Raw genomic sequence first — 72089 nt, forward strand, 5'->3', positions numbered from 1 at the left:
AATGAAATATATGATGATGTGAGTTCATTACTTTTCCATATCTTGAGAGGACTCCAGCCATCCACTTTTCTATAACAAAAAGGAGAAAAATAACTTCTTACTGTATTTGTTCTATACTACAGTGAAACAGCAGCCTATGTTCTGAACATAAATTGTATAGATAGTGTGGTTTGGATTAAAATGAGGTTTTAAAGATAACAAAAAATATGTCATTTCATGGGGACAAAAATATTGAACCAAATGGCATAGACAAAACCATTGAAACAACATGGCAACAAAGTCAAATGCACTTTACGATGAAAAGTAGAAACTTAATTTTCTCCTTCACTATGTCTGATATTAAGTAACAGTTGATACCACACGGTATTATTTCATGACTCATATAGAACATTCTAAATATCAAGGAGGGATGTATCTGATTTCAATAAAAATTTCAAAAGAAACAAGGTTTGGGTCCAGTGTAGATACTGCTCTGTACCTGGCAGTACAGTTTGCCCTACAGATGGAATTAAATGTTTGACCCTCTGAAATTCAAGGAAATTTATTTCAGTGCACTCTAAGAACTGTGGGAAGTAAGATAACTCTGTAGACAAACACATTGATTCATGGTTAAAGATACAGCAGTTTTAAAGAAATCAATTTTGATGAAGTTATATGTTATTTTCTGCAAGGGACACTTCTTTGATCTCAGGCTTAGGGGCAAGGCCTTTTTGTGTACTCTTGCTTAAACTCTGTCATCACCACACAGGGTTTATTCTTCTGCACTGCCTGGGGGGATGTGCTGTCCAAGCCTAGATGCTTCCTGGGGAAGAGCTGGCATACAGAAAGCAATGTTGTAGTGGTGCTGGCAATTAAGCATGAATAATGGCAAACCTTCTTCCTGTCCCTGCACTATTTATACACACAGAAATAGCCTCAGTGTCTTGCAGATGTTTATTAATGTCACTGGTGTCAGCATTATCCCTTATTTAAATATAACACACTCTTTCAAGACTTTTGTTTTGAAAGTTAAGGTGCATGGCAAATATGTTTGTTTTATATGAAATTAAAACCTCTTAGTTTATAGTCTATACCTCGAAGAAAATAGATTGCATAAAACTAAAATATGCACTTGGGAACAAAGACTCCTGTACTCTTGTGCTGCAGGCAGGTATTACCTATTTAGCAAGTCACTGAGCTGTTTATGCTCCATAAATCCCATCTACAAAAAAAGGCATATTAACTTATTTACTCTATTTATTTATTTACTCTATTAACTTATTTACTCTTATTTACTCATTAACTCGAGAAAAATACTAATAACCTACAGTAAAAAAACAAACAATGGGGGGTCGGAGGGGAAGAGGTTAAATAGTAGTGATATTTATGTTTATTTAAATATCAGTGAACTTTATCTTTGAAGAAATCACACATTTTGATTAAAAAAAGAAAAGATAAAGATATGTGTGGGTGAAGAGTCAAACTAGTCTATCAAAAAAAAGGAAGAGACTAGCTCTGTCCTGTAGATAACCTGACAGGACATAGATGATAATATTATTCCATCTAACTGAAAATCATAATTGCATTTTAAGATTAATGGGAAGTATTAATATTTAACAATACATAGTCCCATCTTATACTCACTAGAGATTAATGAGCATTCAAAGAATGAGCAAAATCTGCAATTAGAAATCATTTGTCCTTTGGAAGGTGTCATTAATCAACATCGGCTTTCAATAGTATATTTGATTTCTATTAAAAATTATTTCTTTTCTGTTCTTAGTAAGTATTCACAGGAAGATCCTTCAGCTCCAATTCATGTGCACACCCTGTGATCATATACCTGAACAGGGGTTTATTGACAAAATTCACATGAGCATGCTTAATAATGATAAGAAAACAGTGTATGCTTGGTGTCCTAGAATAAAGTGCAGCTGCCCAATACTTCTGTAGCCAACAGAGAATTCCTAGTTCATTAATCTGATATGCTAGTTTGTCTCATTTGATTCTTATAGGGAGCCTCGTTTGATCATGTTTCCAGATATGCCAGGTGCCTAAAGAGAGATTGAAGGTTTCTATATTAGGAAACACTGCAGCTACAAAAAATAAAAAGATGTTAATGTCACTAATGCTTTGCCACTCTTTTTGAAAGATATAAGTCTTAATAAGTAATATTAAAAGTGAGAAAAAATTCTGCCCCAGTCCTCAAGGAATGGAGTTGGAATTTTTATGTAGATTTTTCATCTTCATATGACTTATGAATTGATGGAAAATTATACATTGTCTCACTGCATTATCACAAAGCATATTTATAATGGTTTAGTTTGATTGACAAATTTGACATTTATTTTTCTGTTACTATGATTAAAAAAAACACAAAACCTAAACCAAAATCAAAATAAAGAGATAAACTATGTGAAACAAGATAAGTAGTGTAATTAGATGTACTGTTTAAGGAGATGGTACATTCACTGAAGCAATGAAATCATGTGCTTGAAGAGAATATAAATATTTTTCCCTTAACCTGCCATTTCTTTAGCTGTTATTAACATTCAAAAGGACTCAGCCAAAGAAGCACAGGAGCCATTTTGAGATCTTCAGTGTCATGGAGGAGTCATCACAGCTTTACACCTGTAGGGGATGCGAAAAGAAAATGTAAAAGTTATCTTGTCCCATGAGCATATACCTGAGTTGTCAGTGGATTCCTTCATATTGCATACCTTGGTCTTTGAATTCTGGTCAGAAGACTGAATAAAAGAAAATTGGTAGAAAAAAAATCACAGAATAATCACTACAATGTGGTAATTATTAATCAAGATACAGTAAAACTGTAGTGGAAGACTGCTTTATTGGTATGCAAGTAGTGCTCTGAGAAATTTGAAGATAATAGAACTATTACACATAATAATTAGTAGGGTTGTAAAGAGTAAGCCAATATGTACCAGCACAGGAAAAATATCCTTTTTTTTTTTCTTTAAGGAAGTAACTAAGTTTGTACTTATGAGTTTAAAACATCGCAAGTATATATTAATTCATTGACATTTCTCTGAGTTTGGCAATTGGTTTATAAGTTCCCCTGTGATTTATGATTTATCATTTATAGCATATCACTTTTAATATATTTTTCTAATTTAAGTTATATTTCTATACTGTGTGGTAATTAAAATAATTACTTTTATTAAATGATGTATTGGGTTGAAATGTCATTTTGCTTTATGAATTCGTATTGACTTGTTTGCTGTTTTTAAAATCCTTTTTCTTTGCAGCATTAGCATTCTGTGGTGCAGTTGCATTAAACTAACAGAGCTAGGCAGGCATTCAACCAAAAGACTTTGGTTATATGATGCGAAAAATTGTGAAATGTAACTGCTCAGTTCCAGCAGAATTTACAATGCAAATGATTAAGTTCGCATAACCTGTGATTCCCGTAAACCTCTTTGAATCCTGGAATACTCCACATGGAAAACAGAAAATAAGAAAGGGATAGACTCAAGTGGATTGCCTAAACTGAACTGTCATGGTCTAGGAATTCCAAGACATGAAAGACATGAACACATTGGAACAAATCCAGAGGAGGTCACAAGGATGATCAGAGGTCTGGAGCACCTCTCCTATGAAGGTAGACTGAGACAGTTGGGTCAGTCCAGCCAACACAGAAGAGAAGCCACTGAGGAGAACTTACAGACCTAAAGGGGGTCTAGAAGACAAAGCTAGAAAGGAACTTTTTCAAATGCATGTAATGGCAGAACAATGGGGAATATATAGCAAATTACAGATCCATCTACTTTCTATTGATCTTGCAAGACTAATCATCTCAGCTAGCATTTACACCTTTAAAAGTTATGGGAGATTGAGAGAAGATGCAGCCACAAAGAAAAGACAGCTCTGGAAAAGAATGCAAATTAAAAAAATGAACTGGTGTCCATAAGTATATATTGCACAGCTGTGCTCACCATGGCTCATTTTTTTCAGCAGAGAGCTTTTTCTAGTGTCAACTGACACTTTTTATGGCTTGTAACTTAAATTTCACTGCTGTGCTAATCAGATCTTGGTGTCATAAATACTTTGCAGAGTGTGACATATCTGATTTTGACAGAATAGGGTACTGTTCACCTTGACACTTCATCTGCCTCACATATATGTGTCCTGATACTGCCTTCAATTTAGCAAGGGAATCTGAAAATTACAAGGAAGTTGGAACAGATGAAACTAATGTGGTTATACAAAGGATATGAAAAATAGCTTTATATTTTAGGTAATATAGTATATTTTCAGAAATATTTAAAAATATCCTGTAACTAGCAATTATATTCTCTTCCGCAGTTCAACAGGCTACCTTAAGTTATTATTTCCATTGTTCAAATTAAATTTCTTGAAGAAGCATGTTGATTACTTTGTATCTACAATGCTATCCTTTTCTAATTATCTATTGAATAAACGGTAGTTGGTTGTGCTGCATTGCAGCATCAGTTCAGTGCATCAAAAATCTATGTGTAAGGGGAGACAAGCCTCCAAACTTTAGGACTTCTGCTAGCTTTTATCATGTCTAATTTGCTTCATAATTCATATTATTTCTGATTTCTTAGAAATTTTTAAAGAAGAATACTCAGACTACTTAAGTAATAGAAGTGTAGAACCATTCTTCTATATAAATTAGCTGCTGAAAAAGTTAAATTTTCTATCTTATTAATGCTGTCTAAATCCCAGTTTCCAAACATACCCTCCATCAGGACACTGGACATCTTCATTTTACCTCTATGTGCTGTTGTCAGTCCACATATTTCCTCCAATTAAAAACTGAAAAAACAGCATTTAAAAGCTTTTCTCTGGACAGGAGCATACTGAAAATATTGCTGTTACAGTAGGAAATAAATAAATAAATAAATAAATAAGTACATACATATTTTATCTCATTTGCATGGCAACAAAGTCTTCTACCTGGGAAAATATACAATCAGAGTGTAAAATATATTCAAACAATTAGGTTATTCAGGCAGAAAAGAAGATGTTCTGGAAATGTCTCTTGATTAAAAGAATTTATATTCACCTTCACTGTTTCCCTTCTGAAACATATTTAACTTCATTCTTCCTTCACATGTCAATTTGTCTACTCCAGCAGAAGGACAGTGGCATTCCTGTTCGGTAAAACCTCCAAAGTTAGAGGTTCTGAAGACTTGCTTCTATTTTTTTCCATTATTTCTTATGTAGTTCACTATGTATACAGGATGCAGGTTTTGGAATTTGCAGGAAGTTTGTATGGATTTGAAAGTATCCTCATACCAGAGCCACAAGAACATCCTCACACCCTTTTAAATCATCTTCAAACTAAGCAATTCTCACAATAACCTAACTCATAAATGACTTACAAGTGAGTTGAAGAAACATGGCAAATACAAGTAGTGTTAAACTGCAGAGAATTGTTTAGGGACAACACACCCTAATATTTTAAATTAAACACTTTTTTTAATTAGTGGACTACAGAACCAATGGTACTTTGGAGAAGGGTGTTTGGATTCAAGATGACGCTGGAAACTAAGAACATGGCTACATAGAAGGTGCTACTTTTAGACCAGAACACTTAAATACTTAAAGGCAGATAGGAGAATAGCTGACTAGTGACAGCTCTGATAGGAAGAGTCTGAGGATTGACCTGTGAGAACAATATTAACATATTTCAATTTTAAAAATCATTCATTTCAGAGGACCAAGCATTAGTAAAAATAAAAACTCAAGTAAAAAACATCCTAGTGTTCTGCTTATCAGAAGCATGTTCCTCCACATAAGAGTATTTAGGTAAGGACAGTGCAAAGGTCTGCCCGTTAGAAAGCCTGTAGAACAACACAAGACAAACAAACACAATATACATCATAAAATGCATAATGAATAAACAATAATTTCAAATTTCCATGGAATTAATTACATTTTATTTGTTATTTTAACTTCAACTGCTAAAAAATTATTTTTTTAGTCTGAGTTTTATTAATTCAGCAAAGCTATCTTTTTGAATGTCTTCCTACCTGTACTGAGCATTAAGGTGACCAAGAGAATCACAGTGGAAGGAAGCCTGGTCCATCTCCCCCTCCTTGTCGCTTCAGGCCTGTGAGTGATTAGAAGTTGGTCACTTCATTTGAGATAAATAGCTTTACCAAGAGAGAATATTATCCAGCCTTTATCTTTCCTCTTGGAGCTGTTCCACTTTGTAGTAATAAATTATTGACTCAGTTGGTGAGAAACAATGGCATTACAGCCATGGATGTTAGAGTGCACTGATGGGAAATGAAATTTTCATGTTCATGTCCTTGCTTCAGTGAATATTCAAAATTAATCAGAAAGAAAATTCAAAGACCAGTAATCCCCACTCAAATGACCTAATTAGAATAGTCTGTATGCATAAGAGACATCAAGCAGGTGCTCTCATCTGTTAGGTAACACCCAGTAAGTACATTATTGTCTAGTTAGGAGGCAGTAATTTCTGAAATAATTCAATTTTTTATATTGCAAGTGAATAGTCAACACATTTTATTACTGGACAAGGTAAAATAATGTCTTCTGTGTCCTTTCAGAGGGGAAGGCTACCTGGATCAAAAGCTGCTTAGTTCTATGCTTTGTCTTAAAAGGGGACTCTATTCTTTGTCCTTTTGGATTGCTTCCATAGCTTTTCATTCATTCTTCGGGTACCTGTTAATATGCATCTACCATCCCATGCAAATTTTTATAGGCATAGTCACTGAATTCATAAGTATTCCACTAAGTCCACAGGCCCTGTTGAGATGGATCCACAGCTCCCAAGGGTGCCAGCAGATGTTATTCTGAGGACACTCTTATTAATGTTTGATGGATTATGGTGACTGAGAAAAGTGCCCAAAGACTGTATGAAAACAAATGTCACCCATCTTCAAAAAAGGTGGGTGGACTAAGAACTAAGAGGACTCAGAATACTACAAGCCAGCCAGCCTTCCTCGTTTTTATCCCCTGGAAGTTTATGGAGCAGCTATTCCTGGAAAACATTGCCAGGAACATTAAGGAGGAGAAAATAATGTAGTCAGCATGGATTCACCAAGAGAAATTCATGCTTGACATTTTTTCAAACTCCCATGAGGAATCAACTTGCCTGGTAGATGAAGGGAATATTGTCTACCTGGGCTTCAGGGAGGGTTTTGACATTTATCTACATAGAAGCACACATACATACCTGATGGAATAGTGCAAAGAGGAGGGAACCAGTGTCTTTTCAATAATGCTCAGTGAAAAGACAAGAGGCAGTGGGCACACAATGAAATACAGGAGATTGCCTCTGAACATCAGGATGTGATTTTTGAATGTGAGGGTGACTGAACCATGGCACAGACTGCCCAGAAATGTTGCGGAGTGTGGATCTTTGAAGACATTAAAAGAATGCCCAGATATGATCCTGGGCAACAGGCTCAGGTATCCTGGTTTAAGCGGGCGAGTTGGACCTGATGAGCCCCACAGACCACTTCCACCCTCATTTATTCTGTGACAGTGAATTCTTTTAGAGGTGCATTTCAAGGACTGGCATTACAAATTTCTGTGCAGAGATAGATCCAAATGGACATGGGATTTAAGTTCCTTAAGTAGTGTTCAAGAAGAATGTAAAACTCTAGGATAATTCTCTCTTCCATAACTGAATCTCTTTCATGGGAAAATTCCTCAGGTATCTAAAGGTCTTCTAATACACATGCTTAGATTGACACTGGCTGAGCAAATTTCTCTCTATGTGTGTCTAAGACCAATTAGGATCTTCACAGAAAGTGCTGTCAACATAGATGTAGAAGATACATTGTTAAGAAGTGACAACTTGCATCATAATGGCAAATATTGGTCCACAAAATGTATTAATGTATGAGAATTATCTACTTGAGTTCAAAATAAAAATAAAGAATTGGTCTTTATTTAACACTTTCATTGCAATATTCAAAAGGGAAGAAAAAAATCCTAAGTCCTTAACTACTTAACTCTAACAAAGATTTAAAAAATTCCTTGTAAAATGTATCATAATTATCAGACTATGAAACAATTTTAGTTGGGGAAAAAGTTATAAAATTGTGTATGAAGTGGCAAAGAAGCCAAGAAAACAGGAAAGAAACAAAAACAGAGAAAAAGAATGAGCTTGAATTTGCAAGCTAGTTATATAAGCAGTCTCCTAAACCAAGGAAACACAAGTTGAATTTCATACATATTCATGCACTTTATCCAGCAACTGGTCAATGTAAAAGCCAAATCTTTTGTACAATTTCTCTCTGCAGCAAAATGTCTGACACCACCATCACACCTCTCCCAGATGTATTTAAAATAGAAATTATGATTTTATTGAAAATCAATTTGCATAAAATTTGCAAGGCATTTCAGGGATTCCCCACATTCTCATTTCTCCATATGGCTTGAAAGTATATTTGATAAAATATGCAACAAAGCATATGATTTATAAGGTAGAGTAAAATGTATGATTTGGGAATTGATGTCTTGTTTATACTAAACGTGGTGTCCACTCTCTGTGAAGTTTCTAAATAGAAATTATGGAGCTGACGCATGCATCTGCCACTACAAGGGTTTTCACACGACATTAATACTCCTCATGGAACTCCACCCCTCCTAAAACATTCAAACACATGTTTTCACTAACTGTCCATTTGATGTTGTGTTGATCCTATCCCAGATGCAAGAATGTGGGAGAGTTTAACGGATCTATTTGGAAATATGTCCTAAAATGTATTATTAGCACCATAAAATTATATAAATTATACAGAATAATATTAAAGAATTAATAATATTTCAACTAAAGTAAAAGAAAAATAAACTAAAGAATCTAAAATTCTAGACAATGTATTTATGGAAAAAACCCCAGTGATTTTGCAAATACATGCCCACATTTTGTTTTTTACTTTTATTTCATTGCAAAATGCAAATAAAATAAAAGTAATAAACTTGTTGCATTACAAATACATGCAACATTCCAGTAGAAAATAGGATACGCAGAAGTAATTAGTTGGAATATGTAGAACAAAGAATTACCCTTTAAATATTTACAGCATTATTTTTTATATTCCCTTTGAATGGTTTATTTCCTTAAATTAATTAAAGTTTTACAGGAGCTTTCAAAAAGATAGTTGCAATCTGAAATCTTAAACATCATATTTTCCATGTATTAGAATTGACTGCTTATAGTTTAAATTATTAAAACAACAAAGGAAATTATTAGAAGGTATGTTAAATAGAAGATGTTAATTTATAAATCATTGCTTCATACATATGTCACTTTTAAAACTAATCAGAGACAATACTGATAAAGGAAAATAAATGAGCAGGGTTTAAGAATTGTGCAAGATGTATTAGGAACAAAAAAATGGATCAGGCTTTAAATTTCCATCTTCCAAAGTCTAGGTCAATAACCATCACATACTGAAATTAGAAAAACAAAAATTGACATTCAAGTAAACATTCAGCTCAGAAGATTGACATTATGGTACATCTTTTATCAGTAAACAAAAGGAAGATGAGAATTCATATTGATGCAGAGCAATAAATGGAAGACAAAGAAGAAAATTTAAAGGGGTTAAAGAAAATTAAGTGTGGAAAGAGATATAAATTATTTCAAAGCTTCTGTTACTTTTCCTATAACTTTATCATATATTTCTTTAAAAAAAATCTACACACACACACACACACACACACACACACACACACACACATATATATATATATATATATATATATAATATATTTGTTTAAGTGTAGATCTTTCCTCAGTGTAAAATTTTGGACAGTAAACTGAAACTGGCATAATTATAACTCTAGAAAGATTTTTATTCATGCTCCATTCTTTACCTGAGATCAAATAGACAGTTTAATCATCCTGTCTGTGGAAGATAAAATATTTCAACATATTGTTGAGTCACACATCTAATAGACCCATCTATGTATTTGTTATTCCATTAACTAGATTAACAACATATGGTATGAACATACCTCATCAACCAGTTATATTGTTTTGCACATCTTATGCATAGCTGCTGATAAATGGGGCAATAACACATTAACAGTGCTGAAGCTCTATATAACATGCCTTGAATGTTTTTTTTATCATTAATATTTAATAAATTAATTAATGTGTTGAAGTAATAAACTTAAAGCTTACTTTTCGTTATAGCAGTGGAGCAATATATTTTGTTTACTAACAATAAAGTCACAAATAAATGCTTTTAGTTGGCAGCCTCAACGAAAACTATTTACACAATGCTTGCACAGCACTTTTAAGAAAAAGCATTAAGCATTCCACATTGAGTTGATAAAAACACCTTAATAGGGTAAAGATGGAGAAAACTTCTCCTTTATTCATAATTTTACAGTTTTTCCCTTCCTATCGTTATCCCACTAATTGATGAGGATTTTAACTTCATGGAATAAACTAGCACAAAATAATAGGGAAAAGAATTTGTCTAAAAAATTACCCTACTATCATTTTCTGTAGGAAAAAAAAAATCTCTGGCTATTAATGATTTAAAATAATTTATTTGTTTAAGTTTCTTAGCATTTATAGAAGTTCTGCAAGTGTTTGATACCCATGTAGTAGAATGTGAAAACTACTAAATTATTAATCCATACAAGAAAATTCTGAGTATTTAAGGAACATAAAAATGCCTGTATGGGAAGAGACCAAAGAATTATCTGGCACAAAATCCTGACAGTATTCAACAATGGATGTTTAGGAAAGAATATAACAAAAACAAATGAAGACACAGCAAATCTGATTGAGAAACTTACATTACATACAATTTTGTAGAGTATTAGTGAAAAAAATATCTATAGTCCTGATTTACAATTACTTACATATAGATAATAAGACAGTGACTTAAATTGCTGAGAGTGTCAAGTTTAATGAAGACTACAGAAATCACTCATCGGCCTCAGTGGGCATTTGCTTTCTCCAAACTTCCATCAATAGCAGAATGACCCTGCAGTGTAAAACTTAAAATAAGTATACACTTCTTCACAATCAACCTTGAAATGCCTCATGCTAATGGAACAGTGCTGTACAGTGGTGTGGGAAACACTACTCATGTAAGAAAGAAATGGAGGACCAAACAGAATCAGTTTAGATGCTGACTTTGTGTATCATCTGGCTACAGGTCTGAATATAAATCAATACAGATTCATTTCCATTGACATTATAAAGGCTACTAAATTTCTCTGAGGAGATGATAGCATATTATTTACTGACAGTGGAATAATATTAAAACAAAACAAAAGAAAACAAAAAAACAAATCAGTTCAGCTGTTTTGTCAGAAACTGTGAAAAGTGTCAGTGTTTAGGTCTTCCGCAGTAACTGTGTGATTGGACTAAATTGTGCCAGTGACACTTTTGAGATAAAGGCAAGTTACAGCTTCTGTCTGTAGGCACTGAATTTATTTGCAAATGTAAAAGTAACCACTTGGATTACTTGTTACATTCTAACTTCTGGCTTTGTACTTCAATTTAGACTATATGTTTGCCACGCCCTGCTTTACCTTTTCTGCAGTGGTTATTCAGTTCAGTTCAGTCTTTACAAGTTACTTGGGAAATGAACTAACATAGCATAAGGTGTATGAAGCATCAGTGAGCTTAAAATGTGAATACAGTGAGAACAAGTGCTTAGTAGCTGCTTGATGCTAGCAATATATTTTTAGCACTGATTTAAAATAATTATAAATACACAAACCAAAAAGCTTTGCAAATAAGACAGTGCAACAAATGGATGAAATTGTGCTTCAGGATAGATTCTGAATTCTTCCTGTTTAATAAAATAAACATCATTGGATAGCCAAATAATCCAAGACTGATCACCACAAGTTGAATGGAAAAAAAGTTCTTAGCTGAACTGCTGTTAAAAATCAATACTCTGATGGAAGAATGAACTTTCCAGAAGGACAATGACCAGAAAGTTTAAACTTTTCCTTAATGTCCTGAGTATAGCAGAAGGTGCCTTTGCCAAACCTTCTGTCATTTGTGAGAGGTATCCAATGAAAATATTTGTGATAACCAATGATAATAAATAAATATTTTTTTAAAACTGCTGAACAATATATATATATATATATGTGCACACATTTTACTTCAGGATATGAATGGTTTGACCAACAAAGGGACAAAGAGGTGCGCAGTTTTCTCTTGGAGAAATAGTAAAACTTGCAAACAGGGACACGAGTAGCAGATATAGCAGACAGAGAACATAAAAAATAAGATTGGCATAAGGGGCTGCAAATAAGCAGGATATCCTGATAAATGTGTGAGAAGGATGAAAGGAAAATGAAAGCCAAGACAATGAGCAGTAGGCACAGATAAGATTCCCCATCTTTTAAGAGGGACAAGCAGCATGAAAACATAGTCTTGAATGAGCAAACCCAGGTAAAAAGAATACTTCTGCTTCATTCTAATTTTCTTCCCAAGAGTGGTAACCTCAATCTTAGTAATTAAGAATAACCAAGGACCACAGGCCTCAGCGCTATTTATAAGGCATCAATTGTGTATACAGCTAATTTGGGATATAAGTTTCCAAAACTAACAGCTGTGTATACGAACTCCCTAGTAATAGCAGTAACTTTCAAACTGTGCGCCTAAAAAAAATCAGTCAAATATTTAAAAGAAGCCAAGTGAATCAGACAATTGTCACAGTGATTCCTAAATCTCAGAGACATAATATGTGTAGGTGTATAGAAATATTTACATGTGTGTGTGTGTTAGTCTATTTGTGTTCTCTATACATATACACATGTAAAGATATTCAGTTTGAGTAATACATATTTACTAACTCCATTCAGTTGTGATTTTCATGGACAAAGCAGATCAAACTAAGTTTTTGAATAGTTATAGTAGTTCTTTCACAATCGATGGAGCCTTTCCACTGACTTCCAATGAATCCCATGTCAGGATGCAGTCTCTGTGAGTTCAAACTATGATAGTAATTGCTGTTGAAAAAAAATAGCAAAGCATGTTGAAGTGTTTCGGTTTTAAAGCAAACTTTTTGATATTGATTCAGACTTTCAGATCTAGTAATGAACCACAGAAGGAAAACATTAGCAGATTTCTGGCCTGTTCCAAATGGTAACATCAGCTACGTCAAGATAGTACAGTCTGCTAATGGACATGAAGCAAGGTACATCACTTCAGCACCACTTCAAGTCCTAACTGTTACAACCAACCAATCAACCAAAACCCTACTTTGTACCGCATACATATATTAAAAAAGTAAGCACATATAAGGTCAAAACGTATGATGTTATAACAGAGATAAAATTAGTGGTATGGAGTTGCTATCTTAGTACCAACAGTAATATATTTTTCATATATAATAATGAATATTGCATCTGTATAATAGTGAAAGTAGGCATTACAAAATTGATTAATAAATTAGTGAAAGAAGTAATAGTGTTTGAAAATTTGAGATCTTTTATATGTGAAAAAAATGAAGGGGAAAAATGTTTAAAATACAAACTATGGCATGCCTTTTAACAGCAGTCATTAATTAATTAAGTAGTATTAATAACATAAATAATGACTGTCAGTATGGAAAACATGAAGCTACACAAATCAGCCACTGTGAAGGCTACTGCTCAAATATATTTTCCAAATCATTCCTCAAAGTAATTTATAAATTAAGAAAACTGGAGGATGACTGAAAAATGTTGATTTGGTAGTAAAGTTGGTGCTTCATCACTGGAAGAAAATTGTACAAATTTTTCACTGGTCTTGCATAAGCTTTAAACTTTGTGTTCATTTTTTTTAATATATCTTTACCAGTTTCCTATATACTGTGTGGACCTCCTCTCAAAAACTGTCTCTTCCTCCATGGCTTTTAATCTAGTCTGTGCTCCTTCTCTATGTCACTGAGCAAATTCAAAACTTTAGCAATCTATAGTACCTAAAAGCATAGCAAGCTATTTATAACTATAATTCAGTGTCTGACAGATTCCACATGAGACAGGGCTTGCTGCCTGCAGAATCTCTTTTCCATTTGACAGTGTACAAACTCACCAAATCCTTTGAAAAATAATAAAAAGGCATTTGGACATGTTAGATGTTTGAAAACTAGCTACTTTCCAAAAAGTTGATGAATTAAACATATTATCCTGGCTTACTATTCACTTATTTTCCCTTAAAGGATATCAGAGAAAATAATCTTTGTGCTATACTACAGATTTATTTGACAGGGGACTTTTTCACGACTATTTCATTGTGGAGGCTGTTAAACAGCAAATGAACATGAAGGCATGCTTCACTGAAATTTAAAATGAACTGTCACTATTAGTTGAAGGGAGATGGACAAGAACTGTTTATGAAGTAAAAGGGAGAAAAACCCCACAAACAACAATTATGGTGAAATTGGTTACCAAAAGCCACTGTTGTGGATATTAACACTAGAAATCTTTCTACTGTGTGGTTTGAAATTCATAGTGTTCTGAGTAAAATAGATAAAAATATAGAACCACAGAAAAGCTGAGATTAGAAGGGTCTCTTGAGACTGCCTAGTCCAAATGCCCTACTAAAATTGCACCAGCTAGAGCAGGTTGCCTATGACTGTATGCAGTAGGGTCTTGAATAACGCCACAGATAGAGACTGCAAAGACTTTCTGAGCAACCTGTTGGGCACTCTCAGAAACAAAATGTATATTTTCTTATGTTCAGATGGAATTTCTTATATTTCAGTTTCTGCCCATTGTTTCTTCTACATTTACTGAATACAATATGGAGGAATATGTCTCCATCTTCTTCATCAGTTTTAAGTACTAATAAATTTCCTTCTGTCTTCCTTCCCTTCTCCAGCCTGAGTAGTCTCAGCACCTTCAGCATCCCTTTGTACCAACAGATGCTTCAGCCCCTATTCAATTTTGTGGCCTTTCACTGGAATATTCATATCTCTGTTGTATTTGAGAGTTCAGAACTACGCCTGGCAGTCGAGATGTGCCTCCCCAGGAAAAGATCCCCTCCTGAACCTACTAGCAATAATATTGCCAAAGTAACCCAGTAGGCTGTTGACCTGCTTGGCCATAAGAGCACATTGCTGGACATAATTTATTATTTGTGGAAAGGGGTTGATTAAAACAAAGAGGAGGTAACTCATTTTGGAGTGACCACCTCTTAAAATTTGTCTTAAACCAAGCAACTAGGAAAAAAATGCCTATTGGAATACCTTTAGGACTTATATGCAACAGCGTGTTTCATCATAACCTAAAGTACAAGGTAGATGCTAATGCAACAGATGAAAATTTCCTCCTTTATGAAATGTAACTAATGTAACTAATTTAAATCTTATCTCAAAAGTAGTTCAAAATTCTGGTCAAATTTACCCTTTATTAGAGTGAGATTAGCAATTCAGAGTTTCTATTTGTGAATGTCAACAAAATATCAAAGTTTATGAGTTAATATTTGAAGGAAGAAATACGCTATATAATCATAAAATTATTTAAATTAACATATTAGTGTAGTGTTGAATAAAGACTAATACAATAAAGATATTTTAATAAAATTAACATATTAAACAGTGAAAGTGCAAAGGGCTTAGTTGAAAGTGATGAACAGTCGCAACACTTTCTGAAATCAGGAGAATTTTAAGTTACTTTATGCATTCCAATTCATGTCTCATTAATATTATTATAGGTTAGATACCTAGGAGAGGCATAACGGAATATCTACTTCCCAGTTTTCATTTTTATCCAAGAATTGTTTTCAGAGGAGTTAAAAGAGCTCTTATGGCAAAGCAGGTCGACACCTTGCTGGGTTACTTTGGCAATACTCTTGCTAGTAGGTCCTTCCAGGTGATTTTTCTAATTTCATTTTACTTTTTTGTCTCCCATTCCCAATCCCAAAGCTCTGTTCTCTACTCTTCTGTATCTCTGACAGATACTAGGTAGAATAGCAGAAGTCACAAGTATATATTTTTTCCCTTAAGTCCACAACTGTTACTTTAAATCACTGGTGCCCATGAAATACTTGCTATATATCAACAAAACTTATTTCTTTTTAAGATGTATGGATATGTCTTGCAACCAAAAAAACCTCACATAAATGCAAACCAAACAAACAAACCAAATTATGAAAGAAATACATATCAGCTCATTTCCACTTACAAAAGAGAATTGATAAAAACTGGAATGTGTCTGGAAAGTTATGAACCTGCTATAACATCTGCTATTTTAGTGGGAAAAATTCATTATTTAACAAATAAATAAATAAATAAATAAACAATATCCCTGCAAAAATATGTTACCTTTTTAAAAAAAGTTAATATTATGTTACTGGTCAATTAATAAATACAATAGAAAAATATTGCTCAGCTGTTCTTTATGAGGATCAGACTGGCAGACAAAATGTAGCAAGAATGTTTATAGGTTAAGATGCATATATAATTGTCAGACTATGATAGGAGTAAAAAGTTTAGAAGTTCACCCATTTCAAAGACTAATACATGAATGGTCTTCCAATGATCACACTGGAGTGTGGAGAAAAATATAAATCCTTAGCAGGGGCAACATATCTATACAGAGATCAACAAGTTAACTTGTGACTTAAAACATATACGTACATATCATATATTGGCATAAATAATTTATTTACTTTTGTTCTGGAATGTGGCAAAAGACAAAGTTCAGGTAAAAAAGTGTTTTGTAACAGTGTTCCTATGTGTGAAACAACTGCAGTAACATTTGGGAAAAACTTCAAATTAATGTCATTATTTCACAAAAAAAACCACAGAAACGTTGAAAAAAAGAATTCTGGAGATGATATTGGGTAAAGAGAGAAAGAAGAAATGAAAAGTCTAAACATTAAGAAAACATCATAGATATAGACATGGAAATTGCATAAATTAATCAGGAAGAAAGGCACAACAGAAGTAAACACCAGCAAAATTTCAAGAATGACAAGCAGAAGTTTTAAAATATGAATTAAAGTAATGGCAGAACCAAGACTCCATGCTTTACCTTTACTTTGCAAAAACTTAAATATCCCCTCAAAATGACAAGCAGACAAGCTTGACCTTCTGAAATCTTGCCCTTAAATGGTTTTGTTGAGTATTTAAAGGAAGATTTTAATGTGAAAGGAAAAAAAAAAAAAAAAAAAAAGCAGATATTCAATTCAATAAAGTGTTCTTTGCATCCAGTAACAGAGTGATAAAATGTAATTTTGAGGAGACTGCTAAACCACTACAGGCAGAAGAGTAACTTTGAAGTTGCTTTTGCAAGAGAAGATAGAAAAAATCCTTTGAGCAATTTAGGATGAACTGCTTGTGCCAAACCAGCAGCTGAGTTCTGTGGTGGTCTGTGTAATGCACTGCAAGTGTAAGAAAAAAAAAGCCAGATGTGACAACCATTATATTGTCTTTCTGAAATTCTTTCTAGCTTGTGTATGTGCTTCTTAACCTACTTTTAGTGTGGCATCCTACAGATCTATCCCTTTTTTTAACAGAGCATTCTACCTCGGGGTGTATTGATAAAGGGAGCTCATTTGACAGGAAACCTCTTATGCAAGATTCAAGGCAGGATTTACTTTGTTTTTTGCAGCCTCATGAAAAACTGACATCTATGGGACAGAACGACACATGGTCCCAGCTCCAAGGCTGTCATCACAGTCCATCTAATGCTGTAGAACACTTGAAGGTTTCACGAATTTGTTCTAAGGTTTAGAACTATTTTCTGACTGGAATATTAAGCTTTTCCAGAACATTATGTAATTTTGTTTATATGGTAATTGCAAGGTAAAATGGGTGTTACCTTAGGCATAAGGAGATGATATGCTAAACTAAATTTTCTGTAGATGCTCCTGGTGCAAAGATATCACATTTTCCTGTTACTAGCTTGTCATTACTGTGGATATTGTATTAAATTATATGAAATTGTGTTTTATAATTTTTTTTCAAAACAACAAGTTTTGTTAAAGCAATGTATAAGATTATTAAAATTATTAAAATTAACAGGGAAAAATAAAACCCTTTGTGAAAACTCATTTGGTTTCCAACAGAAAATCAAGAAGAATTAATCTGATGATAAAAGTAACATGTGAATTATCTCTTTATACGTGTCTCTTTCAATGCCAATAGAAAATTATTAAGCATTACTGATTTTATTCAAGAAACCTAATACAGCGATTGGAAGAATTCTTTTCTTCCTGTATACAGTGGTAAGGGGCAGCACTTTCAGCTTTCTTATGTTAACTAAAATATTTTCTGTTATATAGAGGATTTTGCTGCAAGCAGGTTCCATGTTACAGAGATTTCATGGTTTGTCAGACTAGGGGAACCACAGCACGAGCTGGTTCAGGAAGTTAAGTCCAGGGCCAGAAGTCTAAACAGGCAAAGGTGTGATAATCAAGTCATTCATGGTAAGGAGCCAAGAATCTAATTACACTGAAAAACAGTTCTAATGAAAATCCCAGTTTCACTTTCAAAACAGATATATGATATCTCTGGGGTTTTGAGACCCCCAAAACTCAAGATTTCCTTTTTTCTATTACCATCTCAGAAAAAGAAGACCGGTTACATTGGAGGTTTTAGAAACTCCCAAGTTATTTTTGTGCCAGCTAGAAAGCCTAGTCAGATGACTGAGAGTCCATGAAGTTTCAGAAGCCATGGTTTTCTAATATTTTGCAGTATCTGGAATTGTCCTGGTAGTCAAGAAACTACAGATATATATATATGTACGTAATATGTAAAAAAAAAAATATTTTTTATGATCCCCTTTTTTTTACTGTCCTGAGATCATCACCTGGAGTTGTGGATTTTTACCTGAACATTAGTAAAGCTCTTAACACCATTTCTCATGTCATGCTTCTGGAGAAACTGGCTACTGATAGCTTGGTCAGGTGTGCTCATTGCTGGGTAAAAAACTGGATGGATAGTTGGGCTGAGAGAGTGGTGGTGAATGGAGATACATCCAGCTGGTGGCTGGTCACAAGTGGTGTTCCTCAGGGCTCAGTACTGAGACCAGCTCTGTTTAATGACTTTATCAATGATATGGGTGAGGGAATAGAATGGACACTCAATCAGTTATTTCACATTTGATAAGAAGCTGGGCAAGAGTGTCAATCTACTTTGGGAAAGGAAGGCTCTAGAGAGGGATATGAACAGGCGGAACCCATAGGATTAGACCAGTTGTATAATTTAGTGTCAGGTCAATGATTGGAGTCAATCTTACAGGTGGTTTCCAGTGTAAATAATTCTATGATTCTGTGATTTGCTGTCCGTTGTTTACCTCATTCATCAAGCAGAGAGAGTCCCTAATTTGTCTAAGGATTGCTTAGTAACATTTAGATTAAAAATTATGTAGATTTTCACCATTTCAACACTAGCCTAAAAGAGTTATGTATACTAACAGCCCTAATTTCCAGAGATACTGCACAATGCCAGAATGACCTTAGGCATAACAAAGAAAACTTAGCGTAAAGGGCATAATTCTGAAAACATTGGAGTGATAGTCAGGTGTTGAAAGAAACATTCACAGCTACCACAGCAAGGCCAATGTGATGGCCTAATCAGAATGGTGTGGATGACATCACCATCTTTGAGAAGACAAAGAGAGTTTAGCATATATTTTCCAAAACACAGAATTTCCAAAGCTTTTTCAGGTTTTTGTTTGCACTGAAATGATATCTGAGCCTGTATTAGTGGACCCAAAGCAATCTGAATATGCATCCCCATTTTGTTCTGATTTTTGGCAAGAAAACCTTCAATCAATTTCTTTTGACCTGCCAAATCCAACTAACAAGATCAAGTTCAGGCATGAAAATTTCCCAAGAGTGAGGAACAGCCCCATAGCTGAAGGTGTGCTAGGTGCTAAGGACATATTTATTATTATTCCAGGAAATAACCAGAGAAACTTCCTGATGAAAGGCCAGAATCTGAGATTTTAGGAGAATTTCAATTTTGACATCTGTTTCCACAGATGCGGGTAAGCTGTGTCAAAGATTTTTTGCTGTCTTTGAAAATTGTTTTTGGCATAAAAGCAGAAGAAGATCCACTGCATCATTCTCAGCATCAGGTGTTTCTCTTAGTTTGCATTTCACAAGCAATGGTTTAATGCAGCAAATCAAACTAATGTATGTCCTTTGGGGAAAAAAATAAATTCATCTTTTATTGCTTTTTACAGTTAATTGAGCATGATCTGTTATACCAAAATATGATGAGAAATTTAGAGTGCCCTTGCACTGCAGCAGTAATTTGGTGGAATGGGAACTCATTTCATGTCCTTCCCTGTCAAGATATTTGTGCATCAGATCTGAAAACCTAAATAATGCATGACAGAAAAAAAAAAAAAAATCCAAAAGTTGTGGAGGAATAGAAGTCAGACCATCAGCAAAACTGTCAATGGACCTAACATAAGAAAGAGGCTCTACAGTACAAGGATGGTTAACTATAATTCTATGAGAAAAAGATTTTAATGAGATGGAATACGATCCTGCAAGAGGGAATTTCAAAGTAGATATTTTCAGGTCTAGTAGGCAGATTTTTACCTAAGCCTACACATTCTTTGATCCACATGCTAAGGCTACTTAGAGGACAGTTATAAACCCTTACGCAGATTCAGCTGACTTGCCAACAGCATAGAGATTTTGTGCATGTTCTTTGCATTCTACATCAGTAAAAATGGTGAGTGGCTTTTTTTAAGTTTTTACTTTCCCAATACCTCCTGAAAAAGTTAATTTATATTGCCTTTACCTTCAGGGAAAGAAGCATTGATAGGATATATAAAGACAAAAATATTTATTTTGCCTTATATCATGGTTCACCTCAAGGCTAGAAGAGCCAAGAGGGAACTAATAAAACAAGAATGTAAGGATGAAGTCAGAGGAAGAGATGATAGCTATTTATACTGCCTCTGACCTTTTAAATATGGTTTTAGAACCTGGCCCTAAATTTATCCCCTTAGAAATTATATGTGAAATTTATATGCAGACTTTTTGAACGTTGTACTTAGTCTACAATTAGTTTTGTCTCTAGTGACTTCAGCTATTTGTTAATTTTTGCAATCTCTTGTTGTGTGTATGTATCCATGTCTTGTTACTGGCTTAGTTTTTCCTTCCTCTTTTGAGTTTTTATATTTATTTACATATTTTTAAAATTCCTACTGTTCACAATAAAGAACTGGTTCCTGTTTGCAGTTTTCTGTCTTGTTAACCTGTTGGCTGTACTTGTTTACTGCCCATTTCTCATCATGAGCCTTGCACAAGGTTCTATTTAAGTGCTGCAAAACAAAATAATACACAGTTCAGAATAGATGCCTCATTAGCACAAACTAGCTAGGAGAGAAATACATGCAAGGTATTAGCACATCTGTTATGGTTCATGGTGCTTTGGTAATGTTTTTATTTGACCAGTTCCTATGTTTGAATATTTTTTTTGTTTCCTTGCTGCCTTGTTAAGGTGTGACTAACCAGGATAAATTAATGTTCTGCAGTGCTGACAATAGCCCACTGTTTTCCTTGTCTGCTTCCAGCTGCCTACCTGTCACAAAAACAGCTTCTCAGTACTTTACATCAGACTCTGTGAAACACAATGTGCAAAGGCACAGTATCACAAAATAAAAAATCCAGCTTTTTACAGAGGAACTTCTTACAAAACTACAGGTTCACTTGTCATTTAGAACACTGAATGTTAGGCCTTGATTTAATCTTCAGGGAATACTCCTTGCTTGACTTCCATTTAAATGAGAAAAGCTGACATCACTGTGGCCAATCCATTTATCAAAGACCTGGAAGAGAGGATCAGGTGCACTCTCTGTCAATTTGCAGATGACACAGAGTTTGGCATCAATGCTGATCTGCTGGAGGGTAGGAAGACACTACAGAGGGATCTAGACAGTCTGGATCAATTGGCTGAGGCCAATTACATGACATTCAATGAGGCAAATACTTTGTCCTGCAATTTGGTCACAACAACCCACTGCAGGACCTGGGGAAGAGTGGCTGGAAAGCTGCCCAGCACAAAAGGGCCTGAGGTGGCTGGCTGAGAGCTGCTGAACATGAGCCATCCTGACAGGTGCCCAGGTGGACAAGGGCAATGGAATCCTGGCCTGCATCAGCAATGGTGTGGCCAGGAGGACTTAGCAGAGCACATTTGAGGTGTTGATGCTGCAGTGTGTTCAGAGAAGGGTAACAAAGGTGATGAAGGGTGTGAAGCACAAGCCTTAAGAGCAACTGAGGGAGCTGGTGCTGTTCAGTTTGGAAAAAAAAAAAAAAAAAAAGGCTCAGGGGAGAAATAACCTCAAATTGTGCCAGGAGAGATTTAGATTGGATATCAGGGAAAATCATCTTCCAGCAAGAGTACACCTTCGCTGCTCCAGCACTTTCCCTTAGCTTTTGTGACCTGGGATTCCCAAAGACTGGTCTCACTAATAAAGACTGAGGGAAAGAAAGCATTTGGGACTTTCATCTTTTCCATGAAGAAGATATGCCTGTTAGGTATCCAGTCTTGCTATCAATGACAAAACATACAAATATATCAGAAGAAACAGATGCTGGGCCTAAAAGTATAGTATTTCTCATAGATTAGAAATTCACTGCCAGCAATGTGAAAAAACCCAAAATCCAAAACCTATATCCAGAGAATATCTGTCCATAAATTATATTAACCTATGGAAAAGGAGTGTTTGGGCTCAGAATATCCCTAACAGTGTCTCTTTTATTTGCTGAGACAAAGGATTAAAACACCCAGAGGGACTGAGCTAGGAGTAATATATATACATACTTTGAGTTACAGTTTTGACTGAGGCATTGAAAAAAATATTTCCTAGCATATTTGCAAAAATCTTCTTAATAAAAGCTGCAGATAATTCCAAGAGATCTGTGCTATTAGGAAACAAAGCACACTTTCACATGCTCTAAAATTCTCTGTAACATATATGATTCAATATTTGGGTGTTCCCCAGATAAATTAGACAGAGAAAAAATTCTCCTAGTGGAATTCACAGACCTAAGCTTTTTTTTCCCTGTCTATATTCCTATGAAATACTTACTTGTTTCAGCAGTGCTTTGAATTTATATTTTTGTGGTACTAATAGTGTAGAAATAAATAATTGTCATTAAATGTTTTGCAGAGTGCATGCATACAAAAACACACACACAAAAAACACATAATATTTTCCAGCTAAACTGGAAATGCTATTATTATCTGAATCTCTTAAAAATTGTCTTAGCTATCTTTCCCTCTGGATTTTATATTTTGGTGTCTTTATTTTGTAAGTTACACTGCTTCAAACAAACAGTGTAGGTTATACATGTGGATTTGACACACAGGATCTTGAAAATCTCTAAAATGGGGCTGACACCTGAGCTGATAATAAGAGTGGACGTGATGAACATAAGTGACAATGAAAAATACTTGTGTTGTAGGTTGGGTTGGTTCAGTTAGGGATTTTAATAAATGTTAGTTAGGTTGGTTCTCTGTACCCCTATTTTTCCCCCACAATTGTTTTGCTCCAAGTTGTCTACCATGGGAGCTGTTACATGTCAATCTTGTAGCCACTCCCTGATTCTTCTTGAAAGTTCTGCATCAATCGCTCCACCTTTGCAATACTATTCGTCCCAGAACTCTGTACCCACCTCTGTTATGTTCCCATAGGTTGTTATGTTCTATGTCACTCCCCTGTTCCCCTGTTGTCTGTCCCTATTGGGCGAGAGGGGTTTCCACCCCTATCCGCCCACGCCCTACTTAACCTGATGCCTCCTATTGTCCATTCGCCATTTTGCCCCGCGCCGTGCCAGGAGTGGTCACTCCAACCATCTCTGTGTCCACGCAGGAAATAAAACTTTCTCAGGCCCGCAAGTAAAGTGTGCCTCTCTCGTCCCTTTGCTTCCTCTCAGCATGAAGCTACCAAAGCTGCGTACCCATGCCAGAGCGCTCAGCACTAGCAGGGAGGCGAGTTCCATAACCCTAGAGTGCCCGCACACACGGCGGCTGCGGTCTCACAAAAGGCAGCGCTAGCCAGGCTTCCCAGCTGTCTGAGGTCATAGCAGACAAAAGCCGCATACTTGTACTGGATAATTTCAATAAGGACACAAGTAATAGAGATTCAGCTTCAAACAGAACACATGCAAGTTGACATGATTCTCCTCTGGCTCTGTCCTCATCATGAGTAAGGTATTAAGTTAACTAATCAGTTTATCTAAGAACTAGGGGGAAAAGAAGTCTTTTAGCAACCATTCCCAATTTTTTTTTTTTTTACTATGATTCATATGAGCACATTTTTAGATATATTGTAAACTGCTAGGGAAAAACCAACAAAAGCTCACATGCACTTTTAAAGTGCTGTGGAATGAATCAGAAATATTTAGCATTTAATCTGAAGGATAAAGGGTAAGATAATGGAAAGAATTATATGAAAACATAAATACCCTGGATATCTCATAGCAACATAAAGAAAAACAGCAGACACCTAATTGCCATCTTCACCAACATAGTTAAAAGAGGTCTGCTATAAAAACTACATGTAATCAATATGAATGCAGCTATAAACAGAACCACACATGGCACCCTGCAATTTAATTCTGTCCCTACTACTGCTGGGTTCCACTTTTATATTTATAGTATGCATAATGAATGACTACATTTTAGAGTTGGTCCAAAGGGGAAAAAAAAATCTCTTTCCTTTTTGACAAATTCAAAATTAACTACTTGTATTTCTTAAAGCAAGTTAAAATATGCAAATTGTGGCTGAGCTGAGGAAGAATTGAGTTTGGTTTGTGTAGCAAAGAAGCTATGTGAAGGAGAATATTTCATTATTTCATTAAATAAAGTAATATATATGTCTTATAATCAAAAAGTAAAATAAAGAAAATAATAAACAAAATTACACAAGCAGCAAATGCAAAATAATTAACAAATGAATATATATTTCTTCCAGATGTACAGGTCAATCACTTTTAGAATCTGCCTTCTGTCTTACTTTAACAATAACTTTAAAAGTATTTACTGTTTAGATATAAGATACATAATTTAATGATAATGATAATATGTGTTGAAAAATAATTTTCCAGATGTTTGTGATTTTGTTTAGCTTATGCAACTCAACCTTAATTAATTTTGTTTGAACAATTGAGTCCCGAAGCATCTATTGGGGATTGAGTCTTGAAGAATCTATTGGGGATTTGTTTTTTTGTCTTGCACCATGGTGATGGGTGAATTCATCCTCTGCATCCAGATTTCTGCTCTTCTTTAGTGAAGAAAAATCTAATAAATTAACAATTCTATGCAGTTTAATAAAAATTTCAAATACAAACCCAGTGACTCATTTTTAACTAATTATGTAAAATAAAATTTTAAAGAAAATAGAGATAGATAGTAATGTGAGTCTTATTAATAACTAAGTCAAAAGATTTCTCTATTTTTATAATAAAGGAGTAACGGTGGTGTAGCAGTGTTAAAAGGGAGTGCGACCAGCAGCTCGAAGGAAGTAAGCAGGTCTCTATTCTGCTCCTGTGGAAGTCTACCTTAACTGTTATATCCAGCCCATGAGTCCTCAGTGCAGGAAATGCCTCTTGAACCTCTTGGAGTGTATCTATAGGAGGACCACAACAATGATCAGAGGATTGGAACACCTGTCCTATGAGCAGAAGCTGAGATAGTTGGGGTTGTTCAGTCTGGAGAAGAGAAGGTTTCAGGGAGATCTCATTGCAGCCTTCCAGTATTTAAACAGTGCCTATAAGAAAGACAGAGACAGACTATTTTAGCAGCACCTGTAGTGATAGGCCAAGGGATAATGATTTTGAACTAAAAGAGAATAGATTCAGATTAGGTGTAAGGAAAGATTTTTTTTTTAATTAAAGAGGTAAAACACAGTTTTACCAGAGCAGTTTTCCCAGAAAGGTGGTAGATGCCCCATCCCTGGAAACATTCAGAGTGGACAGGGCTTTTGAGCAACCTGATCTAGTTGAAGATGTCCCTATTCATTGCAGGGGTGTAGAACTAGATAATTTTTAAAGGTCCCTTACAACCCAGACTAGTCACTGATTCTGTGATGCTATTGTTACTACTTACTGAAAATAATAGGTTTAGAATGGATGTGTTGCCTTTATTGAAATTGCCAAAATCTTTGCTAGCAGGAAAACCACGAAGAAGTGAACATTTTGTAAATATGCAAGAATCTTTTTCTGCATGTTTAAGATGGTGGAGTGCATGCCAAACTGAAAGAAGAGATTCTTTTGCTTTGCAGTCTGTGTCAATGATCAGACCCAAGGCCTTTGAATGTATGGAGTGTGCACAGAAGACCAAACCAACACCATACACACCAGATCTACCTCTATGTATTGTATTATTGTCTCTATATGGGCTGCAACTGAAAGCTGAGAGCTGTCCTTTCAAGAGTGTGAATGTGGCAGATATGCTTATGTCATTTTCTATCCATATAGAAACACATCACATAGAGACTGAACTGCCCATGTTCCCATGGATCCTGGGGTCACCTTGGAAAAGCATGTTTTTCTGTGCTGTTGAAAATTACTAAGTATTCTTCTGTTCAGATTCTATAGCATTCTTTTCCATGCCTTATCTGCTGCCCTGATATAGCTGCCATTATAACAGAGCTAGTACTTTGTATTCACAACATTATTATTCAATTGCGGCTTTGCGTTCTTCTCCCTGATCCAGGGCAGCTCGGGAGCCTGGCTAAAGGCGCTGCTTCTCGGCCGGACCGGGGTGCTGTGCGGCCCAGGCACTGTGGCATTCAGTGCACTGGCGTGGGGCTAGCCACGCTCTGTAACTGGCACTGGGATGAGGTAAAGAGGCGAAGGAGGCACACCCTGCCCTTGTGGTTGGCTGGAGAAGGTTTATTGTCATGTGGTGCTGCGATGGAAAGCAGTGACCGCTCCCTAGCGCCGCATGGACAGAATGGCGACAGGACCGAGGGCGCATGGGGTTTTATAGGGGGCAGGCAGACACTGGCAGAAGCCCTCCCACCCAATGGGGACAGGTAACATGGGGGGTGACGTGAACCATGGCAACCAATGGAAACGCGACAGGGGCGTGTACAGGGTTCCGGGACAAATGGGGACATGGGGATGGGGTAACTGACACAGAAGTTTCAGGAATGGACAGGGGGTGGTTACAAGACTGACGTGGGGAAGCTTCAATGGTGAATGACCTGGAGCGAACCATCACGGAGGGAATACGGGGATACACAGAACCGGCTGATTAACATTACAAAACCCCTAATCTGAACACAACCCAGGATGCAACATTCAATAACGTTTCTTTTTGGTTGAGAGATTGCCTGCTGTCCTTGTGTTTGACCTTTAAAGTGAAGTAATTCTACATAGCAGACCTTTATCTTATTTCAATATTTGTAAAACATCATCCTCTCTTACAAAATTATCCACAGAATCATAGAAAGGTTTGGGTTGGAAGGGACACCTTAATGGTCACTTAGTTCCAACCCTTCTGCCACATCTGGAAAACTTTCCACTAGACCAGCTTCTCAAAGCCCCATCCAATGCGGCCTGGAAGACTCTTAGAAATGGGGCATCCACAACTTTTCTGGGTAACCTGTTACAGTGTCTCACAACCTTCACAGTGAAGAAATTCCATAAAATCATTCTAACAGAACCACCTCCACTGTTGCTGAGGGATGGTTTATTCAAATTCAAAGCTCCTAAGCTCTAATTTTCTCTGCCACTGATTTGCTCCATAACCTCACACTTTTCTGTGATTTAATTGGCTCAGTTTACTTTGGATTGATATTATCTAATTCAGTGTGATTCTTCTAGAAGACTTAGTATTGTTCATGATCTGAAAAGAAAAATTTTACATGAATGCATATTATCCTGTTTAGATGCTTTGCATCAGCCTGCTGCTTGTTAATGTTGCCTATAAGCAAGAATGAATGACATAAACTGTATTTGACAAAAATGTCTTCATGGATTGCTAGAAGTAGTGCTATGAATATACTAAAAATAATGACACTGTCATTGTATTCAGGCTGACAGGCTTTCCTAAGAGGCAAGGAATGTTAACTTAGGCTTAGATTTGTTAAAATATTGTATTCTGGACATGGCTTCCTATGTTTGGCTGCTTTGTTGTGCCAGCAGGATGAGCATCTGACAATCTGAAGCAGGTAAAGCCTCTGACCTCAAATATATTGACCTGCTCATGCTAATATTTATTTGGCTACTGGAATCAAGCTGATTTATGCCAAGTTGATTCAGAGGACATAAAATACACCATATAACAACATATATCTATCCAGAACTGTCCATACTCATCTGTCTAAGCTTTAATCACTCACTAGTTTTCCAGATTGAAGAGAATCCTTTTTTTTATGTTTCTTTCAAGTCTCCATTTTTTTCTTGCATTAAAAGTATAATATATTTCATATTAAGCAGTTTAATTAATGTTAGACAATATAAGCCTCTGAAGAGATTTTACCTAACCAGAATTCTTAATCTGCTTTGATATTTTAAGTAGCACTTTTTTATTTAGTTAAAAAAAAGCAGTACTTTATTGGCTCATAAACAGTAAAACCAAAACAAGTCATTTTTTAAAAGATTTTATATTCAAAATGCTTAAATTTTGCTTCTGCTTTGAAAGATACAGAGAGACAAAAATTGAAGAGAAAAGGCAATGGTTTATTCTCCTCAGAAGCTCCATTTGAATATAAAATGTTATTTTCAGCAAGTTTAATAAATATTTATAAGAAATGTACATATGTTTTAGGTACTGCAGTAAAACTATATATTCTGAGCACTTCACCATGATCAATCATTTCTTTCCTAATTCCTACTGAGAAGTTGTCTGGGAAGCATAAACTTCTTAATTGTTTTGTGGCACATTTATTCTACAATTTTTTAGTATTTTGAGACAGAATAATTTCCTCACTGTATCATCTGAACTCTACTTATGCTCAAATAATTCTTTCCTTCTTCTCAAACTTTAGCATAGTTTTTGACATTTCCTTATCTATTTTTCTAGGATCCATTTTATGAATACTAAGAATTCCACTTGTGTCGAAAACAATCTCATTAGATTAAGCTACAGCTTCAGCATTTACCCATGAAAAATCTTCACTGTAAAAGAGATGTTTGTATTTTATTTCTTCTTTGATAGTTCCACTCCTTCTTTGTGAGTTCTTGCAAAACAATTTTTTTCTTATAGATATTATTTGTGGCTGTTTAGGTGTGTGTTTGCTTCAACACCTCTTTCTGTTTAATTTTCTTTTTCTTCTGGATGTATGATGAAGATTTGATATAATTTATTATCTTAGAAAAAATAAAATACTTTCTCTAACTTTAAACCAGATTCTTAGCAGTCTTTCCCTCTGTTTGAGGTCCCAGATTACTACTATAACACTATTTACTAAGATTCTAAATACCTTCCAAAGATCTCTCGCTAGTCTCAAGACTTCTTTTAATTCTCCTTTTTGATATTCTTACAGAAGACTTAAGAAATACAGATCCCAGTTTTTTTAAAGACTTAAATTTCATTAAATATGTTTTTATTTCTTTTGCAGTCTTTAACAGCTATGAATGTAATGCAATTGCATAAATTGGAGGTTTTAACCTATGCATCCCTTATTTAAACCTTTTATGTTTTTCTTACAAATTCACTTCTCATTCTCTCTCTCTCTGCTGCTCTGATACTTTTTAGTGCCAAATTTTGCTCTAATTTACAAGTTCTAATTATATTGAATCCTTAAGATGATGATGAAATGAGAATTTTTTTCTCCTTTCCTTAGTTAACAATATGAAATTAGCTTTAAATAGACGAGGATGCTGCAAAGGTTGTTTTTCTGGTTTGAAAATGCAACAATGTGTTATTTTTCTTGGCCCCGGTCAGCTCCTGAGTGCCCGGCTTGGGCGTCTCTACTTCTTGTCAGGGCCGGCGCTTGTCGTGATTTCTGGGCGCTTCTGCTGACGTGCACCGTGGCGGGCTGGCTGTGCTTTGTCATCGGCGCGAAGGAGGAAATAAAGAGGCGAGGAAATTATCCAAATCCATCTGCGTGGCAGCTGGAGGCTTTAATGGCCGCGGGAGCTGCAATGGAGAAGCAGCAGACCGCTCCCAACCCTGCGCGGATGAAAATGGTGACGAGACCGGGGAGGTGCTGGGTTTTATCAGGGGTGGGGCGAGGGGAGCAGGAGCCCCCCCGCCCAATGGGGACTAGCACCATGGCGATGACGTGGGCCACGGCGCCCAACGGGGACGTGACGGGGCGGACACGGGGCTCCGGGGTGAACAGGGTCACGGGATCAGGGTGACAGACACAGAATTCTCCAGACAGGACAGGGAGTGGTTACCAGAGTGATGGGGGGAAGCTCCAATAGCAGGCAGCCTGGAGTGAGCCACCGCGGGGAGGGGGAAACATGGAGGGTGCACAGGGGTACACAGAACTCGGCTAGCTAACATAGATCAGAACCCCTAATCTGAACCCAAACCCAGAATGCAACAGAAAAGTCTATTATGTACAGGTTACTTTAATGTATTTCTTCTCTACAACATTTTTAAACTTTATCAGAATAGATAACATGCATTTTTTATAATAATATATATTTAAGGCTATACCACAATCCAAAAATATTACTAGCAAGTGCAGTAATATATATAGAAAATAAATTTAAACATGAGAATTATGAAAATCAGTGAAATAGAAGAGCTTTAAGTTTTTTTGTTTATTTTTTTTTTTTGTGTGTGTGATCAAAGATGATTGACCACTATTTATTGGTCTGCACTTTCGGGTGTGATAGAGAATAGAAAAAAGTTGATCATTAGAAGAGTGCAAGGAAAATGAAACTCTGGAGAGAAAGGGCTAAATTGAATGCACTGATAAAAATTCAACAATGATGAAAATCAGGACAAGAGTAAAATAATTTCACATGAAAGTTTCTTTTAAATGATGAAAAATGCTGCACTGTAGACTTTAACAAGGGATAAAATTCCTTCCTCCAATGTGTACTGCAGTTCTTAATGGTATATTCTCCAGCTGCCCTGTATACAGGGCTCCCACTGATATTAATAAATGCCCTTTTCACAGAACTACTGCAGAATATGAATAGAAATCAAGAGGATAAAAATTTTGCTGTATAGAAGGGTTCCCTGATGTTCAGAGGGAACCTCCTGTGTTTCAGTTTCTGCCTCTGGTCCTGTCACTGGGCGCTGCTGAAAAGACCCTGGCTCCATCCTGCTTACACTGCCTGCGCTTCAGATATTTAAATACATTGCTCTTGTTCCCCCCCAGCCTTCTCTTTTCCATAGTGAAGAGTCACAGCTTAAAAATATAATTTTAAAATATCCAATTAAGGAATGTTATTAAAGAATTTATAGAACATTAGGCAAATGATTTTTATGATGTATTTAATTTGAAACTAATGCTGGTCTCAATTAAAAAAATGTATGATGTGTTAGTTAACAAAAAAATTGCATTTATGCAATTATGTGTGTATTTAGATCAGAATGAATTTATAGAATTACTATTAAAATATAGCTTCATTTTAAAAGGAAAAACAAATGCAATCTTTGATTCAATATTTTTAAGGTATTTCAGTGGACAATCTGCATGATCCCAAGCATTTCCTATATAATACAAAGTACTCAGTAATAACAGTGAAATGGATTTTCAAATATGTATATGTAATCTCTTTCAAAGAGCAGATAATTTAAAAAGTTATAGTTAAAAGAGTAAAATTGCATATTTGGGAGACAAAGAAGGGGAAAGGAAAGAAGGAATTTTTAAAATTCAGACTACCTTAATCTAAACTGACTTTGAGTCTAAAATAGGTGAACAAGATGGTTTTTTTGTTGTTTGGTTTTTTTTTTTATCCAAACTAAGATAAAAACAATAGAAAAACAGAGATTATAAAGAATCCAATGAAATTTCTGCTCAGAGAAAGCAAATAGCATATTCCAAAGCACACTAATTAGTGAAAAGCCTTCAACTTCTTATCTGACTTCAGACACAGGCAGTCTGCTTGTCTCTTTGATGTATTGATACAAGGATTTATATATAATCAATACAGAGTAGTCGGAATTTTTAGGCTGTAGTTTATCTCAAGTAGATATCTTAATTCAGAAGAATCTAGCATTGCAACTGTCTGCCTTCTTTCATTAACTATAAACAAAAGCTGAGAACATCTAGCCATGATGCAGACTTCTCCCTTTAACTGGATAAACCCCACTCTCAGTTCAGTTGGTCTTAGATTTCTGGAAGCAAAAATATGTGGTTTTTATAATTGCTTAATGAATTGTATCAATATGCCAAATTAATACAAAATAACTTGGAGGGGATAATAAATTGTGAGGGGAAGCAATGCCTATTAACCTGAACAGGAGTGATTCCATTCACTCTAAGACTGATTCTGCTAATTTCCCACTAGGACAAATTGATTTGGGGATATTGAGCTGACCCGTTTGTATTCAAGTTGACTGAAGTTCTTGATGCAATAAGCTTTCTGTGCAAAACAATAATAAAAGCACTCATTTATTATCCTCTAGTTTCTGAATACTAGAAACTAGTATTCCTCTAGTTTCTGAATACTCCCCTTCCCAAGCACCCCCTTCCACACACACTCAAGCACACACAGAGATCAGCATAGCAGATCATTAACCTTGGAAAAGACTGAAATGCTAAATACCTCTCTTCCTATGCAAAATATCTGGTATAGTCATTCAAGTATCTGGTACAAAAATTCTGTTTAATATCTGCATCATATTTAAAACTCAGCTTTTTCTTTAATTTTATTTGCAGAATATTTTCATTTAATTTGCTTATTTAAAGTTACTTAATTCTCACATGCTGTAAGAATTTCTATGAATATTTTCTTCTAAAATAGAAAAAAAATATTATATATTTTCAGAATAAAACATTGGTTTATACAATTTTAAACCATAATGATGTGGAAGAATTTATTGTCCCTTATTAAATGGTGGAATAAGTATTTTAATCATAGATCATTTACAATGAAATACTTTACATTTTTAAGATGGTTTCAGTAAGTGTTAGTCCTCATTGCTTATTCATGGTAAACAGTAATTTTTCAGTAAATGGAAAGTATGCATGGTATATCTACATTAGTTAAAACATCGATTAGTACTAATGGCCATGATGAACTATAGTAAATAATGCCCTGAATGATATTTTGCTTTCTTCTTTATCACTTCATGAAATCCAAACATGATGAAGTCTTGAAGTACAGAGATTTTCTCTTTGATAGTGTCTCATGTTGAAACCTATCCCATGTATTTTATGTTGTAATTATTATCTATTTTAAAATTTGATATCTTCTGCATAGTTTTCATTAATCTTTCTGTCACAGTAGTGAAAATCACAGATAAATGCAATTTTGTACAACTTTGAATTTACACCAAGAGCTTAGAGAAAACTTGCTCTTATACTTAAATCTGAGTTTCTTCTATATTCAAACTTTGTTTCTCTACCATCAAGAGTTTCATTTGCTGCTGCTCAAAGCCCCATCCAACCTGACCTTGAACACTTTCAGGGATGGGACATCCATAACTTCTCTGGGCAACCTGTTCCAGTGTTCCACCACCCCCACAGTAAAAAAATTTCTTCCTTTCATCTAATATATGTCAGAAATAACAAATCTAGGCATATAAAATTTGAGGAAAGATTTGAAATTATTTTGATTTGAAATACACTTTATATTAATAAATTACAGATTATTAAAATATGTTGATGGGCATTTGAACTTTTTGAAAAAGTGCATGAAATTTAAAATTAAAACCAGTAAAATTAAAAACTTTTTGCAATTTCTTTTTTCCTCTGATATTCAAAATTGCATATGTCAAATACCTGTGCTTCATACAAATCACTCAAACACTCTCAGAAAAAGTTTTTATTTCAGTCTAAAATATGGCTTATGTGGAACACTAGTACTAGTGAAGATTTTTCAGGGGATAGGAGGAGCACCTTCTCATTGGATTTGTGTGCACAATACATTTTATCCAAACTGGAAAATTCATCCCAGCTGTGTTATATTCATCATTCTTACTGCACCAGGCCTCAAGATTCTGTGAAAGGTATCCTGTGGACCTTGAACATAGCTCATGTGAAACAGATGAGAGGTGATGAAGAAGTTGAGGGAGAGAATAAAGAGACAGTAGAGACACCAGAAAGAACTTTTTTATGTGGTACACAGGCTGAAAAATTGTTTAGCTCCATTTAAAGGCTGTGCTTGACAAACAGGGCTGAAACAGATCTTCAAAATAACTGGTAGATCAAAATCCATTGAAGCAAATTACCCTGGCCAGTCACCTTGCTGCTGATCATTCACCCTCCATAGCAGCTGATCAGGCCTAAAAATGCTGCTGCAAAAGTATTGTGAAAAAGGTAGGCACATTTTCACAGATGCAGGGGAAAATCCCCTTGGATGATGATTCCTCAGGGAAGTGCAGTAAGTTATGTACTATATACCACTGTATATGTAAGTTGGTGAGTTCACCATCTGTCAGCATCACTTTAGAAAATAAATGTTTGATCCACAAAAAAAAAAAATTCATATGTCCTGTCTATCTGCTCCATTTCAGCCAACAAATAGGTTATGTTCCATCAGCAAAGTGTTTATAGTCATATGTTTCTTTCAACTGTGATAATTCTTTATTTTTTTCTAAATCCATCACTGTCCATCCATAATATTCAGATGTCCATGGTAGGGGTGTAATTAAGTTTCATGTTCACTGAATCAAAAAACATCATTCTTGTTATCTTTTTATTAAATTACTGACATGTGACATCAGTCTGAGATCTGAAAAAAAATCCTTAATTTGCTGTTTGCCAAGTATCATCTATGTGATACAAATTCTACTTGATAAATCACACCCACACATTGCCATATGATGCTAGTAGTAATGTCTTCACAACTTTTTCTTCATCATTAGGTATTTTGGTGAAGTGAATGATTAGAACATAAGCAATGGCATTTGTTCAAGATGTTCCAGAAAGAGCTGAGGTCTGTTCTCTTCTTTGCTGCCCATGTTAGCACTGCGCTGTAAAAAAAAGAAAGATTACTAGGAAGAGTGTTACTTTTAGTCTAAATTTGTAAATGATATTTGGAATACCCTGTTAAATGAAAAGATGCTATTTTAAAATATGGCATCTTAAGGGAAAAAATCAGCTTTAAAGAGATTTTGAGATGGTTGTTTCTGGGCGGGAAAAAAAACTGGAGGCATCTAAGGTCTTTAGCCATACCATTTTGAAGATTGATTCAAAACACAGTTCTTCCATATAGGAAGAGCAGAGGACAATAAATGCAACTCATTTCAAAATGGAGTTATATATGTTTCTGGTTGGGATTACTGGACATAATTTCTTGTAAAGTCGAGGGACTGCAGTTAGCTCTCCAATACTTTCCTTCCCTGAAGTTCATCTGCATTTGCTCCTTTATCCAGAGTCCCATTTATTACATGCTCCATCTATGCAATAGAATATTCAACCAGAGTGTGTGTCTCATACTTTCTAGTTAAAATTGGCTGGAACTGAATTGGTATTTACAGTTGCTTATATACAATATTCTCATTTTGACAAGTTTTCTTTAGACAATATTTAAGCAGCAATAGCAAATAGTAAGTACAACTTGCAGCAGGGAAAGGCACTCTTCTGCTTTCTCAAGTTTCCTGTAGTTAAATACAAGCCAAAAGGCTTTTCATAGTACTACTATTGTCTTGCAGGGATACTTGATATAATCATACCTTTGATCAAATTACTAATGGGCTACTTTTCCACAAGGCAGCAAATTTTTCTTTTAATATTATGTTTTTTATAAGTTGGAAACATGATCTTGTGCATCAGACATGTGGAATGTACTCCAACTTCTTAATAAATTTCACAACCTTATTTAGAAAATATTCACTCTGTGTAACTCAAAAATAAGAATTCCAGACATTTTCATTCTATTGATGTATTTTTTTTTCTACCATGCTGTTATTTGTTATATTAAACTAATTTTTACCAATAGAAATATTTTTCCATGACACCTATGGAAAATACCTATGCTTACTCAATATTGCAGCATCAGTACATTGTTTATAATGATTTCAACATAGTCCTAAACATATCTGACAGCTAGACGGCAGAGCTTAGCAACAGTGAATGGGAGTAACTTCTGAACAATATCAGTAGATTTCCTAGGAAGGGCTTTCTTTCTGCCACTGCAAATTTTCCCAGAGATATTGCCTGGTTAACAGTTGCATAAAAAGAGTGTTTTTGCACAAACCTTGGGGCAAGGTCTGTCTCACATTTATTAGTGAATGCAAAGAAGGTAAAAGTGCTGCTTCAAACCCCTCCGTACACTTTCTGTACCAAGAGGGGGCTGACTCCAGAAAGAAGTTTTTGATCTCTCTTCAAAGAACAAGGCACGTCATCACCTCATGCATCTATTTTCCGGGACTGCTAGCATCTAAAGACTAAGAGGCTCTCTTGCTTGCTAAAGTGTGTTCAGCAAAAAAAAACCTTGTCCCGTCAGCAAATTTGAACACAACCACAATAGAGTCAATTCCAATGCTGGCAGGACAATACTCTACCCCAGTAGAATATTGTTCTTCTAATGCCACCATTAGAAGACTGTTTAAAAATATTTGTGTACAAAGTAATCAGAGGGAAAAATATAATTGGGAAGAACTGCACATTGTTCTGGAAAAAAACCTCCTGCAACAGTCTTACAGACATAATTTTCTGGTATAAGTTTTAATAGTTGGGTTTTTTAAAATTTTGTATAAGATAAACTATTATTGCACCTTTATGTTTTCTTAATATAATATAATTGTACAAATGGCCTTTTTAACTATATATGGTATAGCACACTGTGGAAGTAATTAGCTATAAATAGAAATTCAAAGGTTTATAACTATTTAGAATAAAATAAGTCTAAGGTGATATAAGAAGAAGAAAAGAGCAGTTTTCTTCTGCTGGTGAAAAAAAATGAGGAAATTGTACAGTGCAGGCATATTATTTCACTTCCTGAAAAACGGAGTAGGTTTGCTATTGCGAATGGTTTTCCTTAGGAAGGAAGAGATTCCCTTTGAAAAAAACTTCAAATTGACTTTACATTAGAGTTATGACATTCAATTTCACCAATCATGAACAGAAATTCTCATCACTTGATATGGAAATCATGATGGTAATGGAGGCAAGGATATCTAGGCCATGCATCAGGAACATAAAAAAGCAATAGAACTCAGGTAAGACTGAGCTCCTGTACTAGTAAGAAGAGAATGCAACAAAGACATTTTCCTTTAAGAGTCATCAGGATTAACAGCAGATCAATTTTTTCATATGAAGTATTTATGAATATAATTAACCTTGAAAATAACATTGTTTTCAAAAACCTGTTTACAGTATCTCTTATAATGATACACAGTTATTATCAATAGCAAAATAAAAGCATTTTTTTCAAACTGTTGCACACTCTAAAACAATCTACAATAAAAATAGTATTTTTTCATGCTGGAAATGATGTTAATTACAAAAATGCCTTGTAGCATATTTGGCACTGTAGTCTCTGGATTAGCATAGTTTTTTATTCATCTAACAAGTTTCACATTGACTATTTTTCAAGTTTAATTAATGATGTCTTTGTACTTATGCAGCATCCATGAAGAATTTCTTGGGTTTTATTTTGTACTTGATCCTAAATGGCAGGTTCTGCATTCAGCCATCTGTCTAGCTTTCCCATTTGATGCAGATTCTGAGAGGTATTTTCAGAATTGAGGACTACCTGCAAGAATGATACTAAATATGTGCATTTTACTTCTTGGTTAATGCAAAACTATTTTTCCTTTACAGCACAATAATAATAGGAAAATAATGATGGTATATGCAATTCTTATAGTAAATACAAAGGGGACTATTATTATCATTAGAAACCAAGCAAGTCATATTTATTGCACATGAACAATAACCACTAATGCAAATTACCCTGTAAATTCAAAATGGATCTGTATCATAAGAGTGGATTTAATTTTTCTATTGATATTTTGTTTAAACCAGAAAATTAATTATTTTGACAGCCAACTCATAATTGCAACCTAACTTTCAACTACTGCTTTCCAACAGTTGAAACATGTGTGTACAGTACATAATACCAGATCAGGTCATACACATTAAAAAAAAAAAAAATCAAAGGACAGATTCATTCACATCTGCAAGCCCTCAAGAATGTACAGGTCAAATGTCTCCAGAAAACTAGGCTGGTGGCACAAATTTTCTATGTTTGCACCAGCAGAAGCAGGTGCTATCTTCATAAGATGCAATCTTGCTTGCATTACCCTTCTGAGCAATCTTCTGTACCCCTGCCCAATACACCTTCTGCTCTGTTCCTTGGACTTCATGTTTGCATTTCTACAGTCCTGTAAACTGACTCAAAGTTCAGGTAAGAGATTTCTGAGATTTAGAAGTGTTGTGTTAAGTTTATTTATTTCATATTTCATCCCATCTAAGCATACTGTAACTTTCTGAAGTGGAATATGTCAAGTACATCACGTATATTTTGCATGTTAGTTCTTCTTCACAGTAAAACTTCTCTCAGACCCCTGTGATGCCTTACTGCAAAAATATATAGCTGAAAAGAACGGTTACAGGAAGTTAGAATAGCCAGAAAACTATATAAACAACCTAACAATAGATCCTTGAATTTCTGAATATTATTGTACCATGTAAGGTCAAAATATAATATTTAAAGTATTTTCATATAATAATGAGTGTGGGGAAGAGAGAATCCAGATAGTATTTTTTTTTAAACAGTTCCAGGAAAAAAAAGAGTCTTAACTTGGAAGTATAGCATTAAATATTTTTATATAGCATGAGTTCTCATTACCTAATAATATGATTTGTATAAATGAATTGGAAAACAGGAAATAAACTAATAAAAATATTCAAGCTATAAAAGATGGGAGTTTTCTCTTACAGTTTAAAATTTTCTTTGTATTTCAGATTAAAAGTATTAAGTAGCTAAATAGTCACCCATTATTTTTAAAAGCATCTGGACATAAAAAACATATGAATCTGTGCAGGACTTGGATGTCAGGTATTTCTTTATTTCACTGCTTCCCAACCCCGATTCAGTCCACTTAAACCCAGCTGTATTTCAGATGCTCAGTGAAACTGTCCATGTAATGCATATAGTTTACAAATAATCTGCAGAAATAGCTAGATACATTTGAAGATCTTTTTCTGTAAATGGTATTTAAATTTGTGTATTTGTACAAATACACAAATGGGATTTCTGCTGTCTTCTTCAGGTCACTTCCTCCAGAGACCTCTCCATTAGATCTCTATAGTTCTATTCTGGTGATCCAAAGTCAGCAGTGGGATTGTCCAAGTGCATGGAATTACTATATGCTAGAGCTGCACACTGAGGGCTTTTGTGTGCAGCATCACGTGAGCCCTACTAATGTCATCCTGTTGGTATAAACTGAGCTAGCTCAGCTGGCTAACAGCTGGACCTTAAAGGACAAGATTGTGCACTGACTTTGGAAGACAAATTAGGTACTAAGAAGGAGGCTGGAGAATTTAAGTATTTATGCCTCCAGCTTAAGCAATACTAAATCTTGGTCTTTATCTGAAAAATAATGTGAATTAACCTATTCAGCATTCATATGCCAGAAATGTGAGTAATACACTAAGGACTGTCAAAAGAGTAACAATTCCAATCATTACTTTATAAAAAAAAATATTTTAAGAAGTCAGGAAGATGGGCTAATAATGCAAATGTCCTACCCTGAGAATTTTTCTGTTTATTTACACAGGTTTCTTACTGTATTCCCATCTAATGCATTGGACATGTGCTCTTGTGATGACACAAATACTTGCAAAGCTTACCAGATAAACCACGTGTTCTCTTCAAACAGCAAAACATTTATTTATGGTTGGATTTGCTAATTACATTTAGACTCAATGTTCTTAAAGGTCTTTTCCAACCAAAGTGATTCCATAATTCTCTAAGTCGCACATCCTGCTCTATTGAGATATGTCACCAGACTATGCTAAGATAAATTTTTAGAACTGCTAATTAAAATTCTACAACCACAGACAAGCTGAGGAGGAAACACAGATCGCTACAGTTATCTTGTAGCATGCCAGTACTTAATTTTAATCACAATGTGTTTAGTTTTAAAATCTATGACATCACGGGCATTAATTAAATATCTTTCAGGCAGGAAGGAAGATATTATTCTTCTCATTATACTGATGGGTAAGCTGAAATGCAAAGCAGTTAAATTCAAAGTGAAAAAGCAATAAAGTCAATAGTAAAACTCACCAGTTTTGTTTACTACCCTAAATCTTTACTATCCCAAAATACAATAAGAGCTGTAAAACCCTTGTGGCTACTTAATTTTTTCCTATACCTACATGGTAGAGTAAGGGACAGACAATCCCAAACAATGGTAATCCACAACAAAGTATTCTTGACATCATGTTCAGGTTTCTTACAGCAAGCTCTTCACCTGATAAAGTTATTACATTGAAATAGTTTGGGGAGTATCTTAAAAGGTTGGGTGTTAGGTTTTAAACCATCTTGATGATTCAGGTATTCATGAGAAAGTTTAAATGAGAAAGTTTAAAATAAGATAGTGCTATGCATTCATTTTCATATATGACAGGCATATTTCTACAACACAGAAGGCTAATTTTACTACATATGGGTGAAGTGGTATCCTGTTACCCATAGATTTTTCTGTTCATTTTTAACTGCTTTCCTACCAGATGAATGAGTTGAACTAGTTCAAAATGTAATCAGATAAGTGCCAGAGCTTTCAAACAAAAAAAAAAAAAAAAAAAAAAAAAAAAAAAAAAAAGGTGATCTGTGTGTTTGAAAATATAAGGGTTTTGTACTTTTCACAGATACATGGCATTCTCTACAATGATCTTGCTCCAATGTATTTTTTTTCTTTTAATTCTAATTGTTATGCATCCTTTTTGGCCATTTTAGTAAATAGATTTTCTGATATGTTCTTTCAAACTGAAATTGGTTCTAGTAGATATAAGCACACTGGTAAGTAAAAGTAGACTATAAAAGATAACATTCAGAATGTATTTCCCTTGCCTTCCCATTATAGCAAGTGAAGAAAGCAGGCAGGAGATCTTCAGATAACACGCTCTGCGAATTGAAAAGAATCTGTCCTTATTTGAAGCAACTGAGAAACTCACACAATGAAATATAGTTCAGATAGATGAAAGGGTCACATATGATGTCAAATCTATACTTTTAATGTTTGAATGAAACAAGATTTCTTTAAGTACAGTCATATAAAATAAAGATGAATTTGCAGAAGCAATTGAATTGGGTCTGTTTTATAAATACAATGCTTTCTAATTAAACTGAGGATTCAGGAAGGCAACCTTGAAATTAAAAGGATTTAGGAACATACAAATACTAAGACTGGCAGTTCATTAGCTTTAACAGTCTCTTTACGGGAACATTTATTTTTAATGTCTGCCTGCAGTGGGCCTGAAGCCATTAGGAATGCTGCAATACAAAAAAGCCCAAAACAACTTTCTCAAAAAGCTTTGAGAACCCAGAGAAAATATGATTTATAGGGGTTAAGTAGTCCTTCAAAAGTTGTCTCTGGGAAAAGAGATAAAAAAGCTCTAATGACTGTGGAGTATATTACAAAACTGTAATGAAGCATGTAAGGGGCAAGAGCCTGTAATAAAAATACTATGCTGGGTTCATCTATTGAAAGCATTCTAGAGTGGTCAAAATTATGATTCACATGTTAGGGGAGAAAAAAAAAAGAAGAAAACATAAGGAAAAAATATTTTGAACATATTTTCCCATTCCAAGATGGTATAATGTCTTTATTTCATTTTGTTAATATCTTATTAGAGTGTTTTACAATAGAGAGTGGGAGTGTTCACACTAACCATACAATTTTGATGACTCTCTTTTACTTTATACAGCAGCAGATACGGTTTAACACTCCTTAACAATTTAGTCCTCCGAACTGAATGACTGTGTCAGATTTAACCTAACTGCCCTGTCCACCAGAATCCTTAATTATATTTAAAAATACTTTGCTATATCTTGTTATATGGACGTGTCTCCCTATCTCTACTTTGAACTCCTTGATCTTTCATCAACAGGATGAGATCCAATTTAGCCTAGCAAGGATATAGCCTTTCAAAACCACATCTTTTATGGTCTGTATTCTTACAAGTACATTTATACTGCAGGGAACAGTTTGGAAGATCCTAGTCTTTTTGTTTCTCAGCTATGTTGCTGTGTAAAATAGCTCTTATTTTAATTTTTTTCCCTGCTAAAATATAGGGTCTGTGCTGAAATTATTGTCATGCTAACTCATTACCATATATTTTGTAGTCTTACAGAGTATGCAGCAAAGTTTTCTCTTCTTCTGAGGACATTTAACTATTTTTATGAGAAATGCTGAAGGTCTGAATTTAGTTTCAAAGGTCACTGATTCACAGACTACAAAACTGTTAAGTCTAGTAACAGTAAGAAAAGTGTGCTGTTGCTGTGTGTGTAAATGTCATGTCAGCTGCTGTTGGGATAAAAAGCATGAACATAACCAAAGATATCTGCATGGGTATAAAAGAAACAAATAAGAAGACATTTGGTGAGATTTATGCACTAAGGAATAAGTATGAAGCGCTAATTTCAGTGGCTAGACACTATCATCCTTGGGCCAGTTCTCTTCAACATCATTTTAACAACCTGGACACAGGACTTGAAGGAATATTAAGCAAGTTTGCCAAAGACACTAAATTGGGAGCAACTGTGAACTAACCCTCTTGAGGGCAGAGAGGCCCTGCAAAGAGATTTTGACAAATAAGGGAGATGAGCAATCACCAACCATATGAAGTTCAACAAGGACAAGTGCTGGATTCAGCACCTGGGACAGACCAATCCTGGTGTGTGTATAGACTAGGGAGCAAGAGGCTGGAGAGAAGCACTGCAGAAAGGGACCCAGGCTTCTGGCCAAAGGCAAGCTGAATGTGAGTCAGCAGTGCCCTGGCAGCCAGGAGGGCCAATCCTGTCCTGGGGTGCATCAGGCACAGCATCACCAGACGGGCAAGGGAGGGGATCATCCTGTTCTGCTCTGCTCTGCACTGGAGCGGCCTCACCTCGAGTGCTGGGGGCAGTTTTGGGTGCCACAATGAAAAAAGATGTTAAGGTATTAGAAAGTATTCAAATGAGGTCTACAAGGACAGGACTCGAGGAAATGGCAGGCAGCTGAGTCAGGGGAGGTTTAGGTCAGATATCAGGAAAAAATATTTTAACCAGAGGATGGCTGGGCACTGGAAGAGTCTCTCCAGGGGGTGGTCACACCATCATGCCTGTCTGAGCTCAAGAATCTTTTGGACATTGCTCTCAGGCATATGGTGTGATTCTCGAGGATGATCCCGCGCAGGGCCAGGTGTTGGACTTGATGATCCTGATAGGCCCCTTCCAATTCAGCGAATTCTATGATTCTATGGTTCTGTTCTAGCCACTCAAGGTCTCACTCTAGCCACTGCTTGGTCTCACCAGTTTTTGATCTCCTATTGCTGGTCAGAATTTTTTACTAGTGATATTCTGCAACATATACTGGGTAATGATATTTATTGCATAAGACAAAGTGCCTTTTCTGAACAGAAATTTGAACACACACCCTATAATCCTAAAAAAAAATCTTCTCTTTGAAACAGCACTGTCTTATGCCCAGTATTCTTTCCAGATCTTAAGGAGAAAGAAGGCAAAATGACAAGGCTTCATATTACAATGAAGTATTGTTAATTTTCCAGTTCTTTAGCAGTATATTTGTACTTCCGCTGCTCTTTTCTAAAAAATCATGGTTTTGTATAGCATGTAATTTTCTAGCAAGACACATTTTTGCAACTGAACCCATCAGTCTCTGTAAAATATATTTTTAAAAGCGTAAAATATATGAATAGGCAGTGACAAGTGAGGAAAATAGAGAGTATGAGAAGCAGCTCTGTGATACTAAGGTGAGACAAGAAGGAGGAGGAGGTGCTCCAGTTGACAGAGCAGAGAATCCCCCACAGTCCCTGGAGGACGTCATAGTGAAGCATGTTGTCTCCCAGCAGTCCCTGGACAAACGTGGAGGAACACATACCTACACTGTAGCCCGTGGAGGGCTCCATGCCACAGCTGGTGGATGTGCCTTAAAGGAAGCTGCAGCTTGTGAAGGCAGGACCAGAAAGCCATCCTTGACCTCTTCTTTAGTGGAAGAGTATGTGCAAATGTCAAAGAGCTGCTAACTGTAATCCATTCTCTTTCCAGTTATTGTCATAGGTAAATAAGAAGAAAATATAAGAATTAGAAGCCTAAATGCTTAAGCTTGAGGTCCCCATTCTCTCTGCCCCCCCTTTAAAATTTAGTTTTAAATGAAATAAAATTCAATATAAAGTTCTTAAGGCTTGATGTTCGAGCTTTATATAAAATAGGGAATGCAAATAACTCTTGTCACTGTAATTTATTTTTTAAAGGACTAAAAATTTAAATGACTGTTTTCTAAGGACTTACAGAAATCAATTGGTAGAGGCGGTGAGAATGAAGAGTATAATTAATCTGAAAAGAGAATATCATTTAGGTACCTCAGTTGTGTGCAAGTTTTTTACCAGGAACTCTAGACTTTTAAACAGGCTTAGAACACAATCATTATCTGTGGCAATATTTTAGTATGTATAGTACATTCATCTTTAAATAGCTCTGTTTCATAGTTATGACTTAAATTTTAAATTTTATTTGAAAATAAATATTTTGATTCAGGTCATTTACAGTTCTGAAGCATTTCAGTTGTTGACAGTTTTTGCTGTCTCCTGAGGGCAGGGAAATAGTCTTTGTACCAATACAGAAACAAACTAGTTGGAAAAAGATATTTTTCCTCATTCTTTTCTGTCTATTTTAACAGGCACAGCAGCAAAACTACTGCTATGAGTCTGAGCTGCCCTACCACTCATGGATAGCAAACTTGTAGTGGCTAGTATTTTATTTGCACACATTGCTGATGTTGGTTGTTAACTGTTGTGCAGAAGGATCTGTAACCTATTTTCACAGGAGGACACTCCTGAATTGCTTCACTTGTCTCTGAACCAGATAACTAAGCTGGCACTCAATATTTGAGATCTTGCTGTGCTAGCCCCCAAGCTCATTTCCTTAAAATACATTTTAGTTTCAACCAAAGCACTTCATTACTTCATGATGGAATCCATTGTTCTTAATGCTCAGGCTATTGTTTTATAACCATAATAACATATTCTAGTAAGCAAGTATAACATCTGTCTTAAGTAGTATACATCACTTGGCTTTGGTTCATGGATTGTAACATCTGCAAGGAATGTCGTTTACAAAAAATATATGGGATGGGGTAACTGACCATAGGTTTAAGATTCTTTCTCAAATTAATTTTGCTTTAAAATTTAACTCTTATCATTTCAAGTGTGTCTTTATTAAAGCAACCAACTATTTAGTACCTGTACCACAACGAAGAACAATAAACAGTGGCTGAGCACCACATACCAAATCTAATAAGAATAATGGTCTGAGCCCCCAGTGTAGTACAGGGGATCTGTAATGAAGCCAGAGTCCTCCGGGCATCTTCTCAGCCTGGAGAAGAGCCGCCGACTCTGGGGAAATGTTATAGCAGGCCTCCAGTATCTGAAGGCAGCCTAGCAGAAGGAGGGAGATGAGCTACACAAGGGTACGTAGTGATAGGAAAGGTGTTGATGCCTTTAAAACCTGAAGAGCATGTGTTTAGCTTGAATACTGGGAAGAAATTCCTTGCCATGACAGTTGTGAGACATTGGAACATGTTGTGGGTGACCCATTCCTGGAAGTGTTCAAGGCCAGGTTGAATGGGTCTTTGAGCTTAACACGGTCTAGCAGAAGGTGTCCCTGCCCATGACATGGGGGGTAGATTTAGGTGAATTTTAAGGTCCCTTCTAACCCAAGCCATTCTATTATTCTATGATGATATTCATACTGTGCAGTAGCAGTAATAGTTTAAAATAGAAATAACAGAAAATATTGATTCTGAGAAATCACCATCCAATGAGTTTAACTGTTTTGGTCTCACATATATGTTCAATTTAACATTATTATTTCTAGTAACAGTCCCGGCACTTAAATATCATACATACAACAGTTTTATAATTTTTAAAATTTCTGTCATTTGGGAATCTTTCTTTCTTTCTTTCTTTCTTTCTTTCTTTCTTTCTTTCTTTCTTTCTTTCTTTCTTTCTTTCTTTCTTTCTTTCTTTCTTTCTTTCTTTCTTTCTTTCTTTCTTTCTTTCTTTCTTTCTTTCTTTCTTTCTTTCTTTCTTTCTTTCTTTCTTCTTTCTTTCTTTCTTTCTTCTTTCTTCTTTCTTTCTTCTTTCTTCCTTCCTTCCTTCCTTCTTCCTTCCTTCCTTCCTTCCTTCCTTCTTCCTTCCTTCCTTCCTTCCTTCCTTCCTTCTTCCTTCCTTCTTCCTTCCTTCCTTCCTTCCTTCCTTCCTTCCTTCCTTCCTTCCTTCCTTCCTTCCTTCCTTCCTTCCTTCCTTCCTTCCTTCCTTCCTTCCTTCCTTCCTTCCTTCCTTCCTTCCTTCCTTCCTTCCTTCCTTCCTTCCTTCCTTCCTTCCTTCCTTCCTTCCTTCCTTCCTTCCTTCCTTCCTTCCTTCCTTCCTTCCTTCCTTCCTTCCTTCCTTCCTTCCTTCCTTCCTTCCTTCCTTCCTTCCTTCCTTCCTTCCTTCCTTCCTTCCTTCCTTCCTTCCTTCTCTCAACTTTGATGTTAATTTGAAAACTGCAAAGTAGTTACAGTAAATGACTCTTCCCTAAATACCATTTTGAAACATAAAAATGGATAAATAACAAAATTGTGTGAAGACAGAGCATTTTAAAGTTATTTTAAAGTGAGAATTCGAGTTAGATATTGAAATTTCAAAAATACAAAATTGAAATTATGCAATGGACAGTTTAAAGATATTTTCTTTGTATATATGCAATACAGATTATGATCTCAATTTTTACACCTTCTGAAAATACCCATTGAAAGTTACTACTTTGGATAACAAAAATATTTCCAAAATAAGGAAATTGATTTATGCAGATGGAAATATAATATTCTAAATATTCATCATCTAGTACAAAGGATTACCCTTACACGGTAAGGTTTATGGAGATTTCTAGTCTCACACAACCATAGAAGGGTTTTTCAACTGGCTAGAAAATCCTTAAAAGCAAATTTACCTTTGAAAAAAAAAGTAAATAAAGATCAGAAAATTATATGCATCCACACTTACTATATGTTGGTTACTAAATATTGGATCTGTTTTGTGGGTGAGTACACTTCCCATTCACTCCCTGCAAACAGATGTGTGATTTTGTGTCTCAAAGAAGGGACTCTTTTTTCTGTTCAATAGGTTTTGGTTCTCAAAGTCAAGGGGTATTCTTCCTATATGAAGGTAATAAAATCAATTAAATATATGGTAAAAACTGTCCAAACTACATCTTCATGTGAACCATTAAGTCTAACTTAGGTTACTTATATAGAAAGTTTTTTCAAAGTATTATTGCAACTAAAGAATAATTACATCAATAACAGATCATCTTTTGCAGGAAGACATTCATGGCATGTTTAGCATACGCTTATGGCATGCATTTTTTATTAAAGGCTTTTTTTTTCAATAAATCTTTCTACATTCAATTTTTCCAATTATTTAACTCTGGATTCATTAAAATATGAAAAAAACTCTCATTAAAACCAACATCTTGCTTTCCAAATATCAGCTACCACAATTACATTTGGGTTGTCCAGATAATACCAACCAGTACAGGCAAACTGCAGGTATAACCTTGAAAATAGATTTTCTTTTCTCAGAGTCTGTATTTTTACAAATATAATTCTTACACAAACATAGTTAAATTTAATATAATAACAATTGTTTCTAGAAATTTTGGCTGCTAATTAAGATAAGAAATCTACTATGGAAATTTACCTAAGCTCATTTGCTTCTCAAGAGGCTTGTAAGAAGTGGAATGTAGGCAACAATGTGGTGAGAAACCCATTCCAAAATTACCAACTAAATACCTTACCATGACTTGATTTGATGAACTGAGAAAATTCTTAAGTGTTATTAGTAAAAACACTTGCTTGATCAAACAGATTTCAGCTGAAGAAAGAACTTGATTATTTGTTCATTTGTTGGATATCTGCAGGTTGATATTGGAAGCACAATCACTACAAATACAGTGAAGTGAATATATATTCATTCCTCAGACCCATAAAAATGTCCAATAGAGACTTTGTTTGTAAGAGGTATGTAAAAAATACACACTTAATTAAATTACATACTTTTGAATGGACAAATCATAAATACACCCTCTTGAAAATCAAGACATCAATCATAATAGAAATTATATGAGCAATAAATGAAATTGCAAGCTGGTTTTAATTAAAAGGTAATAGTGCAAATATGTCAGGTATATTTTTTCAAGATAATATTCCAGTGCTTCTGAAAGTATAAATACTATCAGAAAAGCTGAAAATAAATACCTTTCATTGCACTTAGTTTAACTACAGCAGTTTTCACAGGGAGCACTTAAATAACCAGCAGTGTATCAAAGTTCCTATCAGGCCATGTTGATTAGTATTTGCAAGTTTCTAAAATGTATGAACCATAGTATAATTTAAAGTAATTTGGTGTGAAAAAATATGTTGAGCATATATGGCTCCCTGTCCATAATTTCTAGCTTGTAAAATAAGAAAATAGCCATTATTATAAATATGCAAATACAGCATATGCAAGATGTATGCAAAGCATGCACTATAAATTCAGGTAGAAATTACAATTTATTAAAAGGCTGGTAACTGAATAGAACATATCAGAGGCTGGACTGCAGCATGTCACTCCAATTCTTTGTCCTTATTTTCTTATCTGGCAGAAATCCATTGAGCTGGGAGCTCATTTTAACCTTAATTCAATTAGTGACTAAGCGAACATATATTTAAATAACCTTCTCCAGATCTTTCTATTTCTTCTATTTTCTTTTAGAATATGGAGAACTTATGCTACACACTGCAGAGGCACTAGGTAGTGACTAAAGGAACTTGCCTATCAATTGCTTAAAAGTAAGTGGTTTTCCCACCATCCTTCTTCCCTTCTCCTTTGGAAAAACTAAAATGTTTTCTTCAGAAACAGTAAGGTTGTCTATCACAATATCCAATACATCCTATGAATTATGTAGAATAAATATTGTTCTCAATAGCGTTCTCATTTTACCCTTTTAAATCTTGACTTTCAGTGGGAAAATTTGGTTATTTACTCTTGGATATTTAGACTCAGTGAAAATAAAGTTATCCGCTTTTGAAAAGCAAATTGTTAGGAGTTGATTGTTAGGACTGCTTCTTCAGTAATATGTTTTAAAAGTTATTGCAAAAATATAGCAGTGAAATTTGTGGAGTGTAGGAAAAATCTATAAAACAAATTAAACAAATTAAAAGAAACTGACCTGATTTGTACAATAATGTACAGGCACATATATAAAAAAGAAATATGAGTATTTTATTCCTGTAACCAAACCATCTTGCACAATTTAAGTTGCTTAAAACCATAGAAATAATTACAAGTACTATTTTCAATTATAACTCATAAAAGAAAGCGCTGCTACTTACTTAGAACAGAATTAGAAACAATATTCAGGCCAAAATATTTTCAGAAGCAATATGGTTTCAAATAGACTTGGGTACTTTCTACTCCTTAAACTGCCAAGAGCTACATTTACATTGTGGAAGATAAGTGAAAAAGTGGCAATTGAATAAAATGTTTCTTTTGGTAGTTTGTTTGTGAGTTTGAGCTTTTAGGTTTTGTTTTTTTGGTTTGTGGTTTTGGGTTTTTTTCCCTTTGTTTTATATTGTTTCTAACACAAGATATATTTATTACTTATAATGTTAATTATTCCTTTCTCCTGTTAATGTTAATTATCTCCTACAACCCTTATAGGAGACATTTAGGTTTTGATTTGGGAAGTATATAAAATGTACAACAGTTTTTATAGAAGTTAATGCCTAGAATGCAACATGAAATAACTCTTCAGATGTGACCAAGCAATTGCACACTTTTGTTTCTAGATACTTGAGACTATTTATTGGCAACAGAAATCTTTACATTGCTTTGTGAATGTGGCATTTTTTTTTTCTAAATATTTTGACTATTCTGAAGAATACTGGAAACCAAAATCCTTAACAATCAGTATCAGAGCATTACAAATTAATTCACCAGGAAAAAGAACTAGATAGTGGAAGAGGAGATGCACTTATTTTTTCAAGTCTAGATTCTAATAGTGGGGTAACTACCCTTCAAGCAAGACGGCAAAAATATGAGCATGCTACTCTCAAAAGTCTGATAAGAAGCTCTCTTAGATAAATTATGAGTGTCTTCTGGGATTCTGGAAAGAATACAAAACTGTCTTTGATTGATGGTGGGAAAAATAGTGGAGAAGTATAATGGGAATACTCTTTCATTTAGTGGGTTTATCTTCTATGGATAACACCACAAATGCTTTATAATATTGTACAAATGACAGTGCAGCCAATTGAACCATTTCTGGAAATTTTTCCCAGTCTTCTAAAAAAAAACCTTATGCAAATATTAGCAAAAAAAAAAAATGGATCCAAAAAGCATTAAATTATAGACCATAAAGGCTATTAAAAATGCAAAAATTGCTGACGGGAAGTTAAAAGATGGCTAAACATGTATTCACAGGGTACATGTCTCTAAAGAAATACTCTAAGTAAAATTCATTAATTCTTTATATCATAATGTTATCCTCTTTCATATTTTAAATGTGAATGAAAAACATAATTAAGGACTCTATAGGTATATCTCAGATTCATCTTATGTATAAAGCAAATATTTCTTCACTGGTTTTCTTTAAGTTCTGCTGACTGCACTGCACATTTATTGGCTTGTTTTTTTGCTCCTTTCTGCTGTCAATACTGGGCAATTCATGCTATCTACAAAGAGTATGATTTCTCTCACCTAAGCAAGTGTATTTAATCTTTATGATCCCTTTATATTAAATTGACAGAAAAGTAATTGATTTATTCCACCTAATATTGATTCTTTTGGTAAAGGTCACTTTGAGAAAACTTTTTCTGTTAGGATTCAACTAAAGGATTGGAATAATTGAGAAGACTGGTAGGCACTGGAGCATGGAGAGCCCTTCAGCCTCTGTGGATATATACTACAGAATAAAATGATCAACTCTCTCAACTTTATTGACTGTACTGAGCACAATTCTGACTAGAATCTGTTTCACACATAGATACCCCTTTTAAAGACACATGGTAAGATGAATCTCACCTCCTGTTCTGTGCAAGTAGTTGTATTTCTATTGACTGTTTAGATACCTAGATGAATTTCAGATGTCTGAAGTTAGGTGAGACAAAGCCCACTCTCAACACCTAGAAACCCCTCACTATAAGCTGCAAGACACACAATTCTGCAGTTCTGTAAAATTTGCCAAAGCAATGACTATAGGATTAACTGTGTGCAAAATACCTGCACGTAGATATTTTTCAAGATATTCGCAAGATATTTTTCACATAGGAAGATTTGAAGACACATCTTTTATCTCTTCAGTGAATAAAATCTCCAAAATACATTAGTTTTTTGAATTTATCACTCTTCCTATTACAATCATTTCACTTCATATGGCTTAATTAAAAATCATCCAATTCAGAGAAAGATTGGTAAAGCCAGATAGGAAAGAAAATCAGAAATTGGTTACTCAGTGTGAGTAGGAAGACAGGGAAAGATTTAAAAGAAAAGAATAATGAAACTAAACAGAAGCAGTGACAATGAGAGACATCCTGCAAGTTTCCTGCAGTGATTATGTATTATATAATCAGTGACAAAATTATAAGAGCCTGCACATTTGATGTCTTACCACAGGAACACAATAGCCCTTGTGCATGCTCATAATTGCCAAAGTAACATGGCAAAGAGAAGGAAATACACAGAATAATATAACTGAGTAATAAGACTTTTTCCATATTTGAAATTCAGGTGGTGAATTATTCAAATAACCATTTTTATACTGTAAAGCAGGACATATAGACAGTTTGGTAAATGGCATGTATGTATCACTTGTATTCAGAAAACAATTCTCAGAAAAATACAGGTCCTAGTTTTGATCAAAACTAGGAATTCTTATGAATGTCACATAAGAAAGTATAAAAATGCAAATCAAAACATTTGGGTAAAATACCAGGATCTAGAGATCAAGAAATTTGTCAAGGTTGAAAAAGCACAGCTGAATCCTTACAGGCTCAACCTATGCTGACAAATTATTATGAATCAGAGTTTTGTTTATTACTGAGGGCAAATCTGTGCAAAAACCTTCATTCACACTATTAAACTATATGTCCTCCCTTATGCTGCAGGACATCATGAATACATCCACAGTGCCTTTTGGGGGTCATCCATAGTCAGTGTTAACTCCCCAACAGTCCTAAGAAATGCTTTAGGAGATTGTGAACAGCACAAGCTTTTCAGAGACCATGCCAGCAGACTAACACAATATGAAATACTGTCCAGGAGCATTTCCAGGAGCTTTATTTAATAATATAGATGCAACCAAAGGCTTCACTATTGACATTATTTACCATTCCATTTACTTTTCAGCTCTTTACTTGGACCTTAGGTAGCTTGCACAACTGTGCATCCAATAAGCCTCTCTAGCTGGTCATTCCATGATTTCTCAGTCTGATGCAGTTGAATATTAAGTGTGTATATCTTGCTCTCATTAATAACATTCCTTCTGGCATGCTGCTTCTTTGTACACTTGGGTATACTAATTGGAAACCACTTCCTATCTGTTACACCAGTTCATAATCCTAGGCTTACTCATGAGGTGTGAAGACTAAGGTATGGCTCAAGAAGGCTTCATTAGAAATGCCTGGTAGTCCACTGTATGATTTTCATTTTAAGTTGCTTAGCAACCTTCCTCTGGTATCAGTCCCTGCGTACAGATTGGCAAAAGGCTCTACAAAGGAAAAACAGATAATCAAAGAACAGGAAAGATATCTGAAAGAAAAATCAGCACATAAAGGGATCCATTTATTAAACTTATTTTTGTGAATTTTTTCATGCCTTTTCATTTGTTCACTGATTATTAATAGAAGAGCAAAGATGCCATTGAGGTCTGGGCATCTCTGCAGCTTAAGATGATGCCAGGAATGAATTAATTAAAGAAAAGAGACAGAGAGAGAGAGAAAAAAGGATTTGTGACATGGCAGCTGTATACTGAAGGATCTAAAAGCAAAAAATCCATCCACTCTTCCCTGAAACTTCCTGGTGAGCTATTTAGTTATTAATGCATGCTTTTTAGAAAGGAAATTTTTGAGAGATAATAATAGGCTCATTTTTAATGCTGTCCAGCTTTTTTTCCTTATTGGTACAAATTCCATAAATGAAGAGCTGTGAAGTTCTGTCAATTGGAATTGCTCTACAACACAGACTCAGGTATTTACCATAGGCTGGAAACTAAAGACACTTTAAACTTGTTTTAATTTGAATAATTATATCAAAGGTTGAATTTGTGGAAAATCTTGCATAAATTTCCTTCAAGCATATACATCTGGATAGAGATACTGTATCGTGCCAGAGAATATTATCAAAATTAGCTTTTTATGCTGATGTATACTTACATCTGGAGTCTAGCCACAGAGCCAACAGAAGTAACTTACCCAAAACAGTGTAAAATTAACTGCTTCCAAACAAATATAAAATGTTGTACCTCTTTGATGGCCTTTTGATAAAGGCCATGTGTAGTTCCCCTATGTATTCAACTACAGTCTTAAAGCTTTGAAGTACAGTTTTTTACAGGTATGGGAATGGATCCTTGAATGAACATTTATAAAGCACAGAGAGCTCCCATCCAGCTTCAAACACTTCCATCTCAGCTGGTGACTCCTACGGTTCTTATCTCAGATGTCCTTTTGGAGTACTCACTAATAGTGTAAGGAAATTTAATTTGAAAATTTCTCCTTTTTTGTATTGTACAAGACTGAATTTGACAACTGAAGGCTTGTTTGTGATCAGAACAAGACACAATACTCTTCAACTGTCAGACTTCAAAAATTTAGACTAATGGTGTGGAAAGAACTGTGAGCAGGAGGGTAAAGGCTACAGAAATTTTAAACCTCTCCTAAAACCTTTTTTTTTTAATTATTCCTTAGGTATTGCACATGTTGGAGGGTATAGACTCAATTACTAATAGCTACTGAAAGAAAAGGCATAATTTGAGATTTACATCAGTGGCAGTTGGATTTCTTAATCTTGTGTCTAAGCCTCAGACTTCTCTGTCTATTTAAATAAACCTATAACTGTGTTACTATATATTTTGACTGGTTTTGCTGCAAGAGAAAGTGAACTCATGTAAACTTGGGCTGATAATGAAGGTGTTCATCTGAGCACCTGAAGCAAACACTTCCTGCTTAGGCTAGATGAATCAGTGCTGGCTTCTCGTGGCTTGTAGGCAGCCATCCACAATGATGTGCCATTGGGACCTTGGTCCATATTACTGATGATCCATGGAACTTGAGCAGTTTACCTGGTCAGATGAATGCTGACACCACTACAGGAAAGATCAAGCATTGCTGTCAGGTCTGTGACAAGATTGTAGAAATCTGTCAGTACTGAATTCTTCCAATATGTACTCTTCAGTTGTTGGGGAAGATGAAATAGCAAGGCCCTATAAGTATGAGGGCCTGGCAAAAGAATCAGAGAATACAGATATCGAGATGAAAACAAGGTTTGAAATACCAAACCTTCATTACTGAGCATCCCGAAAACAATAATGCAATCCCCCCTTTCTGATAGATCCTAAGGTCAAATGGAATGTCCTGTCTCACCCCCCAATGTATGGTTCATCCCATACCTGTAACCCTCCCCTGAAGTATCCGATGTCTGTAACCCCATTGGCCCAAGTCCTGTCCCAGCCCACCTTGAAGCCCCCTGATAAGGTGTGGCCGAGGGACCGGACGCTCTCTCTCTTGGACCTTCCTGCTGGGACACCCACCTAGCACCATCTCTCTCTCCCTCTCTCTCTCCCCCCGCTCTCCCTGGGCCTGCCACGAGTTGCGGCTAGCAACTCTAAGCAGGGCCCTTCATCCTTTACAATAAACCCTATGCTCTAAAGACCGGGCCTCAGAGATCCTTCGTTACCACCCACCCAAACCGTCCTGGAGTCCAGCTATCCCCGCATTCAGTGAAGGCATTTATTGCATGAAGTACTTCTAACTCCTATATTCTTATCCTGTATACAATGTGATGACAGTGAAGAAAGAGGAAATTGTGTCTGTATATCTTCCCAGGCCCACTCAGGACATCCTTTATATGTTTTTCTTTGACAATCCCATCTATCCCTAGTTAGCCCCTCTCCTCCAGTCAGACCTTATATTATAGGTCTTCTTCCACCTTACAGGGTAAAGTGTGAAAACACTACCATCCTACATGCTACTCAGTGACAGAGCAATTTTCAGCTGCCAGCATCTGTGGACTCTTAGAGCAAGAAGTTAAGCATGTAAATAATCTGTACTACATATAACAACTGCAATATTTATTGGCTGAACATATGTGATATCTGCATGATCTAGCTAATTGGTTTTGGCTGTGACAGATGGGAACCATGGTGTCCAGGTGTGCTGGGTTTTGCAAACTTTCTGCTTCTATAAGACTAGAAGCTGAGACTCTTCTCTTAGAATTGTCTTAGAGAGACAACAACTTTTTGTCCACAAAAATTGAATCTTCTACTTTCTACATAGTTCATCTGGGATTAGGGGAAAGATGCTAGCAGAAAAGGAAAAATAAACCTCCAATGTTTGTGGTTTTTGAAAAGCAGGGTAAGGATGGATTTGAAGAAGTAGCAAGACTAAGCAGAACCATGGAGGGAATGAGTAGGAGGAGGAGGTTTTAGTGTGATACTCTGCAGCACTTTTCCTTCATGTTGTTGTATTGTCAACTTGATAAAGCTGAGTCACCTGAATCACTCCAGCTCAAGGCTGTCTATCCATAACCTCTTCCACTGTGTAAATAGGGAAGCAGGATGTCTGCCTTTAGGCAGCTATCTCATCATTAAATGTAGTTTTGAAAAAGCACTAGCCTAAACTGAGATCTCTATTTTTAGGCAACTGGACCAAATCCCAACAGAAACTAACATGGAAGTAGGAGTGGTCATTGTGAGCCAAAGGACCACCCTGCAGTCTCTTTCAAATTTCCTACAATGAATATGAGAAGAGTGCTTTACAGGATCACAAAAATATGGTTGATGCACTATGGAGCCTTCAAGAAAAAGAATCATGGGGAAAAAGTAACTGGGAAAATAATCATTATGAGTTTAACAATTGGCAACTGAGAGGAACAACAAAGGCTTTGAGTCCTACTTAGATGGGCATGGTCCTACTTTCTTGCATGTAAGAAATGTTATAAGGTGGTGTCAATGCATGATAGATGCTGTACAGCCATCACATCTCTTATTATCACATTTTCATTTGCTGGATTTGGCTAGAGTATGGAACACTGACATTTAAAACTAATCAATTGGGAGAAGTGCTTCGAAGTCTAAAATTAAAATTGTGCGTATGTTTCAGGAGTTCATTTGGGAAGTAAGGTATTTTCTAGCATCTAAATATGTAATTAAACAAAGGCTCCTTAATTATACTATGCTCATTAACTCATATCTCTAATAAATGCCCACCTTTAAATATTTATATGATTGAATTAATGTTGTTGAATAATGTACTTCGAATGATTTCTGCTTAAAATAAAATCATTACTGTGCATATTGCCATTGTAAATCTGGAGAGGTGGTAATAACTCAGTGGACTGCAGGACTTAGAGATCTTTTTTAAAGATGGGCAACTACAAATTACATTAGTCTAATTTTTATGTCAAGTTTTATGTTGATGAGGATGACTGAGAATGCCCTGCAATCAGGAACCAGAAGATTTATTTGAGGGCACTGTTCTCAACAGAATATTACTTCAGATTTTGGTCAAAACAAACCTTGTCATTGCAGACCTGCAAGCCTCAAGGCAGATAGATGTTCCTCCTGTCTTATTTTTCAGTATATCCAATCTTGTTTTCAGCTACAGTGATGAGATATATTCAGTAATATATATGATATATTCAGATTATAGCAGTTAAGCTGTTATCATTCTGCTATTCTCATGTCCACAGTATCAGCAGAAGACTTCATTTGGTAGTTTCTCTTTTGCTTGTGAAAGGTATGAAATAAAATTTGCAAGTTAGACTCAAATTTGTTCTTCAGCTATAATTGCTGTATAACAGTTTTGAGCTTTGTGCACACCCAATGCACTTAAGTCATTAGTTATTGGTGTGGTCCAGAAATTCCCTGTGAAGCTATTTGCATAGTTGAGATAATGGAGTGACTGGAGAGAAGTTTATTACTGAAATCTTAGTCATCTTCCCAAAAAAAGCTGCTGACTAATTTGCAGAGGACCTCTCGAGGTCAGAATTTCAAACTGTCCCTAAGAGTTTCCCAGGTGAAATACATTGTCTGTACCAGTCTGGATGTGCGAAGTATTGACTAATATCTTGGGTGAAAAACCTGACTTTTTCAGAAACTCCAAATGGTTCTTGTGCAGAAGTGACCAACTTTTGAGTAAATAAGAACCCTGTAAACAGTTACTGTAGTGTGGCACAGATACAGAAATGGTCCCACGTGACAATCTCTTGTACGTACCGAGGATAAGCAGGAGATGTTTCATGTGTGATTAAAGGATTGGATTGCACACATGCTGGTCATGTGGTCATGTATGTCAGGGAGCAGCAAAGAGCAGGGCTGGTCCCTGAGTTGAGCTGGAGCCCTGGGTGACCATGGCAGAGGCCGTGGGCAGTCATGGACAGAGCCAGTCCCATAGCACCTGCATTAGGCAAGCAGAGCAGGGCTGAAGGCATTGCTGGAGAATGCAGGTGAGGCTGCTGGGGCAACTAGTGCACAGTGACTGACCATCTTGTTTGAAATTCCCCATGTGGTGTTACTCAATGCAAGGATCTCAATACTCAGTTTGTTTTATTTCTTTTTTCTTTTTCTTCATTTTCTTTTGTTTGTTTCTTTCTTTTTCCCCCTCTTTTTCCCCCCTCTTTCTTCTTACTCCTTTTCTGTGCAATACTTAAGTACTGCTGAAAAAGAGTTCTCACTTTATTTCTCTGACACCATTATTTTTTATATTTGTATTTGCTGATTATGTTTTATAGTGAACATTCCATTTTTTCCCTTATTTTTACCATTCTTTCTGAGAATGAGGAACTTATTCTTTTTAGCCTTCTACTTATTTTTTACTAGACAATTTTTCTCTCTCATATGATTTAGAAAATGAAATAATTTTTAATGTAAATTCTGTGAAGTATTAAATGTGCAAATAAAGTATCTCATTAATGTATGACATATGAGATAAAATTATTTCAACTTTTGAAACATAAATTGTTGGTAATATAATTAATGATCCATAATTCATATTAATAAATACACTGAAATGAGCTTGTTTCAGTCAATATTCTACAGTAAGACTTCAATAACATATAAATTATCTAAGGTAACTGGTGTGCTGTATTACTAAGCCTGTTATAAAGTTGTGCAAATAAAGCCTATACATAATTAGAAAACTGAATAGTAATCACGTAGCACAGCCAAATTTCCTCCCAAACTTTTCCAGCAAAGTTGCATGCAGGGATCAAATACCAGAAAGTGTATTGCCATCCTAGCCTATTGATTTTTTTCTTTTTTGATCTCCTTTAATTTAGTCCATAGACAAAAAATAAAATTGAACATCTGAAATAATAGCTTCAACTAACAGAAACTCTATGCTTATGATGTAACCTTATCCTTCATGAGAAATTTCATATTTATATCTCTATGATTAGCAGACTTGTTTCACCATTCAGATAAAAAATACAAGCAAAATACAAAGCTAAACTTAATTTTGTCTGTTTTGGGTTGTTTTAGTTTGTTTTGGTTTTTTGTTTGTGCTTTAGATTTTTGGAGTCATTGATTTCCACTATATCTTGGTCTTTTTTTTCTGTCGTTGAAAAAAACCATACAACTTTCATCAGCAGTAACATGTTACTTTCAGTTGTCTTAAGGCATGTAAATATGCGCTGTGGCACAGCAGTGGCGTGCTGGGTGTAAGCAGCAGAAATGGGGTGCGACACCTCCCTCGGGACCCTGAACCTCTGAAGCAGTCGCTGAGCAATCAGCGTAGAAAAGATGAGATGGGCCTTGCTTGCTTATCCGAAGATCATTTATTATGCCAAAAGGGCAAAAAAAAAGCATCCATAACTTCAATATACAGCAGAGGCAAGAACCAAGACACAGGCAGGGCAGTGGGTTTTAAGGGACAGGATTAGGGTGGAGCTTGGGACTAGGAACCAATAGCAGAGTGGCAGGGGAGGAACATAAGGTGGGGATTACAATGTTCTAACCAATAGGGAGTTCCTGGGGAAGGGAACAGTCTAACTAAACCAATGGGGCAGCAAGCGATACATAAATGACAAGGAATCCTCTGGAACAAGGGGTAGGTATGAGGGAGGACTGACAGCAGGGACTGAACCAATGCCTCAGCGGAGGGGGTGCGTACAAAACCAATTATTGAAAACAATAATAAAAAGAAAACACACCACAACAAGTATGGATCTATACTTAGAATCATAGAATTCTTTAGGTGGAAAAGCTCCTTAAGATCAAAGTCTGACCACTTACAGCACTGCTAAGTCCACCACTAAATCATGTCCCTAAGCACCATATTACACATCTTTTACATACCTCTAGGGCTGGTGGCTCAACCACTTCCCCGGGCATCCTATTTCAGTGCTTGACAATATATTTGGTGAAGAAACATTTCCTAATATTCAATTGGAACTTCTTCTAATCCAATTTAAGGTAATTCTATCTTTTTACTTGAGAGAAAAGACAGATCTCCATCTCACTCATTCTCCTTTTAGATAGCTGTAGAGGGCAATAAGTTGTCCCCTCTATCTCCTTTTCTCCAGGTGAAACAACTGAAATTCCTTTAGATGCTCCTCATTTTACTCCAGCCACTTCACCAGCTCTATTGTCCTTTTCTGGATGTGCTTTGGCATCTCAGTGCCCCTCTTGTAGTGAGGGGCTCTCACAGACAGAATGATAAACTTCACTCATAAGAACAAAGCAGCAATATACTTTATTGATATAAAACAGTGAGTTGAACATCTTTAATGGCAAAGGAGACAGAAGTTTAACAAGATTTGATGACAAGGTAAACTTGGTTACTACATAGGATCAAATAAAACTACCAGCAAGACCCTCTAAATAAGTCAAGAGGTTTTGGAAGAACCTTTTGCTTTTAAAATTCCTTCTCAGAGAGTGATCTAGATATGGCTGGATTCAATCCTAGTCCCATTGTTCAATGGTTTATGTCTAGAGGATTAGATGTGCAAAATCATTCCTATATGCAACTCAGCTAAGACTTCAACATTTAGCGTGCTACTAATCTCTTACCAAGGATCTGTTGTGGCAAGGAATCTCTCAGCCTCAAAGAGCAACCTTGAGAGCCATCCCTACTAAAAGGGAGATCCTAGTGTGCAGCCCATGGTTGTGCAGGAAAGCTCAATGGGTCCTGAGCTGCCCACTATTTATCGAGTAATTATTGACCTATAGTCATACCTTCATACCAACAAGATAGGTCACTATCTCCAGACTGCCCTTGACTACCATGTTGCTATTGGTCACCTTGTCATAGAAGGAGATCAGGTTGGTCAGGTTGGCTTTCATAAAGCCATTATGCCTTAGTGTGATCAACTTGTTGTCCTGTATGCGCCATGTGAAGGCACTCAAGATGATATTTTTACACTGAAATAAGTGCCAATATAAAATAGGCCAATTTTTGTCTCAGCAAATCTGCTATCTGAAAGTTCAAATTTAGATGTTTGTCACAGTGTGCTGTCGTGGCTTGCTGGGCAGTGACAGCAGGGGTGCGACCTTCCCCCTGTGAGATCTGCTATTCCCAGTTATCGCTTGGTCTGGCGCAGGAACAAATAACGACGACACGGGACTTGGGGTAAAACTGGATGGATTTATTAGGTCCATGATCTGGGACCCCAAGACGGAAGTTAGGGGGTCTACAGAGGTTTTTATAGGAGGAGTGGTATAGGGCAACCAACCAATGAGGGCATGGCAGGGGAGGAATCTACCGCAGGACTAACACTCTATAAACCTATCAAGGAGAGCAGGGGAGGGGGATAATACAAAGTAACAAATGGTGTATCAAATACTAGAAGATAGACAAAGAACACTCTGGAAAAAGGGGTAGGGATAGGGAGGATTGACAGCTTGGGAGGGAAGAAGTTAGGGAAGGGTTTGGGGAGATTGGTAACTTGGGAGGGTAGGAGATTAGGGAGAAGAATAGTGGGCAAACACAAATTTAACACAAAAACCACACCACAGCAGATGTTAACTTTATTCATAGTCATTTCATGCCCATTTGTTCTTGCACCAATATTTTTATCCCCTACTTTTAATAACTCTTCTTTTTATGCTCTACCTTTTAGTACTGTCTTTTCAAGTTTCATTTTATCTAAGTGCTAGTAGTCCTTGCAGCTGCTACTCCTCAACACAACTTTTATAGTCTCCAGTCAAGTAATCTGTCTCTGGGTACAAGTATATATTAAGAAGAAGATTGGCTTGAAAGCAACCCAGCATAAAGGGATCTGGGGGACCAACAGACAGCAAGCTCAATAGGACCCAGCAGTGTGCCCTGGCAACCAAGAGGGCAAAATGCATCCTGGGGTGTATCAGGCCAAGCATATCCAGTCAGCCAAAAGAGGTGATTATCTATCGTCCTATATTCAGCATTGCTGCAGCTTCACTCTGGAGTGCTAGGCCACACAGTGTTAAGGTAGTCCGATGAATCCAGAGGGGCTGGAAGGAATTTCCTCTGAGGAGCAGCTGAGGACTTTGTTTGTATAGGTCAGAGAAGAGGAGGCTGAGGGGTGACTTCATTGCTCTGTACAGCTTCCTGAGGAGAGGATGAGGGAGATGCTTGGTTGTTCTCCTTGGTATCTAGTGGCAGGAAGCATTTCTTTACCAAGAAGTGGTCAAACACTGGGACAGGCTTCCTAGAGAGGTGGTCAATGCCCCAAGAGTGTCAGTACTTAAGAAGAAATTAAACAGTGCTCTTAGTAACTTTTGTTCAGTAGTAGTGGTCAGGGAGTTGGACTGGCTGACTGTTGAAGAGACCTTTCCACTGAAATAGGATATTCTGTTCTATTTCCCTTTTCTAAACCTTTGTATAATAATTCTGATATCTACTGGGTGTAGCAGGGCACACTTTCCCTTCATTTTTACCATATCTGTATTAATTTGGCAGAGGACAGTCATGCTCAGGGAAGTAACATTATACTGATTAACTTTCAGTTAATCTAGTTGAAACTCACTCAATAAGTTCCTATACACATGACCCCACTAAATTTTGTCCCATTTATATTATTGTATTTTGGAAGTTCATTTCATTATTCCCTTATATAATATTCAGGTCTTGTTATGTATTAATGATTTCTCCAAAGGAATAAGGGTAGAAAGAGTTCAAAAAAGACAAAAGCATTGACAGATATTTTTCTATTTTATTAATATGAAACAATAGAGAAATAATAAACATTAGGAAATATAAAATGAAAAGTCTAACATTATTAGAAATAGTATCTTCCCTAAATGTAACCTTCTCCTCTTTTCAATTCCCACACTGTCTGTCCTAGTGTTACATCTATTATATAGCACTTCTAAGAAGCATATGGCTTCCACTCATTTCTTTCACTACTCTGTCTAAGGATAGAGAACTATGATCCTAAGTCACTTCCTCCACTAATTTTACAATTATGAGCTACAGAGCATGAGTTTAAAAGTCACATTTGAATTCATCTCTGTTCTTATTCATGCAGACTTGGAAATTTATGGAGGATAGATTCAGTGTAATCCTTCCTAATGAATTTGATAAATACAAGATCAAGCAGAGATTCCCTTCAAGAATAACCCTGCTAGGATAAACAGACTACAAGGTGTTTAAAGAACACAGTATCCTGACTGCTGTCTTGACATCCATTCCACTAACCTTTTTATGGGGTAAAGCAGCAGTCCATGATAGTGTCTGATATGGAATTGCTGAGCGCAATCTGTTTTGTAGGCAGACTTTTAATACATAAGTGATAAAGAAGAAGCATCCTTATGTACTGTTATTCAGCCTAGGGCCTGTGTTAAAAAATTATTTCAGAAAAGTCAAGATATTAAATGTTTAAAAGTGGATGAGAGGGCATCCATTTGTTGCGATTCATCACTTTTCTAATTTTCGAAACCATTTTATTGTAGTCATGTCCTTAGCACTTGCTGTAATAAATTCTTAACATTCTTAAAATGTTAAGGATGCACTAGAACTGGAGTTTTCACTGGAGTAAAATGACACTTATGAAGGTATTAATTTTAGTTTTGTAAATCTTATAAAACATTTAACCAGATACTCATATTAACTTAAAATTAATATGAATTCTCTTTAACAAAATATTTTGGTGAAATGTTGGCAAATGCTTTCTGCTGTTTTTGAGAAAAGCTGGCAAATTGATTTACATTGTTTCAAATATTAATGCATAAAACCAAAGATGCAGTTCTATAATACAAGATTTTTTTAAAAAATAATAATAAATAATGTTATTATTTTTTATGTATAATTACAATTTTAAAAATCAAAAGGTGATTTTTTTTTTTTATTTTCTAGGAAAATATTTTAGGTAGTGTACATTGGTTTTCCATCCTATTCTGTTACCACTGAAGCCAAAGGAAAGTTCTGTAAAAGATTATGTAGCATAAAAAAGCCCATAAAATCAGGTACTTCACATACATAGGACACCAGCAAATTAAAAAAGATATGTAACTTTTTTTTCCTGGGTTACACTGGTATGCCTTTAGCTATGGACTTGTGTAAAAAGAAATATTAGTCAACTCCCCTATAATGACTCATATTAAAATACTGCAGTTGGACAGGATATGTCAACTATTTTGCAATTTTTATTCTAGAAGTAATTTTGAACGCCATTTTGAGATGTATTTTGTTCAGTATCTGTACTGAAGTGAAAGAAATTTGCAATTTGTTAATATGGTTTACCAGACTTTTTTCTTTGCACTCTACTTTGCAGTTAGATTTCTAAATCTGTAGGGACAGAATTACACACTGAGAATATGGTTGCTCAAAAAAATCCCTTTCAAATCATGACCAAATTATTGAATCTACACCCCTATGTGTTTTGTTTTGGTTTGGGTTGTGTTTTTTTCTTCCTTTTGGGAGTTATATGACAATGATAGAGGTGCTGATATCTAAATGCTATCTGGTAATAAAAAGCCATCATGTCAACAGAGTTATGGAATCAAATCTCCTGAACTTCACTGTTTGAGATGACATTGTCAGATAAAAACCAATCTAATCTCAGACACATGCGCACTTTTAAATTACATGACGTTGCTGTCTCAAGGGGTAGACCAGGAGGAAGGTCAGATGGGTCAAAGCAGCAGTCACAGCTGTGTGGTGTGTGACCAGGGAGTTGGGCTCTGGGCTCCTGTGGGTGTCACATTCCTGCCTTTCTCTGCAGTCCTATCAGTCCTGTGTTGGGCTCTCTCCTTGAATCTCTCCCCAGGAATCTCTCTTCCCTCACCGATGTCTGTGTTTCTTCATGTCTCCAGCAGCACCTTGCACAGCCTCCACACATGTCTCCACAAGCACCCAGCCCCACCTGTCTCCTTCCACAAGAGTCTGTCCCCATGTTCTCCCCAGCTGCCTCTCTGCAGCACGTTTCCTCATCTCCCTCTTCACATACATCTCCCAGAGTGTTCCTGGGGACAGTGTGTCTCCTGTGCCTCTCCCTCTTTTCTAAACACATGTGAACCAGGACACACAGGGCTCCCCTGCCTGGCTGCAGTTTGGGGTACAATGGGATATTTACAACAACATCAACTGAATGAACCCTCAGGATCTCCTCCCTTCAGAACACCTGGCAGCTCCCAGCTACCCAAACCTGCCACTTAGGTCCAATACATTAACATTTAATGTCAGATCTTCCTCTCTTTTTTCCTTCCCTCCTCACTTCTTTCAGAGTTCAGTCTCATACTTTGCTGCTAAGATTTAAAACTTTCTTAGTGGATGCTGATTTTCATTGTTTCTACTATATCTGAAATACTGACTTTTTCCTTGTAGTAGGCAGGTTTACAGCTTTTAGTTACTTCCTGATCTGAAAAGGAAGGATTGGGTTGTGGGTTTTTTTCTCTTTTTCTTCCAAACACATAACTTTCCTTAAAGCAACAATTTTTCACCTTTTGAGTCAGTCCAAAAAGGTGCTTTAGAGTAAAGTATTAGCAGCCAGAGCTAAAGTCAGGAGAGAAGGTTGCATATTGTTTACTAGTATTGCTATTTTGCAAATCCTTGAGAGAGATGTCTTGGCTGTTTTTCAGGGATAAGATTGAGCTGGACAAATACAGTGCTAAATGACATTTTTTAACTTTTCATGCATATTAGATAACTTTTGTATATATGTATTTTATAAGTAAGACATTAAAAAAAGGAAAAGGGAAAAATTCTTGTTAGGATTTGATTGGCACAAGCTACTAATTAGATTATTGGTATAATGTTTCTGTTTCAGTATACATAATTGCGGCGGTTACCTGTTACGACCCCAAGCAGTCGAAAAGCGCCGGCTAGCACTGCCTTTGTGAAGCCGAGTCTGCCACGTGAGCGGGCACTCCAGGGTAATGGCGTCTGCCTCCCTGATGGTGCTGAGCGCTGCGGTGTGGGTAACGCAGCTTTGGTAGATTCACGCTGAGAGGAAGTGAAGGGACGAGAGAAGGACACTTTGTTTGCGAGCCTAAGAACGTTTATTCCCCCATGCGTGGTCGGAGCGAATCACCCTCAGTGCAATGCAAGGCAAATGCTGAAGAACAAAGAACGGCAACAGATTAAGTAGGGGGTGGGCGGACAGGGGTGGAAACCTGCCTTGCCCTATGGGGACAAACGACAGGGAAGTAACATGGATTATACCAACCTATGGGAACATAACAGAGGTGGGTACAGTGTTCTGGGATGAATAGAACGGTTAAGGTGGGGTGATTGATGCAGAACTTTCATGAAGAAGCAGGGAGTGGTTACAAGACTGACACCCCAACAAGGAGTGACAACCCCTGACTGACTGGACCATGTAAGGAGAAAACAGAGAAGTGAGAAGATTGACAGGTCTGAGTGGCAGGAGCTCTCCTGGTAAACAACTTGGAGCAAACCACTGTGAGAGAAAGAATAGAGGAGTACAGGGAACAAACCTAACTAACATTAATAAAATCCCTGACTAAATCAACCCAACCTACAACACATAATCACCTTTTTTATGCATTTCTTGCTTATAATTTTGTGAACATCAAACTCAAAGAAAATGAAAATAAAGCAAGCAGGATGTGAAATTCTCAAAAGTCCCATTTCTTGCTCTTAATGGTTGATTTTGTTCTATCATGATACCTGTTTTTCTTTACTTTTTGATGTTTGGCTTAGAGAAGCTGTAAATGGCTGACAGGTTCTTTTTACATTTGTTTAGATTCCAGCTGGGACTTTATGTATGAATTAGCTTGAGGCCATGATAGTAAACAAAACCATGAAATATAAAATGCTTTCTTAGCATTGAAGGCCACCTTCTACAGAGATTAATTATATACAAAGTAAATTAAACAGTCAACAAATATTCTGCACCTGCCAAAAAGTTCAAGAAACCCTTACTGTTAGATGCAGCTTCATATGCATTGTATAAAGATGTCTATCAAGGAAAAATTGAAGTATTCTCTGTGAAGCAATTTTACAGTGCTTTTCTCTCTGCTTCCTGTCTTTCTGACTTACCTGTTTCCTAGAGAGTCTTAACACACGAGGACATGGACTTTTCTTCATCTTTGTGCAAAACCCTTATCATTTATATCCTGAGGATTTAAACTATGAATTGAAGATGTTAATTTTACATTTCCAGAAGCACACCAGCCCTAAAGAAAAGATATTTGACAAATCCTCCCTACAGAATAACTGTGACATTCTAGTTCTGGGGTTTTACTCTAAGTGAAAAGGCAGGAGGACATCTAATCTTTAATTAGTTTTCCCCATTTGGGAGATCATCTGATTTTACTGGCAGAATTAGCAAGTGAAATCACTCAAGAGCTGCCATGTAAATGTCCCCTACCCCTAGGGATTCAGTATATTAAATGAGTACAGTGTTAACCTGGAAACATTATTATTGATTTTAACAGAGAACAGCTCTGAAATTTGGCTGAAAACATTAAATTGAAATAATTATTTTTATTCCATTCTTGGTCACTGACAGTGGAAATTAGACATGTATATCATGTATATCCCTTTTATGCAGAAAAGAGGATAATTTATGTCCCTCTCCAGAATTTGTTAATTATAATGAATAATTTAAATTAATTCCAGACAAATTTTTGTGTTTTCTGACAAACACGAAGAACAACTTACAGGACATATCAGAGAATAAAAAAGGACTTAACTCTTTTCCTCCTTGTTATTTATTTTTTAACTTATTTTGCTACCTTATACATAGCATGAAATTTTACTGAAAGAATTGAGAAAAAAATATTCTGAGTTTCTTTAATCGGTTTATTTTCCAAGCACCATTTAATTATTCAAATTAAACTGTATTTCTATGGCAAATTTTTAACACTCGATTTGATTACAAATTAAGACCATTTCTGGAGTATCAGTATGGAAGCTCATTTACTGCAAAATTTACAATGTTTATGTAAATTCTAAATGACTGCACCCTGGAGCCATACAGACAGCTGTCACATATTTAAAGCTCAGACCTCCAAAAGTTCTTGAATAAGGACCCCAGACTTACTAGCCTGACTAGTCCTACAGAACTGTCATACTTATCACTCATCCTTTTACTACTTGAGAACAAACAATGCTTAGAGATGAGCAGAGATTTCAGTACCTATGTTTCTTGGTCACTATTTCATGAATTTTGCTGCTAATGCAAAAGGCTTACTTAAAAAGAATCAAGCATTTCCAGTTAAATATTAAGACTGAAAACTAGTTAATATAAAAATTCACCCCTAATGATATGCTCTTTTAATGTTTTAACATATACATATGTATACACATACATGCATATGGATTCATACACAATCACAGGCCCATAGAACCCTTTAGGTTAGAAAACACCTTTAAGATCATTGAGTACAGTAAATTGTAGCAAGCATATCTGATAGAATCAAAAAAGAAACTACATTCAGGCATAATAAAATACCACAGCTTTCCTAATTCTCTTCTGTCTTTTACTCCAAAGATGACATATGTCTACTTAAAATAATTATACATTCTTACATTTAAAACATAAATTACTGTAAAAAGATTGGCAAAAAGTTGTCTTTACTTCAAAAAAACACTCTAAGTCAATGGGGAATGCATTTTCTAAAATCAGATAAGTGGTACGCAAATCTAACACAATAATGCAGAGGACTAATTTTAAATGTAAGTACTCTAAAAGGATAAATTAAAGCCGAGGGGAAAAATTTACATATTACATTTATTATCATAAATGGAAATACAGGAAGTACAACAACTCTTCATGAAACTTTGCAGTCTTTAGAATTATAGTAAACTAGATACTTGCACCAAGGAGAAGTTATCCAGTTTTTGACAGCCTCAGAGATACATTCCTTTCTTAATCACTAATTATTTTTAGAAATAATATATAAGAGGAATGAGGTCAAAATAATGATAATGAAATACAAAGAAAAGAAAATAAATTTTATTTAACATAAATTTTAAGATTACATTTTTCAAAAAACGGATTCAGATGAAACTGCATCATTTCTTAGACAGCTTTATTGCACTTAGTCCTACGAAATTTAGGGAAGTGTTCCAAGTTTTGTTGTAATAGATTTTGGTCTTCTACTACTAATATATTATTAACACCATTAATATTAATAAAGGGGAAAAAAATTAGACGCAATTCTCTCAAGAAATTGTATTATTATTTTCAGTAATAGCTGCATCTGCTTTCAATGATTAAAATCAAACTTGTCATTATATAGAACATATACCTAAAAATAGAAATTTGTTTTTAAGAACTATCAAGGAGGATGTGAGAACTTATTAAGAGTTGAAAGACTTCTGTTAAACAAAAGCAGAGTACTTGAAAATGCTTAGAAATCAATGTAACTATGTACGCCCTGCAAAAATATATTAGTAAAAAAGAAAGGGATTCAATTCTATAGTGCTCTTGATCATGCAGTCATTTCTAGCTGCAGAATACTGATGTAAATCATTATCATTTTAATATTTCTAAGAAGGTAAATATGTATGTATACTCAAAACCAAACTCATTGGAATCTGTGAATTTAAATTTCTGAAACTTTCTATTAATTCTTTCTATTGTTGGAAAACTGAGTATAAAAGCAGTTCCTTTATCAAATTGTCAGAAAATCTTGACTTGCAAATAAGGCCCAAAATGCCAATATTTGGATGGCTCATAATAAATGTATACTTTTTGCATATTTTAATGAAAACATAGTCCCTTTTACTGCTTTTGTCAGAGCTTAAAAAAGAAACCATTTTGGCAACTACTTTGCCAATAAGCTTCCCTGAATAACAATTCAGTGAATAATGTTGGAATATATAAAGAAATTATAACCATTTATTTATATATATATATGTCCTGAGAATAGTAATTACAGTTATGAGAGTATCTGCCTGATTTATAGGACAGTCAATATGTTTTTTACAGAATGAAGGGATCATTAGAAGTAATGACTTTTTTCACATAATTTCGAACTTTTCTTGTCTTTTTCTGTTATGATTTCTCATAAAGTTGTGTCTTATGTCCCTTCCAAAAAATACTTAAAAATAGTATTACCCTAACAAGAAGAGACATTTATAAAATGTCTATGATAGAAAAAAGATCTCCAAGTAGCTGGAACTCAATAAATATAATCAAAGAGATATCTTGAGCAGAAGCTCTTCTAAATACTTGAAATGTACAGCAGAGTTTGTCACTGTGTGTTCTCTATCTGGCTGCTATTGGTTCTTTTGAGTTACTAATTTTCATCCAGCCACAACTTCTAGCAGAACCATGTTTTATGAACCATGGCTATGTCACAGGTCTCAAATTGTTATATGCAAGCATATTGTTCCCATTTACTACAAACTAACATATGGATAACTATCTAGCAATTCTAGATTTTAAAGTATGTACAATCCTTATGATTAACAAGTGCTGTGAATAGATCATCTAAACTCACTGTGTGCCTTCCTAGCTCTGAATTTCCACAGAGGTACCTTGGTGTGACCTCCTTGGGAACCTTTAAGAAAACCAGCACATGCATCCCACAGACTTAAAAAAAGTATGGCTGCCGTGTTATTTCCAAGCCATTGGCAAGACTTATGAGTTTTTGAATTTTACATAACTGCTGGGAGACAAACTGTTACCTTTTTTCTATTTTACATGATTTCTTTGCAGCCAGAGGAGTAGCCCAGGCTGTCAAACAGCATTGTTTACTCCACATTGTACACCAACATGGTCAAAGTAACATTCTAGACTTCTCAGGAAAAAGCCTTAAAGATTGTATTAAAAGATGTTGGGTTAAAGCAGATGAATTCTCCTGGTTTCTTCTTTTGAAGTGGCGCTTACATGCAATAAGAAAAATAATATTTAATGTATTAGAAGGCATACCACCAGTGTGAAAATAACTCCTATACCCTCTCAAAGTTGATATGACTTTGAAATTCTGAAATGGGATGGACAAATAAATGCCACATTTTTAATTTCTCTCTGTTTTTCAACTGCTGCACTATTATTGTGGATTACTTTACTGGTACTGTGCTGATAATATTTTTTGAGAGTGTCTATTACAGTTTATGAGGGACAAAAATGGTGGCAAACTTTGTCCATTGTGGTTTGAGATTTCTATATGGCCATTCAGAAGACATTGGATTCACTACACAACTTCGAGGTTAAATAGATTGGTTCTGCAAACAGATCAAAATGGGACTCCCTGCAAACCTGCATATAAACAAAGCACAGTGATACTAGTGATTTAAAGTTAAAAAGGGATAGAAATATATTTTTTGACAATATATGCCAAATCCAGATTTTGGGTTTGGGCAAAGTCAAATTTATAAACCCCAAATTAAGACTGCAAAGTATCCCATTGTGTCATGCCTGTAATCAGATTTCAGGGGAAGCATTTATTTCAGGTTGCATCTATCTGACTCATGGAGTTGCTACTTTAGAAAGGCCTCCAGAAATCATAGCTACTTTCCAGCCTGGATACATGGATTACTTATTACTCTATTGCTATTACTTATTATTACTTTATTCATCAGCTTTTAATAGTCAAATCTGTATGCCAGCAAGACTTCTAAGACTGAATACTGAAGCTAATTTCCACTATAGATTTTGGGAAGCATAATCAAAGTGTGTTCTGTATCAGAAGATGTGAATGGATGAGAACATAACAAGAGACTTATCTCTGCCACTGCAATGCAGAGAAAATATATCTATGTAATTAAAATTATCTAACTATAATCTAATGTGGATGTTTGTTTATCAGGATTAATTATAACACACAAATGCTGTTTATGGTTACAAGTACACAATTAAGGACAACATGGTATAAAATTCAAATAACATATGGCATTTGCAGAACCAGCAGTGCCACCAGAAAAAACATACCAGTTGTCATATTTTATTAATCTTCTGATAAATTATTGCTGCATTGTAATTAAATGAGCAAGACAGCCAACATCATTATCAGAGCTCCTGTTTTCTTTGAATGTCTTGTAACTTAGAAATCCAATTTATAAATATTATATTGCTTTATTGAATGTGAATTACTGTAGGGATAGTGGGCTTGAGTTATTCTCCAGTAATATTGTTCCAATATAGCAATGATTTATGCTAGGTATTAATTTTGTCATGTTTCATATTGTATCTATTTATGTGTAGTTCTTGGCAAGAATAACTAGCCCAATATTCCTTAGGTAATAAGCTATTAAGTTCAACAAGTGAACTTACAGTACCCTTTGAAATATAGCATTCACATTTAGCTCTCA

The 72089-nt window shown here is 35.5% G+C and overlaps 2 long non-coding RNA genes across 2 annotated transcripts; both read left to right on the forward strand.

Annotated features, from left to right (window-relative positions):
• Positions 1-23977: 23977 nt before the first annotated feature.
• LOC128784272 (uncharacterized) lies at positions 23978-29944 on the forward strand. Its single transcript, XR_008429419.1, has 3 exons — positions 23978-24101; positions 26607-26734; positions 29827-29944. It is a non-coding gene; the product is annotated as an uncharacterized LOC128784272 (long non-coding RNA).
• Positions 29945-44060: 14116 nt separating this feature from the next.
• Positions 44061-51165, forward strand: LOC128784672 (uncharacterized). The gene is made up of 4 exons (XR_008429574.1): positions 44061-44209; positions 48110-48209; positions 48946-49022; positions 51055-51165. It is a non-coding gene; the product is annotated as an uncharacterized LOC128784672 (long non-coding RNA).
• Positions 51166-72089: the final 20924 nt, after the last annotated feature.

This window comes from Vidua chalybeata, chromosome 2 (assembly GCF_026979565.1).
Source record: "Vidua chalybeata isolate OUT-0048 chromosome 2, bVidCha1 merged haplotype, whole genome shotgun sequence".
NCBI lineage: Eukaryota > Metazoa > Chordata > Aves > Passeriformes > Viduidae > Vidua > Vidua chalybeata.